Below are 72,089 nucleotides of genomic sequence, written 5' to 3' on the forward strand. Positions count from 1 at the left end.
TGGCATTGGAACGATAACCTTGTTTAGTTGAATTACGTTGACAGCAAAAGTATGTAAACACGCAGTCACTTACTTTTGCTGTTGCTGTTAGTGAACACACAATCCGTACATATCTTCTTTGGAATTGGTTCTTCCACTCAGAATATTCAGTAAAACTTTGTCTGGGAAAATCAAAAAGCCCTAGGGCCGAATCGTTTCCCAAATACCTTCAACATTAGCCGAGGCGGGCCGAAGTCATTTCCCAAATGCACGTGCTAATGTTAAAGGGATATCTCGGCATGTGGTAAAATAGCTATATGTATGCTCCCCCGTTTTGCGTCGTCTGCTAGAATTGAATGAAGCGCTGCTTCTTCAAACCGGAAGAGTTCGAGTACATAAATACAAAATGTAAAATGTTGTTCTCATGACTTTCCATTTTCCCACTTTTTCTGTTCAGTATATATGCAAGACTGCCACTCCCAGCGCACCAGGCCATATAGGTAGATCACTTGGGTCACTTGTCACTGGGCTCAACATTCGAGCGACTGTACATATACATAGATTCTACATAGTAGGTATTGCATTCACTTTATAAAAGGCATATTATATTCGCATTTACTTCAAGGAAAGTATCTACTTTAGACAATGTCATCACCCAGTATCGGTGACTTGATAGTCACCGATGATGAAAAAACTGTCACTGCTGTAAGAGAAGAAATAGCTCAGGCGGCTGCATAAGCTATGCTGGGTGTATAAGGTATGCTGTGTACCGGCTGCATGTAGAATGCCCGAAGATGTGCAAAGATAGATGCGTCACAAAAGCATGACGATTTTCTATGCAAAGTTACATGTGTACATAGTTTCGAATAATTTCGATGTCAGCTAACGACTGTTAAGCAGTGAAACCACTGTCAATGTTATCTGAATAGCCTTGCAATAAATGCAGTGGGATTTTTTTATCTTTAAAAACATTGCAAAAAGCAATAATCATAACACATCGGCAAACAAAAATTAGTTACACTTTCAACAGAAAAGGCAAGGTATTAGATAAGGTTGCATGACAACAAAATGCAATAATAATGAATGAGATAATGCTACATTTAGCACACTTTAAAATGCAGTTCAGTTCTTTTAAAAATAAATTCAACTGTTTTAAAATCGTCGTCAGTTGTTTTAAAATCGTATTCAGTTCTTTTAAAACGGAAGTCATGTGTTTTAAACCCAAGTTCAACAGTTTTAAATCACAGATCAGCTTTTTTAAAATGGAGTTCAGCTGTTTTAAATCGCGGCTAAAAAGGTGTATTTTGGTAAAATGCGACTATTTAGATGGTTTTGCCCTCTGCTCTGTAGCCAAACCATTGACATGAGGCATTGAGGTCAAATCTTAAAAGCGACAGCGTTTTGAAAGGCCTACCGAATGAGTTGTGAAGCTCTAGCTCTTTGGTTCACGAGTTATACCTACGGTTATTTGTGAAAATATAAAAACTAGAATTTTTTCGTCGTAATCTTGTCTTTGTGTTTATCATAATTTTATCATAATTTCATCTTCGATGACCTCAGCGATGACCTAATCGAAAAATGACCTCTACGATTCTGAAGCATACTACAGCTATCTGTTGCTTTTCTCGTCTTTCTAGCCTTCTTAAATTATGATCGGGTCGACGGGTTTGGCCGATACGCCCGCCCCCCCGCCGCCCATGGCTGATTGCACGCGTTAGAGAGCTATCGAACCCACTTGCAGCGCGCTATAGCTTTATATGTCCTCGAGTGTCGAAATAGGCGAAACTTTTCCTTCGATGAACATGATGACGTGGGCTTTGGTCTGAACTGCAACATGACTGAAGTAATTTCTCCATGATTTTCGACGCTCTTTAGAAAGCCGCCTACCGCCGCACTTGTCGCTACGTGACCCTGGAGTCAGGTTAGAAGGGAATATTCAAACACCCCTCAGGGGCGTAAAACTGGAAAGCCTGGGGCCCTGCTCTGCGGGGCGCGGTCGAGCTAGGCTAGAGCCAGCTCGGGATGTTTACACGCCCACGTAAAGCCCTCAAGAATCTGCATAGAGCACAGGCCTTCCAAGACTTGGGGGGTTAGCTATCAACAATCGACATGGTCTTTTGAGACCTACGTGGTGGCTATCAGAGGTCGGTGGGCCCCTCAAAAGCCGGTGCAGGAGCCTCAGATGTCAGTTTGGAGCCATCATGGACCGGTGTGGAGTCCTGATGAATACCTAGGCGTCAAACCCCTAGACGTCAGGGTGGGGCCGGGCGGTGAGGCACGCACAGGCCTGAAGAGAAGAGGAATTTTCAGATGTCGGCTTGACATCTTAAGGGCCCTGCATGGCCTTCTCAGAGGCTGACATATCGTACCGCGGGACCTCCATGAGCCTCAAAAACCTCTATGGGCCCCCTCACGCTTGGGGTATGCTTGCTTCCTAGTTCCTGAAGCATAAAATCTCGTGAGTCTTGAGATGGGCCCATTAGACATGAACTGGGCCATCAATATACCTACATGTGGTGAGTTGACCTATGGGGCATTCCACAATAGATCGTACCACTTTTTTCCAATTTGACACCCTCATCCCTCGGAATTTGACGAGAATTGGTCTCAGGGGTAATCAGGGGCTCTGAATCCACCTGTAACAATTTCAGGCTTATCAGATAAGTATTTTTTGAGTTATGGTGTATAACATTTTTTGGATCTTGCTTTGCAGCGCTAAGTTTGGCGGGCTGTAACTCTAAGACGGATTATTCAAATGCCAAATGTTATATAACATTGAACTTGCAATGAAACAGAGATTAATATGTATTCTTGAAATTTCGAAAAATACGCTATTTTTGATATATGACATATCGAGTTTTCTTTCATTTTTATTTTTTGGACTTTGGGACCAAATTTTTTTGAATTTTTATTTCTTTAAAAAAATATTTGGCTCATTGTTAAGAAGTATGCAAAAAATTAGGAAGGTGTTCTTTCTATAAATGTATTTATTTTACGTCACGATAACGGTTTCGAATGGTGATTTCGGGAGGGGAGCTTACAAATGGCGTGGTAAAGCTGCCTAGTGACATCACGGGTTACTGAAATTTCAATTCAAGTCTGAGTCATCTGAAAAAAGTGAAAAGAGGGTTCATTCAACCCTCTTTCCTATAAGCGCGAGGGTGAAAAAGGCTGTTTGGTTCTGACATTGTTTTGGACGCCAATGCCCATAGCTGTCCGAGATGAAAGTTACAGGACGCATACATGGTGTCCTCCAGAGGTCTCACAACTTGTATATCTGGGAATTTTTCAAGGTTACATGAGGTCAGGTCGGTCACGTGACATCACTGTTATAAATCAATGGGGAAATATAAAAACTGTTATTTTGGCGCCGAGAATGATCTAAAACTATCCCACGTACATGGTATCGTGATTTCATGCACTCCTTGCAAAGTCCAATGCTTAACTTTTGCATTGTTGACCTTGCATGACGTCATTTATGACGTCATTAGGGTCGTACCAGTTTTTCGTCAATAACTCCCGATCAAATGGAGCTAGAGAGTCGGGAAAGCCACCAATGGACTCGGGAAGACCTTCCGAGTCGAATGCTATGCCATATGATACCCTTTGCCCAGCTTCGTGACCTGAGGGGCTCTGACCTGACCTTGACCCGAGGTCAACTACTTAAGTTGACCTCACCCTAGCAAAAAGTATACCATTCGATGCACCTGAGCTAGGCGAACACAATGATGCCAAAATCGCGGCTCTGCGGCCATTTTTTGCGAAGTTATTTACTAAAAACCGAACCCGTAACTTCAGTCACGTGACCTGACCTCAGACGCTACCGGTTAACCTGAGACCTTAGAATCGGGTACCAATCGCTGCGACTTGTAACTGCACACACGCTCGTTTTTTCCGCGAGGCTCTAGCTCTATTAGAAGCGAAACGGCGTGCTGGGGTCGTATCAACCCCTCCGAAACCCATTTTGTTTGCGGGAAAATGAGGAATTTATAGAAAGAACACCTTTCTAATTTTTTGCATGTCGATTTGCAATGACGTGAAGATAATTTTGAAAAAATAAAGATGTGAAAAATTTTGGTCCCAAAAGTCATTAGAGGCAAATGAAAAAAGATAAAGGTTTTTGCTCAACAATGAAATTTTTTCTTTGGAATTTTTAAATAGTAATATCAATTTTTGATGCATCGCAAGCTTAGTGTTGTTTACTTTTTGTTGGTTGCTTAACCCGTTCTTGAGTTATAGGCCATCAAACCCACCGTTACATACCGAAGTTAAAAAAATGTAATGCAATATAACTCAAAAAGTTTTGATCTGAGAAGTCTGATATTTTGCCAGGCGTCTTTGGGGCATATGATTACCCCTAGGACCGATTTTCATTAAAATCTGAGAGATGAGGGTGACGGGCCTGGTACGATCTATCGTGGAATGCCCCCTATATCAAACATGATATCGGCTCAATCAGGATTGGGATAGGCCCTCTCAGACCCAGACCAGACACGGAGTACGGACCCCCCCACACATAGGATGATCATTTCATTCCTGGGATGAGTCTTCTCAGGCCTGAACTGGGCCCTCTCAGACCTGAAATGGGCCCCTCTCAGGGCTGAAGTGGACCCTCTCAGGCCTCAAATAGGTCCTCTAGGGCCTGAAATGGGCCCTCTCAGGCCTAACATTAGCCCTCTCAGACCTGAAATGGGCCCCTCTCAGACCTGAAATGGCCCCCCTCAGCCAGGAAATGGTCCCTATCATGTCCAAAAAAGGGCCCCTCATACCGTAACTGGGCCATCTCAGGTCTGAAATGGTGCCTCTTATGCCTGAAATGGGCCCCTCTCAGGCCTCAAACGGGCCCTCTCTGGCCTCAAACGGGCACTCTCTGGCCTCAAACGGGCCCTCTCTGGCCTCAAACAGGCCCTCTAGGGCATGAAATGGGCCCTTTCAAGCTTGAAATGGGCCCCCTCAGACCTGAAATGGCCCCTCTCAGGCCTGAAATGGCCCCTCTCAGGCATGAAATGGGCCCTATCAGGCCTCAAACATGCCCTCTAGGGCCTGAAATGGACCCCGTCAGGCCTGAAATGGGCCCTCACAGGCATCAAATGGGCCCTCTCAGGCCTGAAATGGGCCCCTCTCAAACCTCAAACAGCCCCGCTAGGGCCTGAAATGGGCCCTCTCAAGCTTCAACTGGGCCCCTTCAGATAATGTTGGCAAGCGCTTTTTTGAGGCTCATTGTAAATAAAATGATAATAAGAAACCGTAGCCTCATAATAAGGTTCAATATATTGCCGAATATAATTATAACAAAGTGAGACGACAGTTTCGGGCGTAGCCCATTATCAAGTCTGACATATTTTTTGAAATTTAAAAATGTCTAGCACACTCGCAAACACAAACATTCATTGAAGCGCATCTTCCTTTTTCTGGGAAAGGAAGATGCGCTTCAATGAATGTGTGTGTTTGCGAGTGTGCTAGACATTTTTAAATTTCAAAAAATATGTCAGACTTGATAATGGGCTACGCCCGAAACTGTCGTCTCACTTTGTTATAATTATATTCGGCAATATATTGAACCTTATTATGAGGCTACGGTTTCTTATTATCATTTTATGGGCCCCTTCAGGCCTGAAATGGGCCCTCACAGACCTGAAATGGGTCCTCTCAGGCCTGAAGTGGCCCTCTCATGCCATGGAACGGGCCCTCCTAGGCCTTGGATGCACCCCCTTAAATCATAAAATGGGACTATAAATCCTAAAGGGGGGCTATCAGGCCTGAAAACTGTTTTTCAGTCCTATGACGGACCTTGACATTAGTGATAAAAAATTGTCAGGCTGCATAACGTTACAGTTCGAATCGACGTTGGGCCCCTAGGATAAGAGACGTGGGTGAGATCTCACCCCTTTCACCCCCCCCCCCTGGCTGCGCCACTGATCGCAGCAATACGCTATATTTGGTTTTCGACTTTAGTCGCCAATCTAAAATACACTGGGCAGCGGGCATACAGTCTATATGTGGTCAAACCTGTGCAGTCGCTGTCAGTGGATCTGAACCCGACTGTAGGAGTGAGATGGACGGGCCGCAGCACCGGCGGCCTTTTTATCGGCCGCGCAGGGGGTCCGACCGTCACCGGTCAGCCCAAATCCGCTCAGCACTAGACAAAAACGACCCCGTCAGTGGGACCGATGTGGTTCGAACCGCCGCCCACTGGCCACCCATGGGCCGCGCGTGACGGACAGCGCCGGGGAGCGAGGTGCACTGACCGGCACACATCGACAGCGACTGGTGGCTGGTGATCAGACTGCTGACTGGTGATCAGACTGCTGACTGGTGATCAGACTCACTAGTCACTGGTCACCAGTCACCAGTGAGCGCGGTGACCTGTCACCGTTTATTTAAGCATACAACGACATCCACTCAAAGAGGGCTTTTCAGTCGAGGCACAATTCCATAGACAAGATACGGTGTGAATAAGAGTATTCACACTCAGGTCCTGTTAACTTTGTTCTGATGACTGATCAGATCAGATAATAATCGGTATACCGATTTTTATATAATGTGCCTCAGCGGCTGCCGGTGCGTCTGGTTGGCCGTCTCCCGACCGGCGCTGCCGCCGGCGCACAGTGGGTTTTTGTGCGGCTCCGATCGACAGCCGGACGCCGGCGGCGCACTTCCCACGCACCCCGTGACCGGCACGTGAGGCGGCCGATTTTCCGCCCGGCGGGGCCGCCGCTCGGCTGTCAGACCGCGCCGCGACCTGACAGCGCCTGAAAGGTCCGGCGAGAGACGGACGGCGCCTGACGGGGCCGGCGACAGGCCGACGGCGCCATGGACATCAGAGTGACGGGGTGACGCCGGGTCACCCCCTGTGTGTTAGAGAGCTCTCAGCGGCCTCTCCCGTACCCTATCGAATTGGATAGTGCTTTGGGCACGATCTGCCTCGCTAGCCAATTTTGAACGTCGGGCGCTCCATCCCGGTTCATATGTGTTGCGCAGTATTCATTTTCTTCCATCTCAAGATAACGAGACTCCGAATGAGAGGTTCATCTTCTGTAGCTTCCTGACCTTCATGGCTTAGCTCTCCGCCAAGTTTCAGCCTATCAGCCTTCTCTCTGCTAATCACAGCGTTAACACCACATGCAGACATACTGACATCACTGACGTGCATACCAACATCATGACGCACATACCACATACCAGCCACCATTCCTGCTCCCACCTGATCCCACCTCCCCCGGCGGGGGGCGGGGCGCGGGGCGGCACCGCTGCCCTCCCCAGTGGTCCCTCGTCATCCCATAATGACGGTGCTTGCGCCGCACTAATTGGCACGCTGCCAATCGCAGCCGGGCCGCGGGGCCGACTCGTATAGATGACGACTGAGCCGTACCGAGCCGAGCGACGATAAATTCAGCGGCGCTAGGCGCCAACTCAGACGGTTATTAACTGCGCCTGATCACGGGCTATCCGTTGAAAAAAACGCCGCTGGATTCAGAGGGCACCTGGTGGCGCTCGGTGTCTATAAAGCTGCTCAATCATTAAAATTACCGGCTAAACGATAGCTGGTGCACAGGCTGTGATTCCCTGACAAATCATTTAATGCAGCGATTGTGTTTTTCAATAGCATGATTGACGGTGGGAGCCATCGGAGCCGACCTTGTTCCCACACTCTACCTTCTGGTGCAAAGGAACGTGGGGGCAAATGGTCGTCTTGGAATGGGCCCTTCTCAACCCGGAATATCATTACAACCTTTGAGTTGGTCTATGGCAATCCGGCAATGTTACCGTCACCAAGATATTTACAGCCGCCTAATAAAGTTCCATTACCACCTCTTCACTGCCTTCCAAATGGTAGTATCCACCCTTCTTTGTGCCTCACGCATCTCTCATATTTCCTGGTCTCGCGGTGCGGTCGGTGCGGGTGTCCCGGCGGGGTGTGGGACATTTGACCGCGGCCGGCGGCACCTGTGGGCTGGGACACCCTCCGGCCGAGCCGCCGCAGTGCCGACCGCCGGCGCCCCCCGGCGGGACGGAATGCCCTCCATCAGCGATACAGAGGCGGCCGTGAGTGACGACGGGAGCTCCGCCGACACCTAACTACATAGAGCCGCGGACCTCCTCCCCGACATCCAGCCACAGCCGGGGACCGCTGGCAGGGACCGAGACCGCCACCCGCCTTCTGCTTCTGCAGACGGCGCGGCGGGCCTTCTCTGATTTACCCTTTGAAGCCGGTCGGAGCGCCGCGTCGGGCCGTCGGCCTGCCCAGCTATCACAGCCTGTAACCGGTAACTTTTGGGGCTATCACGGCATGTAACCGGTAACTTCTGACACATTATGACGGAGACTCCGACGACTGAGTGGACCAGATGTGGTTGGTTAAACCACTGACTGAGAACTGATGACTGATTGGAAGACTTCAGGCGTGCCACTGAGTTGCCGGGAGAGGTTCCAGCAGTCAAACAGGTTCTCTTATTTGCAGAGCAGGCTCCATAATCGTGAAGCTCCAGCTTAGGTAGGTAATTGTCAGCGTAACCTTCAATGTGACCTCTCTCGCGCCTTACGGTTCGACTTGTTTGATCTTGCCGGTTCATTCGACCCAATGAATGGCGGCACACTTTGATCTTACGCTCCTGATCGAGGCTGTCTTTGGTAAACTCATTTAGCAAATGATTGTGAAGACTCTTGTCCGACCGAAGACCTAGCTGACCTCTCACTTCCCAATGTAGCACTCCTTCTTGTCTTTTATGCTCCTTCTCCACTATTTTCTTTGCCATTTCCTCTCGCGCCTAGTATCTGCCTTTCGGCTATGTTCCCGGGGTGTTGATTGCCGCCGGGTGCCCTCTGAAGGCGTGTTGAGCTGCCCTCCCGTTTGTCAGCTGCAGGTCAGACTCGTCGCACCTCCTGCCGGCGTCATTACCAGCTGACCAGGTAACGTACCCCACCGGTCCCCGCTACCGGGCCGACCGAGACGCTTTTTGTGGGGGTGGAGATTGAACACTGGCTCGGAATGGGGCCAGGCGGTGCTTCAAGAGTGGCTTCCGGATAGATGATCAAACGGCATATCACCGCAGGTGTTCAGCTGCAGGGGAAAGTTCTTCGTGCTGAGGATTCGAAACAAATCAAGAAAGGCATTCAAACGTCGCATCCAGCATTCGATGGTTACCTTTGAAACAGGCCTTCCTGGCTCACGCTTATGACATTTCCGTTTCTCCAGAGCCAGAAACCAAACGGTGGAAATAACTTCGCCGCAGCAGCGGAAACCGCAGAATGTTCGTGTGACGGACGTCCACACATGCATCATATCGCCCTGTATCTCAGCACCCGCAGTCCTTCCCTCGCGGTCGGCTCCCCTCAGACCGGCCGTCCGACCCACTCACCATTCATGAGGCCGCTCGTGCTCGTAACCGCCATCGGCCTGTCGGGCTAATTCAATCCTGGCCGTACGTCATCCACAGGTGCTGCGCACACCGTGTCCCCGGGCGGGGAGGGAGGGAGGGTACCGGGGAGGCGTGGGAGCCGGGACGGTCGGTTCCCACAGCCGATGGTTACCTTGGGGAGACTCCCCGCTCTCCCAGCGGGGAGTCTCCCCACTGCCGGCCGCGGAATCTGTGGGTGCCGGCTCCGGGAGACAGCGCGGCGCACTGGGTCAGGTGGTGAGGTCGCACACAGTTCTGAGGAACCGCTGCGACGCCAGACGGTAGGTCAGTCTGAGAGGAAGACCACCAGATGGGCAGTGGCGAGAGAAAATGCGAGCTGGTTCCACATACTTGTATGTAAGCTGTCTCGACTCAGGACGCCGCACAGCGTGAGGACGGCTGCCCGAGGGCCAACAGTCATTTCCGCCGACAAGCTCAGTAGTTTCAGAAGGCCGTCAGTCATGAGTTTCACAGAAAACATGCATTCAGTCTTATGGAATGTCTTCTGTCGAGAACACCCATCGTTGCCAATTGACCTGCTCTCTGCTCAGAGACCACCCTGCTCTCCCTCTGAGGCCCATAACCCGACCTCCGCCCGCCGTCAGACAATACCGTCCTAGCGCGCATGTGAGCACGCGCAAATAACTCAAACGTGCTGCCAACACAAGAACGGAGTAAAACGTGACAAATGATAGCTCGCGTGCCGCCTTTATTCGACTCTGAATAGTGAGAATTAATTCGCTACTTTTTGTTCATTACTGCCTCATTGACTCTCATTAACCCCGATTATTGTCTGTCATTGGCGGGATTTATTGTTGTGGCCGGCGGTATGTGAACGGTGCGCTACACGGCTGGGACTCCTCACGTCGTTTGTCAGCTTTGTCACTCTGGCCGTACGCCGCCCGGTGGCCCGGCTCTGTGGGCCGTGTATGAACAGAGCCGGATGGCCAGGACGGAGCTGAGGAGAGGAGGGGCCGCTCAGTGTAGCCGAGCTGAGGAGAGGAGGGCCGCTCAGTGTGACGGAGCTGAGGAGAGGAGGGCCGCTCAGTGTGACGGAGCTGAGGAGAGGAGGGGCCGCTCAGTGTAGCCGAGCTGAGGAGAGGAGGGCCGCTCAGTGTGACGGAGCTGAGGAGAGGAGGGGCCGCTCAGTGTGACGGAGCTGAGGAGAGGAGGGGCCGCTCAGTGTAGCCGAGCTGAGGAGAGGAGGGCCGCTCAGTGTGACGGAGCTGAGGAGAGGAGGGCTGATCAGTGTAGCCGGGGATAGCAATTGATGACCTGTCCGTACGGGCGATCGATGTGGGCTGGGCTCTGAAATTGTTGGAAAGTTCCATGGTAGATGTGAAATAGTGGTGAGATACCGATACTTTGGAGTGCAGTGTGGCGGATGCGGACTAGGTGCGACGTCTATGTGAGAATGGGCATCAATAAAGTGGGAAGACATCAAAACGCTTCCTATAAGAAGCTTAATTGTTCTGAGGACAGGTAGCCATTATCCATCTAGATGAGACGACGAAAAATCGGGAAGGTCGAGCATTCTCTGATCCACTGCACTGGCCAGGCTGCTTTCTCAACAAAACAAAACATATAATTGGGCAGACTTTGAAGCAGACTAGGCCATATCAAAGGGCCGCTTACAAATTTACAATGCTTGCTATGGACGTCACGTCCAAGCTGTTTATAGCGAAATCATGACCTGAGCGGGCCTGTGATCTGTTCTAGCCCTCTCAGTCTCCGTGCAGCGATGGTTGTGTTCTTTCAGTCGGCTCCTGCGCTCTTGCGGCTCCTCCAGCTCCTCTGAGGTTACTGTCAGTTATCGGTTACCGTCGACCCCTCTGCTCCGGCGGCTCTGGCGGCTCCCCTGCTGCCGTATCGGTTATTCTCGGCTCCACGGCTCCGGCGGCTCTGGCGGCTCCCCCGCTGTCGTATCGGTTACCGTCAGCGGCCTGCCGATCACTCTGGCCTTCAGCGCCGCGCTCCATCGGGGCGCGCCATCTCTGTTGCAGTGGGCCGCGCGTGCGGCGCGCTTTGTCGCGCCCGAGTGCCGATCGTGATAGTATCGGCGCCATCCGTCTGCGGCCCGGCGAGGGGGCGGCCGCGCGCCACAAGAACGGCGGCGGCGCCGGCGCCGGGTGTAGGCGCGGTCACTCACCCGGGCAGCAGGCGCCCGGCGCCCGCCTCTGAATCGGAGATAAATTACCGCAACAATGCCGATTCGTCGTGCATTCCGTGCCGCCGCCTGACTGATGGAGGCGCTGACACCGCGCCGCGCTCCGCCAGCAGGACCTCGCGGTCCAGCCCCCACAGAGCTCCGCCAGGAACTCCAGGCCCATCCCACACAGCTCATCGTCACAGTCCCCGCAGCCCTCAGTCATGGACCCTCCATTCTAGCCGCTATTGCCCAACACATTTATTTTGTCCCTGCAGTACCACTGCGCTTAGCTGCGTTTAATCCAGCTTTTTCGCCTTACGATGCAATTTGGTTTGTCGTAGGGTTACAACTCTTTAAAACTTATCGTACATTGGTCTCCTTATGTGGTCGACTGATAAGGACAGCCATTTGGTCCATGCTCTCCGCTCAGATCAGTCGGAATGCGCCCGCGTTTCCCACTCCGCATGGACACCCGGAAAACCCCGGGAGGACGGGCTGAGATCACCGTCACCCCGCTGGCCGGCCGGCCGCAGTGCCGTTACCGTGCTCGGCCGCTCCACAGAAGACGCGGGCCGTCATCGGCTGCAGGCCGCTCGGCTGATCCCCCGGCCAGCGGAGTGTGAGCCGAGCCAAGCTGACACCTCTGCCGGAGCTCACCGAGACGAGCTGACACCTCTGCCGGAGCTCACACGGCCGGCCCGGAGCGCGCAGCCGCAGCAATGACGCGCTCTTCAACTGACAAACTAAATCCGGCGCGACACATCGGCCCACTCGTGTCGCATTAAGATGAACAAGCGCTCGTCAGTACTAAGCCGCCGACCCGTCCGGCCGAGAGGCGCGGCTGTCGGCTGTTCGGGAGAGACGGATCTGGAGACAGATCACCGACCGACGGCCGCTCTCCACCGGCGCTGAGCTGGACAAACACCCAGGGAGGAAAGGAACCGGGTCACAGGCGCGGGACAGCATCGAGTCACACCGACAGGGCTCGCACAGGTGCGATCGTACAGACGAAAGGGCGCTACAAGACAGGAGTGCTCTCCTCCTGCCGCTCGGACAGAGGTGTGGAGATTGGGACGTCACGTGGGTCCAGCGGAGGTCAGGAGGAGACCTAGGGTGATGTGAGTGAGGAGGGGGAGGGCACCAGTGACCGGTGCGGCACCGACTGCCGCTCCCCCGCCGCTACCGCCGCCGCCAACAATGACGCACTAATAAAAACCTGAATGAGGGATGATAGCAGGCACGGCTGCAAGATTGCAGCGTCATATAATCAAAGATGGCCATCGCAGCAATTGACTGCCGGACAGGTAGCGACAAAAACCATTTACTGCCTGCATTCAGCCGGCAACCAATCGGAGCGCACGTTCGTACGGTGTCCGCCTCTGATTGGTGGACGCGGCGGTGCCGAAATTTCTTGCTGATCACGTCGTCCATCGCAATCAGAGGATCGTGACTGAAATCGGCGGCGCGCGCCGTCCGTCCGAGAGCGGCTGTCACGCCGTGCAAAATGGCCGCCCGGCCGGCCCGACCATTGTCCAGTCGTTAGCTCTATTGATAGCGCTGCCGAGCGTGCATACCAAGTGCCGGCGAGCGACGGCGTCCGCGCGGCCCGGCCGCCGCAGCCGTCCCGTCGGCACGCACTGTTCGCGGTCCGGTCATCGGTCGGCCGAGTGACCTCTCCGGTACTCCACAGCATGCTAGCTGGAGCCTGAAGCTCGGACGACTGAGACAGGAATTAACTCATTTAACCCGTAAAGTGCATGGTAAGAGCGTTTATTTCGGAGCAGAAACAGCAAAATAGGTGACGTACATTTTTGTTATAAAGATAAACAGACCCAGGGAATCAGACACACCGTGTCGGTCGGGGCCTGTGGTTTTAGGACCATGATCCAACCTCATTAGGCTGCTCAGAGCGGTGGCTACGTCTCGTAAGTCTCCAAGAGGAGGCGTCCCACGTCTCGTGGGCCCCGCAGAGTGAAGTGCTACGTCTGGTGGGTTCCGCAGAGAGGTCTACGTCTCGAAGGTCTCGCAGAGGAAGCGCAGCGGCGCGCCGCACGGCAGGCTGCCCCACTGTCCGGTGGACTCCACCTGGTTGATGTTGGCGCACCGCTCGTCGGTGCCCGTCGGGATCGACGACCAGAACGTCCAGTCCAGCGGCGATTCGTCCTCCCAGTGAAAGCCGCTGTAGCCCGCCCGCCGGTACAGCCCCATCCAGGCGCGCTGGCCGTCCAGCATGTCGTGCGCCAGGAACGAGTTGACGTCGATGTCGTGGATGGAGACGGACTTGGAGCCGGGGTAGCCGAAGTTGCAGACGTCGCTGATGGACCAGCCGCCGACGTCGAACGTCGACGCGTAGTAGCACTTGCCTTTGAAGGGTCTCCATTCGTTGCTGGGACAGGCGGCGTTGGCCAGGAGTGCGACCGAGCAGCCGATGGCGAGCTGCAGAAGGGAAACCATGGTGGCTCTTGGAGGATTGCTGGCTACCTTTTAGGCAGACTCAATCAGCAAACTCTAAGGCTGACTTGAATGGATGCTGTCTCGACCTGGCTTTTATTCAACTTTGTCTGTGCGGAAGTCGGTAGAATTTCTGGGAGACGTTATTCTAGGCATGAGACAGAAGCAGATGAACCTATGCTTCGTGGTATGGCTCTCCAAATGGGAAACTTTCTCGCATGTCCTGATATTCCTCGTAGAGCTCGCTTCAGTGCTGACAGCGGCACCCGGATGCACCGTGGGATAGTCGGCAGCCATCTTCAGGTGAACGCAAGTGTTCTCATTGATACGATGCCGGATTTACGCAAACGTCTTCAGTGGAACGCTGCTATCTCCGTCTCAGCGAATTCGTTGCGACAGTGTTCTTCCTGTTCAGCAGTGGGGCGTGCCAGACACCCGAAAATGGCCAGGTGTTTTTGCGAGTGATTCTACCACGGTATCGGCTGCAGGAGAAGGCATTTCTCGAAAATGTGGAAATGTGTTACTTGTAACTACCTTTAGCAGATATGGCCCCGATGTTTGCAAACGACATTTTGTCACATTTTGTACATTTGTAGACAGCTTTCAGTCAGAAAAACAGTCAGGTACCTAAGCATTTAGCCTTCTAGAAAAGTCGCTCAGTAATGATTTTCTGTAATTGCCAAAGAAGCAGTGCTTCCCTACGAAGTAGATATGAAGTTATCGATAGAACCCGATATCGCCGTCCGCTCTGACGATTATAGACTTATGTATGGAGGTGTCCGCGACCTCAGTAAAGGATGTGATCAAACAGCAATGCTCGATTGTGCGCAGTGGGGCGTGACGGGCACGCTGACTTCGGTAGTCGGTACACTATATGCACAGTGCACATTGCACACTGTGCAATGCACTGTACACACCACACAACACCAGCGAACCGTGACCGCATGGAGAACAGGTGACGATAAATGCTAAATACTGCGCCTGGGGGAAAGACCATGGACCTCAAATGAGATAAATATTGGATAGTTGGGAATAGCAAGTGATGGCAATTGGTAATAATGCACTTATGCAATGCGGACGAGTGACGCCACGGAATAGCTAAATGCATACTGCATAGTCTAGCGAGACTGTATATTCCGTGAATGTGCCTTTCAGGCCCTTGACCCAAATTCGCTTTGACCTGTGACCTGTTTCTCGAGACTATGTCAGGCTGAAATTGCGATTCGGCGTATGCAAGCGCACATTATTCCCGCGTTTTCAGACTTTTGGGGGTATGAAGCGTTCTAACATGTGAATATTGTGAAATGATGCTCGTCCCATGCATTCTGGTGGATGTCAAGGTCAGGTCAAGGTCATTGACCACTGCTGTCCTCGGTTTAGGTACTCCTTCGAGTTGTACATGTCTCTCACGGGCGTAGGAACGTCATGAAAAGTGGGTGGGCCACCCTGTCAAGGGGCCTCCTTTTCCAGGGGGCCTCCTATTTTCAGGGGCCTCCAACTTTTGCCTCGTCCTGCTGACTGCTTTCAAGTATGACCTCCAAATCTAGCTTCTGAGACCGGGCAGATGTACCCAGGGGCGTAACCGCTTAAGCGAACAGTGCGGAAAGTCCGCACCATTTTTAAAACTTACTCCCCCTCTGATTTATTTTTTTAGAATCTATTTGTCGCAAACGGCGCATGACCCCTGAAAACCCTTACACAAATGTCTTCCTCGTTTCCCAGATGCCCCCATTAGCTTCATAGGCGCCCTCTTTGGCATATAAGCGCCCTATGTATAGTCATCAGAGACATCCCTATATGTCCCACAGTCGCCCCGTTGTCGCATACAATGTGCACTTACCATAGGCGTCTCTCTTTTATGGACACTTGAAGGCGCCTCTCTTTGCCATGCCGGCGCCCCTGTTTCTTTTGAATGCACTCCCATGTCATTGATCAATTGCAGTCTGCAGACCTCTATTGCATGTGGACGCCCATATATGTAGGCCTCAGAGGCGCCCCTCTTTCGCATTGAGGCGCCCCTATGGGCTTCATAGGAGCCCCTCTATTGCACGTAGATGCCCTACTGTCTCAGAACCGCTCCCCTTTGGCATGCAGACGCCCATCTTTCGTACGGAGGAGCCGCTGTGGTTCTTAGAGACGGCATGGTGCTCCCAGACGCAGATGGGGCTCTCGGAGTCGACAGTGTGAGACCTTCAGTCGCTGATGGGTGCCCGCCAGATGTGGACCCTCGGAGACGCCGGTATGGGGCCCTCAGAGATGCCGGTATGTGGCCCTTAGAGACACCGGTGTGGAACCCTCAGATACTTCAGTGTGAAGCCCTTACAATTGCTGGTGTGGAGCTATGAATGCGCTGGCTTAAATCCCTCAGAGGCCGGTACATGGACATTAGAGCTCAGTGAGAGCTTGTGTGGTGCCTTCAGTGGCCTTGTGGAGCCGTTAGACATCAACATGGTGCTCTCAGGAGCCGGTGAGTCCTCAGAGTCACCGGTGTGGGGTCTTCAGAGCTCCGAGATACTGGTGTGGGGCCCTCAGAGGTGTCGGTGTGGGTCCTTCAGATGTACCTATAGAGCCTTGAGATGCACAGGTGTGGTGGCCCACAGAGGCGCCGGTGTGGGGCCCCCAGAGCCACCGATATAGGGCCCTAAGAGACACTAGTATGACCCTCAAAGGCGCCGCTGTGTGGCGCTCATAAACACTGGTGTGGAGCCATCACAGGCGGGTGGAACCGTTAGAGGCCGGAAAGGGCCCTTAGATGCCTACAAGGAGCCTTCAGAAGCCGGCGTGGCACCCTTATGGGGATAAGCGTGTCTACTTAGGAGCCCTTGAGGTGCTCTCATGAGCTCTGTGGGGCCCTACCGAGCCGAAATATGGCCACGGCCAGTTGCCGCCGCATGGCTCTTCGGACTATCATTCTCAGGGGCCTCATCTGCCTAGTTTGAATAGAAGGGCCTCTCAGACCATCAGTCTCATGGGCCTTTTCTGGCTAGTATAAATAGAAGGGCCTGTTAGACCATCAATCCTAGGGGCCTCCCCTGGTTAGTATAGATGGAAGAGTCTCTTAGACCATTAATCTCAGGGGGCTCCTGTGGACAGTATAAATAAAAGGGCCTCTCAGACCATCAGTCTCGGGGGCCTCCCTAGAAAAGTGTAAATGTGGATAGAGGGCCCCTCAGATTCATTAGGAGTGGACCTCTCTGACTATCAGTCTCAGGGGCCTCTTGTGGCCAGTATGAATATAAGAGCATCTCAGACCATCGGTCTCAGGGGCCTCTTCTGACTAGTGTGGATAGAGGGCCCTCCCAAACCACCGGTTTCAGGGGCCTCCAGTGGCCAGTTATATGAACAGAAGGCCTCACAGCCATCAGCCTCGGGGGCCTCTTCTGACTGCGGGCCTCTCATACCATCAGTCTCAGGGGCCTCCTCTGCCTAGTGTGAATATAAGGGCTTCCCAGGCCATCAGTCTCAGGGGACTCTTCTGACTGGTGCCGGATTGAGGGACCTCCCAGACCGAAAGTTTTGGGGGGTCTCCTGTGGCCAGTATGAAAAGAAGGGCCTCTCAGTCCATCAGTCTCAGGAGCCTCCTCTGACTACAGTGTAGTCAGATTTACCGCTCATGAGCGACTGGTCAGCGGCGGCGGCGGTTGTTTCACATGTTTTATTTTTGTTTCAGAGTGGTGCCTCGAGTTAAGCGATTGCGCTTTTGCACCACTCTGCTATCACTTTTATGTTGCTACATTGTGCCATATGTTTCATTGATCATGCTTTATTTCTCGTGTATCTTTTGTTCCTTAATAAACGTTTTGTGTGTGTGTGTGTGTAGATGGATAGGCCTCCCAGACCATCAGTCTCAGGGGCCTCTTCTGACTATTGAGGATAGAGGGGCCTCCTCTGACTAGTGAGGGTAGGGGGCCTCGGCTAGACCGCCAGTGTCAGGGGCCTATTCTGACTAGTGTGGATGGAGGGGCCTCCCAGACCACCAGTCTCAGACCTCTGACTAGTGTGGATAGAGGGGCCTCCCAGACCGCCAGTGTCAGGGGCCTCCCCAGACCAGTGTGGATATTGGGGCCTCCTCAGATCCACTAGGGCCTCTCAGGCCATCAGTCTCAGTGGCTTCGACTGACAAGTATGAACAGAGGGCCTCCTTGGATCCATCACGGCCCCTTGGAGTCCGTGCGTGGGGATTCGTGGAACTTATTTTTACCGAGTTTGTTTATTCTGGAAGGTGACGACGTCCTCTCAAATCGAGACGAGGGGCCTCGAGTAAAAAGTGGGTGGGCCAAAACACATGGTTGGCCCCCCCACCTCGAGAAGTGGGTGGGCACTTGCCCACCTGGCCCCCCTGTTCCTACGCCTATGATGTCTCTAGTGCAGTTTTTTACCTTTTTTCAAATCTAGCACCCATTTGAACATTTAAGAAGTAGTTTCGGTGCCTATTCAACATGTTGCCAAGCTATCGGTGGTGGTTAACACTTAACACCTACTATGGATAGCCGCCGGCGGGACGCTTATGACCTGACCTGACCTGATATGGCCTACTCAAAATGCATGAGGATATAATCTAATTAAAAACTTCCATGAATTTCGTAATCAGGACCTCTAAAAACCCCCAAAGCAAGCTCACTTTACGAAGTTCTAGCAGGTCCCGTTTTCTCAGACTTTTAGGTCATTGACCAAACCTGAAAGTTCAACCTATGAGTTAGGACGGCATCACCGAGTTACTCTTGTCACGGCCAACATGCTTGTTCTTTCCTCGAAGTTTCATCTCGACCAGGAGCCAAGCGACTGGAAAGAGGGTCTTTTTGACCCTTCCTTCCCCTAAACGTTGGACGATGTTAAAGTACCTACCAATACGGGAGTGAGTGAAGCTGAAGTATAGGTTAGTTGGTTTGAAGGCGTGTTTATCTATGCTTTTAGTGTATTTATTCATTTTACGAATTAACGATCAATGGTTTGGCGTTGCTCAGCGCCACAATCTAAGTACAGGTTTGGATCAAATTTTAACTTTAAATATATGCTTATAAATTCATACCTACACTTTCTAAAGCTGGCATCATTGTTCTTTTCCAATAACGGGCTTACTGTTCTAATGTAAAATAGCGAATAGCTCATGAGTTAGGATACCGCAAGTGTTAATTGTTATTATGACTTATGTTTAAATTAATGAGACATGGCTCCCAATGGTAAAAGGCATATGGTTGAAATAATTCAGAGCCATTTACTTGGCAATTATCCGTTAACGGATTGGGATAGCAATTCATATGGAATAGTTGTCCATTTCCAAAGGACATCATCTTCACCAGACTATCTGAATTGGCGGTGGACATATGTAGGTATAGGAAGATATCGATACGGCAAATGTCCACTCAGACACCATCGCTTGAAAGGTTTATCGATATTTGCCAGCGGGACGGAGAGCAGTGGACTACAAATCACCGCCAACTTCTAGGTACCGTATGCTGACCGCTGATTGGCCAATAGTGTTCGGAAACGATCTGAAAGAAATGCCACGGTGCTTTAGAGCAGGTAGGTAGGTATGCAAATTCGAAAGTAATGTAAATAAACATTTTGTTCTGCCGAGCAATAAAAAAATTAACATGATATGAATGACTTATCGATTAATACCAATGATAGGTATTAATGTAACATAAAGAGCAATTAAAAAGGCCTTCATAAAATTATCTGTACTTTTTGCGCATTATTTAGTATTCGTCTTTAAAGAATTATATAAAATTAAAAAACATTGACATACCTTCGCAGGATTTCGAAGACACAAAACAGCAGCTGTCGGATGTAAAACGTTTACTTCTTAACACGCGCAGTGGAAGGGGGGGCGGATTTCGCCCACCCCTCCTGTTTTTCGCCAATAACTCGCGCTGCAAACATGATATTAATGTGCAATTTTGGCTACCTGTCCAGAATTGAACTGCGGATCTTCTCGTGCAAGAAATAAAAAAAAATCGGGTCACAACTTTTCTAGTAATAGCGGTGTAAAGTCAAACATCCTGCCGCCGCCGCGGCGCGGCGGCGCGGCGGCCGGCGCTAGCCGTTACGCGCCGCCTGAATTGTAGACTGTGCCGGGGCGGGATGGTTCCGTCTTTACATCGCGCTCCTTACCGCTGATTATATTCGATTCGCGTCAAATTTTGTGAGAAGACTAAGAAATGTACAGGCAATCTTATGGTCAAAGAATTTTGAAAATCGGCCGGTAACAAATTGAGTTATGAGTGTGTAAACACAAAATTGTGATTGCCGCGTTTCCCGCGTCCGCCGATCCCGCTTCAGCCGGCGACATCTTACGCTTAGCAGGCTTCTAACTGCCATATTTATTGTTGGATTAACAAGAAATTCACCATACATACTCACAAATGTATGTTCTTTCGTATAGTGAAGGTAAAAAGAAAATCGGCCGGTAACTTTTTGAGTTATCGGCGTGTAAACGCAAAAAAGTCGCTAATTTGGCAGATTTGACCACTTTTGACCTCATTTGACCTTGAAGATATTGACCTAGGGTCATGAAATTCACACACAACAGAGTTCCCCTGAGCCCCCACCTACCCTCAAAATTTCGTCTTTCTAGCTCTAGTGGGAGCTGAGATCTTAGGGGGGCGACATCCGCCCCCCCCTTCCACTGGGCGTAGTACTCGCAACCCTTCCACTGCGCGTGTTAAGCCATTGATTCCGGAAGAAAAAAGTTGTTTTAATTTCATTCCAATTTTCGAAGTATTTCTGAAAAGCATCTTTGTACTCGATCATTTCCTTTTAAGGTTACGAGATGGCATAGAGTAAGCATTTCGACGAGCAGCCTAAACGGACAGCGAAATGCATCGACGCTCTGAAAGTGGGAGGGATTCTAAAAGCCGACAATCATTCAGTTAGTCTCTCGTGCAGTACCATTAGGAAAGCGGGCTGTGCAATGCGCCCGCCCTCCTGTTTCAGCCGAGGTTCGGTGACAGCCGTCGTCTATTCAGCTGTCTCTCGGTCGGGGGCGGACTTTTAACCAGTCCTCAGCTGCCAATCACCAGTCGCCGAGGAGCCACTCAGCCAGACGGGGCTCTAAATCAGGCGGCGATCACTTTCAATAATTGTCGGCGCCCATCAGCGTCCGTTTGCGGTGGCGCGGGTCGGCCGGCGGGTCGGCGGCGGGGCACGCAGCTCGCGGGTGGCCGGCCATTTTCGGCACCGGCCGCGGCCCGTCGACCAATCAGAGCCGGCCGGGCGCCGGGCGCATGCGTAAGCCGGGGACGGCGGCCCCCGGCCGACGCCGTTAGTCCGAGGCCAAGTAGCGGAGGGAAGGCGTCGCTCGTGTGACCGAGCGCTACCGCCGCGCCGCCGCCGCCGCCGCCAGTCCGGCCGCCCGCGCCGCCGCAGTCGCCCGCCGGCCCCGAGCGCGCGCGCGCCCCGCTGTCGCTCTGCCTCCGGCCGGCCGCCCACTCTCTGCCCACCGCCGCAGGCACCATGGGCTCGCCGCCGCCGCGCCAGCCGCTGCCGCCGTCGCTGACTGCCGGAGGGCTGTCGCTGCCGGGGTCGCCCGGCTACAGTCTCTCGGCGCTGGAGTCGTACATGGCGCTGCAGAGCTCCCTGCGCTCGCAGCATGTGCTGTCCACCTTCTCACACATGGCCGGCCTGAACCGCAGCCTCAGCCTGCTCTCCAGCGTGGGTAAGGCCGCCGGCGCGGCCGCCGCCGCCGGCAGCAGCAGCAGCAGCAGTCCGGACACCAAGGAGGCCAAGTTCGACTTCTCGCGCCTGGCTGAGTCGGCGACGGGCGCGGCGCCGGCACCTGCGAGCGCGGCCGCCGGCGTGGGCCTGTCGCCGCTGGCGCTGCTGCAGCCGTACCGGCCGCTGCTGCTGCCGGCCCTGTTCCCCGGCCTGGGGGCCGCGCTGCCGCTCGCCAGACGCACCACGGCCGGCCGCGGCCGCGCCGCGCGGCCCAAGAAGCAGTTCATCTGCCAGTACTGCCAGCGCCACTTCACCAAGAGCTACAACCTGCTCATCCACGAGCGGACGCACACCGACGAGCGGCCGTTCTCGTGTGACATCTGTGGGAAGGCGTTCAGGAGACAGGACCACCTCAGAGACCACAGGTGAGAACGCAGGACCAACTCAGAGACCACAGGTGAGATGCTTATGCTGACTGCGGGGACCAAAGGTAAAGACATAAGACCACCTGAGACCACAGGTGAGGTGGCTGGACCAGCTGTTGGACTACTGGTAAGTGTGGCTGGACGAACAGCAGGCTTCAAGTGAGGGTGCTCGCTATCAGAGGCTGCAGGTGAGCCCCTAGAATGCACTTTGGGGATCGGTGTGCTCGAAGGGAAGGGGGAGGAGTACGCAATGACGATAAGGAAAGTGAAATGATATCCGTCATACCAGGGTTGCAGTACAGGAAATGATATATTTTGAGGTACGGAGGAAGGAACCTGCCATTTCAGGCTATCTTTGCTTTTGGGCTCATCGAATCACAGAAAGTAAGCGTTTGTTCACAGAAGTTCGAAGTGTTTGGCATTGATTTGGACCCTGGAAGTAGCGATTGTACGACTTGTCATTCAGCTTCGAAGTGCGTGCGATCCGTCACCACTTCCCTAAAGCGGAACCGGACGTCTGTTATCGTTGTAGTCTTTCAATTAGGCGAGTAGCTCAGTCTTAGAAACAATGCCCCAAGAAACTAAACCAAGCGGTATCAGGGTATCAGATAAGAAATTCGCCGAGTCACTGGCGGAAAGTTGCTGAGCGAACTAAAAGATGTACCTTAACTCCTGATCGAGGACTTACCATAAGGTGAACCATCTCAGGAACCGCAGCAGATGTAGATTTTAGGCGTGACCGGTCGCGAACCGTACAGGACAGATACTATCAGGCCAGACGGCCACAGGGCCCGCCACTGCTGCTCAGGTGCGAGGGCTTTCCATCCGCGGGACATTTGGGTTACGATGGCGGAAGGCGATACTCTGTGCAGCGCGGACTTCCTCTTGATCCGCGCTCCGATAGTGTCACTTCAAGGGTGTCGGCGAGATCTCGGCGCCAGATAGCGGGCGTGCGATGTGCAGATGGATGGAGTCTCGTTCCATAAGACACTCCCGGGAACGTGCGTGCAGGCGAGGGAAGCGGCTCGCAGGAACTGTGGGGTGACTGGGAGTGTGAAAGTTGGCACTGGGCATCAAATGATTCAAAGAAAATTAGAGTAATGCTTTCAGGCAAAGGACAGAAATATGCCACATATGTGGCATGGGAGTGGCATGTGGCATGGGATATCTCCCATGTGCACATGGGAGAAATTTTCTTAACAATTTGATAGACAATGCTGTTAATAGCCTACTTTAATTGAATGCGGTCGACCTGGTGACATTTCCGGCATCCGTTGCTTTCGATCGCATTCATTCCGCTGGAGTGCTGCCTGGAGGGAGCTGCTGGTGTCTGGTGGTACCGGTTTTTAGAGCGGCCCTTGCCGGTCATCAGCGCGACTGTTTCGGCGCGGCGTCGGCGATTTAGTTTACAGCGTGGCGCCACGCGGGGGCAGACAATGTCGATTCCACACCCGATCTCCAACCCTTTCCCGGTGCCGAGATAAACGGCCGGTGGAGCGGCGCGCGGCCCGCCGGATTACAATTGCCTCCTCTCCGCGCCCGGCGTGAGGTATCCAATCAGGAATGCCGCGCCTGCCTCGGTGGCGTCTGCCGACCCCGGCGGCCGTGCCTGGCCGGCGGGGGAGTCGGCACACCCAGGGGAGCTGCCCGGCCCGGCCGGCCGAGGTCAGCCGCGCCCGGCGCCGGCGACGGAAGAGCTCCCGCTGTCACTGATGTGCAGATAAACGCCTCCGATTTTAATGTGGCCCATAATTCAGAGACCACACATACAGGCACAATTTTGCAACGTGTATTAATCATCGGTATGGTTGAGAGACAGTCGAGAATTGTGGGCCTCGCAGAGAATCCGCCGGCCACAATGCGGGCGGTGATTTAGACGCGGCGCGCCGAATTTTACACGACACTAAATCCCACACGTCGGTGACTTATGCTTAATAAATATCCCCGCCAACAATAAGCCGTCTGAATAATCAGCACTAAGAGTAACATTATAAGGCTGCTATCAATGATGTTCGCCGGGAATTTATCGAGCCACTTTTCACGGGGCGCGGGCGGCGCCGGCCGGTCGGGGTGTTGGCGCGCCGCCGCCGCCGCCGCTCACTGCGGGCGGGGGCGGGGGCGGGGCGGTATCGCACCGCTGCACAGTGCACACCGCTGCACACCGGTGCACGACTGTGCGGGGAGCGGCCGCGGCGGCTGCGTCAGCATCTAATTACCATCGCGCGGCGCCGGAGTGCATGGCACCAAACGACTGGCCGCCGCCGCCGCCGACCGGCCGGTCAGACGGTGGGTGGCTGACCTCGGGCAGGAATCGAACCGTGCAGATGCAGAGGATTGGAAAATGATCATCGGCCATATTTCAATATTTATGAATAGATGCCTGGATTGGCTTAGTATTTGGTTGGTTACGGGCGAGCAAGCGCAGCGAGCGAAGCGAGTCTTTTCAATATAACAGAAAAATCTCAGTATGAGCGGCCCGGCCCGGCCCGGCCCGGCCCGGCCTGTACAGTGGATCTAGTAAGGATCTCCAGACGTAACTAGATGGCGTTGAGCCTTAGTCGAGTCCATGTCAAATTCAAGGAGAGGTCACTACCGAGCTGGCCCGTTGGGGAGGTGGGCTAGGGGGGGGGTGGCGAGGTCACGGTGCGGGTAACCTGTCAAACAGCCCCGGCGCGGTTGGGCACTGCCGCAGGCAAATGACGCACTCCAGCCGGCCTGTTCCATATCGCGGTGGTGGGCCCGGCGCGGCGGCCGGTAGCGTGGCCGCTTGGAAGGGAACTGGGAAGGATGATGAGGCGTGGGTTTACTAAGGCCGGTTTATCTATTGTCAACTACAACTAACTATGATGCACTCAAATAAATGCATATGTGATGTTGGCAATGCAGCTGGCAATGGAATGCTAGCGAATGCTGCGAGCGTCCAGTAGCTCTAAGGATTAAGCTTATTCGTATCTCCTGAAATTTTCAATTGATATAATTAAAGCACTAGAAAGATCGTATCGTTGGCCGGTTTTTGACTGGCTGGCGTTTCTTGTGTAGAGCGCTCTTGGGTAAATAATTATAACGGCAGGCCCTTTTTTATGACGGGCCTCGGTCAAATTTAGTCGTTAAAAAGAAGATGGGGAAGCGTGGGCGAATATCCTATTTTTCTGCATTAAGTCTTGAATTAATAAGTTAAAAACAATAAGATCATTTAATAAAAATATTTGACCCGAAATTATGTTTTGTCTGACCATGATTGCGTGTAGGACCCCGGTGCAACCTGGTTTAACCCGGTCCAATCTGGTTCGGCTCCCTCATTTACCTTCGGGCTTAGCCTCGTAACATTGACAGACGTCAGACATCCAACCAACAACTTTGGCCGAAACATTGTCCAGCAAGCTGCGCTGGGCGATAGATGCCCGTAGCGTAGAGGGTGGGTGACCTGTGAGCGGAAATCGATGTAGTGACTTCGAGTCTCACTCCCGGCTCTGGCTTTATCTAGACACGAACCAAAACGTTTCCTTCTACTGCAACACTGACAAGCACGGTGATTTAGCTTTTCCCAGTATCCTCTCAACAACGTTAAAATTGTCGCACCTAAAGATTTTGCTAAGTTAATCTTTAAGAAAATATTTTTGGTCATTTTCTGGCCCCATATCAACCCTTTTTCTTTTCTTCTCTCTTATTTTTTATTCCTTTGGACCCGATAAATCCCACCAATGCTGAGCGTGCCAAACAATGAATAAACATGGAACTCAAAGACAGTGGCGGCGGAAGCAGGGGGGCAAGGGGGGCAGCTGCACCCTAAAGCTATGGAAAGGGGCGCCTCAAAAATCTGTAGAGGAGGCAGGAAGTTAAGAGGTGCGGCAGCCATAAAGCTGAGCAGTGCGACACCGCAACTGATAAAGGCACTTGTGACACGAAGAGTGTGGCAATGACGTGGGAAAAGTATCTTTTGATATGCTGAAGAGTGGAGGGCATCCTTATCTGAAACAAAGGCAGATGCTGCCGACCCTGTCGAATATAATCTTGCCAGGCGATAAAGGCTAGGAGGGCGCAGCTACTCGAGAAGCGCGCCATGCGGAAGAGGGGCGCCTGCATGCGAAAGAGGGGCGCCTGTGTGCGGAACGAAAAAGAAACATTTATGGAGACGTCTTTGAAGGCGATAGCCTCCGAACGCCAACACGAACATATGAGGGCTTATGGCGTTGCAGGCTCCATGCGACAAAAAGGGGCGCCTGATGGCCGATATGCGAGAGGAAATTAGTTTGTGTAACATTTATCGGGGGCGGTTTGCCGTTTACAACATATGAACGTTAAGGGAGGTCCGAGATTGGGGCCTGTAAAATTGCACTGTCCGTATGGGCGGTTACACCCCTAGTGCTAGGGCGTATTTTGCGTTTTTTTTTTTACTGGGGAGATGATTATGACCAATTATGACCAGGAATAGCACTCTGCAAACTTCTATGGGCGCCTGTATAGGGGCGAAACTGATTTTCCAGTGCAGGGCCGGCCATCGGCATGGTAAGGGGCGCCCAGCGGGAAGGGGCGCTTCAATATCGTTTGCACCCCTATCCTAGAATACCTTCCGCCGCCACTGCTCAAAGAACAATTTAGAAAAGCCTAAGACAGCATGCAAATGTCGACTAAAAGTTTAGGTACTAGATTTCAATTATCATTTGTTTAAGATTTTGCTTAAGTGAATGGCGTTTTTCGCTTGCCCGTTTGTTTGAGACGATTATTCCCTTCGGGTGCATTTTTTTCTGGCTGCACATGAAAAGCATACCACCATACCGGAGTGAAGGCACCCGCAACCATCATCCCTTCCCCTCAGCCGCGGCGCAGGTGGCGGGCGGCCCACTCCCGGCGCACGCACGCTCCGCGCCGCGATAGCGCGTCACTCCCCTCCCTCCTTCCCCCACAATGACCGGTGACCTCACTCCCCTCGCGATTTGGACTCGCTCCACCCCGACCGTAGCGCCACGTGGTGGCTCTGGAGATCTTAAATAGACCCACTGTACATAACGCTTTTGAGAGGCTTATATCTCAGCAACCGCTGGACCGATTGGCCTGCGGTCTTTTTTGATGGGTAGCCCCATCCCTTCTACCCCGTAATTGACTACTTTTGATACATCTCAGTGACCGTCGTGGCACGTGCCACGTGAAAAGTCAAGGGTGTTCAAGCTGTTTTGCAAAAGTAGTGATTTTGAGAGGCTCATATCTCGCAGCCGCTTGGGCGATTGTCTTGCGGTAATTTTTGTAGGGTAGCTGCATCCCTTCTACCAAAGGTCAGATACTCTTGATCTATGTGAGTGACCTCCATTGCACGTGCAAAATACAAAAAGAAGAGGTGCCAAATTTGTTCCCATTTCGGTAACTTCGGTAATTACTGGGGCGATTTCGCTGAAACTTGGCATACACGTAGGCACCCACCAGGCAATGCATTCCCATGTGTTGCGGATAGGGGTGCTACTGCACGTGCGCATGTGCAGGGGGCGTTTCCAGATCTCAAGAACGGCTGGGCCGGTTGCGCTCAAATTTGGTGCACGGTTGGGGACCAGTTAGTAGGGTGCCGTGCAAAAGTCAGTTTGGACCCCGTTTGCACGTGCGCACGTGCAGAATGCCGCTTCCAGATCTCAGGAACGGCTGGGCCGATTGCGTTCAAATTTGGCACACGGCTAGCGACCGGTTAGAAGGGTGCTTTGCACAAGCCCGTTGGAAGTACCCTCTCGCCTTTCCGCAGGTGCAGGGCTCACTATCTCGCTCGCTCGTTCTTCGCCCAAAAAGGCGTTTTACTGGTAATTCAGTGCTTTTGAACTCGGCCGTCAGCGAAAAATGCGGCTGCTCTATTCTATAGTATACACTTCCCTGACTATTTCTTTTTCTCTTCGCCAGGTACATCCACTCCAAGGAGAAGCCGTTCGTTTGCGGTGTGTGCGGAAAGGGCTTCTGCCAGTCGCGTACGCTGGCCGTACACAAGATCCTGCACATGGAGGAGTCGCCGCACCGCTGTCCCACGTGCAGCCGCAGCTTCAACCAGCGCTCCAACCTGAAGACGCACCTGCTGACGCACACGGACATCCGGCCCTACTGCTGCACCTCCTGTCCGAAGGTGTTCCGGCGCAACTGCGACCTGCGCCGCCACCTGCTGACGCACAGCCTGGGCGAGCAGCCGGAGGCGGCCGGCAGCGGGGACGAGTCCGGCTCCCTGGCGGCGGCGGCGGCGGCGCGCGGCCCCTCCGACCAGGCCGGCACGAGCAGCCCGGCAGGCAGTCGGGCCCGCAGCCGCGTCACCACGCCGACCGCCAGCCCGTCCACCAGCTACGGCCGAGAGCCGGGAGACAGCGACGACGACGAGGACGACGAAGGAGATGGGGTGGAGGAGGATGCCCTTTCTGCGCACATGCGAGCGGACAAGGCCCGAGCGATGGAGGGTGGAGCGGGGTCACCGGCGACGTCCTCTTCACCTTCCAGAGCAGCTTCGGCATTCAGCATTGACGCCCTCATGTCCTAAAACAAGTCGTTAAACTTATGTGATGAGGTGGAGGTGTTGGATCTTAAAGGTCTCTCTTAGGTTATCTGAATTTGGTCAGAGTTATTGTGCGTGACATGACGACCGGTTTTGTTCTTGTTTGCATTTTGTAGTGCCTAGATGTGAACAAATTATCTTGAAATACCTTCTGCTGCGATTATTTGCCTTTTGCAAATGATTTTCGTCAGCAGTTACCATAAGATGCAGCCTTTCTTGCCACGATTTGAGGGCGCGTTGTCTGATCTTGAAGCATCCATGCCATTTGCATGAACAACGGATGTGTGATCTGGGTACAGTCTGCACTGGTCCCACACGTCTGGGTGACGAGGCACTGGTTCAGTGGATTCGCTCGAATGTGCCATGATTGGAAATTCATTTAGCTGGAGTTTCCAAGCGTTGTTCTGTCGCACAGTGTTCTCTGTGATTTTTATTGCTTAGAGTGATACGTGCTGATAAGTTTTAAGTTATCATGGTACTCAATACCTACTGCATATTGTTTGTTTTTGCTATTTGTCCTTGACTCCTTGGTCTAATATCTTGAAACATTTTGTTCTTGAATTGCTTTGGCTTTAACATTCGATTCAATAAAATGTTCCAAGCGGTAAGCACTAGGAAAAAGATGCTTATACCTATAATGCAGCTGCAGCTGCATTATAGGTATAAGCATCTTTTTCGCTGGTGTGATTTTCACAGAATACCTGCCTACCAGAAAAAGCTTCTGATAGCCAATGAGCAGCAATATTTGTATGTATATGTTATTTGGGAATGCTTTGCTTTGATCTGCAATTGTCAGTCTGTGCAAACACGTGCGAGCGTATAATGTATATTGAATGGCTGTCGTGGCAGAGATTATACCTATAGGATAACTGTCGATACGGCTGACGTCAGGGCATTTATCTCAAAGACAGCTGCTGTTGGGTGCCGCTGTCGGGCTCAGTAAGGCCGCAGCGAAGCCGGGTCGGCTTCCCGCGCCTCAGTCCGTGTTTCTGAGGGTGGCTAGGCTGAGCCTCCAGTCTGCCGGACCGCAGACCCGGGCAACTGTGCCTGGCGGGATATACACACCGGGCCATGTTGTTATGGGATACTGATGTCACTCTTGTGAGCCACATGGATCGGTGTCGAATAAAAGTCAATCACTCGTGGCGAGATGCGTTTGTATGCAGGGAGGGGTGAATAGCTGTGAGGAATCTCAATGGAGTCCTAAATCACAGACGATATGTCGTGGAGCTTTACAGCCCACCACAGGCTATGAGACCAGTGTCGCCCGTGCCACCAAACGGCCGGCCGTGGTGTGAAGTAATCTGTCAGAAGACATAAGTGCATGTTTTATGCATAAAGCTTACGTAGCACATGCATTGCTGTCGACTGCATTGCAGTTGCTCTTGCCATGCGTTGAAATTGAAGGTCACGTAAAAAGTGGCATTCTGTAACAAAAAAGTCTGTCACATTTTGGTAGGTATGTCCGTTTATCAAAATAAAAGATAAAAATGAACATAGTCATTAAACGCTAATGCTCACTATGGGCATTTTGTCAGACTATATGGAAGAGAACATTAAAAGCAGGAAACAAACATAGTCAATGCGAGCAGTCGAGCAAGATTCATTATCACAACATGTCACCTATAAGCAGACTAATACCTGCTAAGAGAAAGCAGTCTCATTATGGTAATCTGTTATGACACATTTGTGTTTTGCACAGACAACATGTATTCGCTGTTGGGACGAGACGATAAGACAGAAAAGAACAGGCCAGGACAGGGCATGACAGGGTAAGGAGAAAACGGGCCTGGATAGGACAGGATGAGATAGGCTGGCTGTGTCGAGTTAGGAAGGGAAACATAACGGATACGAACGGGACACAAGAGGCGGTGTAGACGGAAAAGAGATGCCAGAACAGGAGGAAACAATTTGGGCGGGTTGGAAAGAGACAGGGTAGGTTAATAGGACCAACGGAATAGGACGTCAACGATGAGACGAGGAAGCTGATACGGACAATACGGGACAGGGATCACTGCAGAATAAAAATTAAGTTAGGTTTAATTTTGATATCTGTCCTAAGTGTTCAAGCATAGGACAATTTGCTGAACCAATTCTACAAAAAATAGATTTGGCTGAAACACTTTCTTTCAAAAGTTTTCCAAAAGTTTTTTGATTTTATTCGTACCGATTTCGACTTTGAACGAATTTTTCCGTTTTTTTTTTCGCTATGTGTGCAATTGCACCATGGGCATCAATGGGAAATTTGAAAAAGCAATGCACAAATACCCCTGCACTGCGTCTCGTATACCTCATGCAATAATCAGCATACTGTTGGTAAGCACCTTACGGTTTTGTGGGTGAGCTGGCCGGCCACTTTCGGTTAGTTGTGGACACCCTCCGCTGCGGCGATCCGCTCAGACGCCGAGTGGCACGTGCCCCAAGGCCCCACTGTAAGGCGCTTTGGTGAACTGAGCTCCTTAGTTTGCTTCATGGTTACTAAATAGCATGCAAGGCAGAATCTGCGAGAGTCAAACTCCTAATTAGTAAGTGGGTGAAAGATTTTTGGCTGAGCCGTGTCGAAGATGTATTTTGATCAGGTAGATCAGGTAACTCTATTTGGAACTAGAGCTAGGTGCATTGATGATGTTGCATGAGAAGTTCCTTTGGAACTGTAAGGTCTATGTCTATAAATAACACAATCACTTAAATAAATATGTAAATAAATAAATATAAAATGCAACATATTCCAGAATTCCCCGTTGAGTTATATTGCTCCATCACCAGCATTTTGAAACCAGACTGTGCAGTGTCCCTAGAGTCACATTCTCTCTCATGACTTGATGAACGATACCCGATAACCTTTGGTCATTGCATGGGCTTTATCCCCACCAGATTTGTTAGGCAAAGCAGGAACCACAGTGGAAAGCCCCAGGAACACTAATCCTTCCCAGAACGCTATCCACACAAGCCTATGTTTTCTCTCACAGTACACGGGTTGTCATCAGCGCGGGCCATCTCGGAGATTGTAGTCTGTCGCCGTGTTTCACTGATCTGCCCCAGACACATCGGCGCTCGGTGGATACCCCTCCGCGCGTCTGTCCGACTCAGTATTTACATCCTCTGGAAGCAGACGGAGTGGGGTCCAATGGGCTACGTCCAGCAACATATCACCCTTCCACGCCTCTCTATAGACTCGCCTGATTCAATTTGGCATCATCTTGCCTTCGTTCTGCATCGCCCTACCTCATCTCTACCAGTCCCGCCTCGAGTCGCCTTGCCTCGGTTCGTCTCGCCTCTGGTCTCGCGTCTGACCTCGAGCTGCCTCATCTCACCCTGCCCGGTCGCCTCTCGCATTGCTCCGTACCTCCCCGCTCGCCTGGCCGCCTGGCGCCGCGCCGCGCGTCCACAGGCCCGCTGTAATAACCGGATTACAAACCGCGCTGAGCGTCGGCCTATCGTGAGCACGGTGTCAGGGTGTCACAGGTGTGTCAGCGGCGTGTCGGCGGCTATCGGAGGCCGCATCTGCGCGCCGTGCCGGCAGGAATTCATTAGGGCCGGCCTAATCTAGATGTCGGCGGACGGCGATGACACATTAGCCCGGTGATGGATGAGGCCCGGCTGCACCGGCCACCCGTCGATGTACGACCAGCTGGCGCTCATATCTTCAGACGGCCAGGGAGTGGCGCCACATTACAACCGACAAACATTCACCATCCGGGTTCATATGCGGGCTGAGATGGGGCTAGTGAGCATTGTTATATCCCTAGTGAACAGGATTAGAGGCTCAAGTACTTGTACTGCGAAGCTCCTAAGTAAAAGCGACTGATTTAAATGAGATAGTTCATTGAAAAATATACAACAGCAAAGCTCTAGCAGCAAGAGTAAGAATTCAGAAGACCCTTGCATTACATAGAGGAAATAGAACTAGTTGATGCATCCCATCACGGTACCATCAGCCGCTTCTCTTCTCTAGTTTCCCGATGGTGACAAGCGGGTGCATACATTCATCAAAATCAGTTTGCCGTGTCCGAACCGATCAGAAAACAAAACTAACCAAAAACGGCGTGCAGTGACTGTAATACCTCACATGAAGATATCATAGAGACTAGCACTCCGCGCAACAATAACACCGAGTGACCGAGTCCGCAGCGCCACATGTGACACTAACACAGACTGCAACGCTCCACAGGACACTAGAACAGAGCCTTCAACGCTCCACATAACACGTACACAGAGACATCAACTCTCCACACGACACTAGCACGGAGACTGTAACGCAGTACAAGACACTAGCACAGAGACTGTAACGCAGTACAAGACACTAGCACAGAGACTGTAACGCAGTACAAGACACTAGCACAGAGACTGTAACGCAGTACAAGACACTAGCACAGAGACTGTAACGCAGTACAGTCTGTCTTAAAAGTACCGCGCAAAGTGACGTGGATCCATCAAGCCTGACGAGAAAGGGCCTGCTTTAATTTGAAAGTTACCGACCAATTGACGTAGGGAATGGACGAGGATGTCAATTGCTTCGGTGACCCAAATTTAGCAGGCCCTTCCTCATTCGGGCTCGATGGATCCACCGTCACTTTGCGCGGTACTTTTAAGACAGACTGTACAAGACACTAGCACAGAGACTGCATAACGCAGTACAAGACACTAGCACAGAGACTGTAACGCAGTACAAGACACTAGCACAGAGACTGTAACGCAGTACAAGACACTAGCACAGAGACTGCAACGCTCCACAATGGCCACACAACACTAGCATAGAGACTGCAACGCTCCACATAACGTTAGCAGAGACTGCAGCGCCCCTTATGACACTAACACAAAGACTGTAGCGTGGTGCATAACCCTAGCACAGACTGCAACACGGCACACGCTATTAACACAAGACTGTATCACCCCACACGACACCAACACAGACACCGTTACACTTCACAGGACACTAACACACAGACTGTAATGCAGTACAGAACACTAGTACAGAAACTGCAACGCTCCACATAACACTAACACAGACTGCAACGCTCCATGCGTAATCCCAACACAGATACTGTGAAACTCCTAACCCGCGCCCCGTAGGGCTACCGGCGGACCCTACCACCCGTAGGGGGGCCGTTTCGGACCCCCCCTAAGATCTCGGAAAGTTACCGGCCGATTTTCAAAATTCAAACGGCGCTCGATAGCCCCACCCGGGAACTACCTTGTGACCAAATTTCATTGACCTAGGTCAAACCGATGACGTCACAGGTCAGGTCAAAGGTCAGATTTTCACCGTTCACAGGCATTTCAAAAATGTGTTGTGAAATCGAGTTAATTGGTAATTTATTGAAAACCATCGATGGTGCATTGTTCGTCAAACACATACTTTGCTATCTGAGGTCACTGATACCAGGTCAGGTCACAGCGAGGTCAGGTCACCGGGGTCACAATATGAAAGTGTCGTGTGATACATGTTTTATGGTCCATTTTACATGACAAATGCGATTATGTGGGTTAGGCAGCCTTTGGGGCCAGCCTAGGTCACGTTTTGGTGAAGGTCAGGTCAAGGTCAGGTCAAATAAGGTCAAATTTCAAAGTTGATATTTTTGCATAAAATGGGTATCGATTCGATGCAGCTCGTCACGGGGAGTCTAATGGTGGTCTTTGTTTTGCTCTACGAGGTCTAGAACTGCCAAAAATTGTTTGAAAATTTGACGTCATCAATTTTGAACAGTTTTTTCGCTATAACTTGGCCAAAAAACGAGGTATCGATCTGAAATTCGGTATGTAGATAGAAGACGGTAGGTACTATCACATATATTCCGTTTTTTGAAACTCAAAAAACTTTTTGGATTTTTTGGCTAATATATCCAAAAAAATGTTTTTTTGATTTTTGGGGTTCAAAACTCAAAAATTTCAAAAATCCGAGATAGCAGTTTTGTAGCCCTGTCAATTCTACATCTTTTATGTCTTGATCATTTTTCTGTATCTTCAAAGCTGTAGGCCTGACAGGTCTTCTCGCGAAGGTCTTTTTTCGGTCGAAAATGACAGAACATGACGTCATTCTGACGTCATTTGTGGCCAACCTATCATAGCCTCTGGAAAAATTTTGTCACAATGTGTAAAATTGATGTTTGGAGGGGTCCTGAAAGTTTGGTGGCGATATCTGAAGCGGTTTAGGAGATATCGACCGAAAAGGACAGGGGGGGGCCGTTTCGGCCCCCCCCCCCCTACGGGGCGCGGGCTAAGATACTATATTACAGAGACTATAATACCTCATATGACATTGACACAGAGACCGTAACTCAGTACAGGACACTAGCACAGAGACTGCAAAGATTCGCGTAACACTATAACAGAGAGTGTAACGCTCCACAAACACTATGACAGACCACAACGCTCCACTTGAGACTAGCGACTACACTGTAGGGCGGTAGAAGATACTAACATAGAGACCAAAGCGCTCCACATGACGATAACACAGAGAATGTAGCACGATGCATTTGTGCACGCAATAAGTACCGACAACCACTACGGTGTTCCGTCCTCACTTAACACGCATTTCCGGCATACAAACCGCACAGTCGTAACCAGACACGTCGGAACGCCCCCACAATCCTGCTCTCATCACCAATTTACACCTTTCGTGCCGTTTTTTATCGGTTTTGCGCGTCTGCGTGTCCGTGTTCTCCCTGTTATCTTTCATCGTGTACAGGCCGCAGTGGACGGTGCCGCTGTAGTGCGGTAGGTTCAAAGCCGTGCGGACCGACACGCAGCCGTCGTGCTCCGCAGAAGTGACACAGTCGTGGACGGGTGAGCGTGCCTCCGTTACCGAGTCTGACCGCCACAGACCACTGCGAACTGTGGCCGCTGAACCGCAGTTGGATAGGGGGACAGGGAAGGGCAAAGCGTGATGAATTATGACACCGCCGCGGCCGACACCGTTGACGCGGCCTATGACGTTTGTGACACGGGCACGGACACGGAGTCCAGTACGGCGCCGCGGCCGGCCGCGCCGGTGAGCCCCCGACTCCCTTGCCGCTCCGGCCGGCGTGCAAAAAGGCCTGCGTTCGCGAACCGATGGTGGGCCCGATAAGCTTAATGACGGCCGATTGAAGCGCCGCCGACCGTAAAGCACCAATCATTGTCTGATTAGAGCTATTATTGCGGCGGCGGCAAGAAACGGCAGATGACGGCCTGGAGAGGCGAGTCAGCGCGGCGGCGTCAGTTTCCGCCGATCACAGGCGCGGAGGAGACCGGCCACCACCAGAGATGGACATGGGAACCGATCGGTATCGAGCTGATGGACCCATAACGAGCACCAGTGATCGCCACTTGTCGTAAAAACCGCGCCTCCCCGCCGAGGTAGATGTGTAGAATGTACATATCACTGATATTGAGCTTATCGGGCGCTATGAAAGGCGTTCCTTCCAACACCTTGTTGTAATTGAATACGATTGATGATCACGTTTTTCATCTTAGGGTATTTCTTTTAGGGTAAGATTAGCTTGAAACTTTAGCTGCATCCTCGCACTTGTACTTTATATATGTAGTTCGGCTTTCAACGTCCACTATTTTTAACGACTCATCTGAAGGCAAAGCATGCTGAAAATTGCAACTTCCCTTGCAAAAAAATGCGAAACCAATAGTCTAATAATCTTTAAGCCTGCCGCTCCTCGAGATCTTCTAGTAGTTCTTCTGAACGCATCACCGCCCCACCTCCCCAGCTGGGGACGGCTCGTCTCGCCCGGTAACCGGTTAGACCCTCCTCCTCTGCCCTCTGCCCCTCCTCCTCCCACCTCCCACCGCCCGCGGCAGTGACCTTGACAGTCGGCTCGGCTGGCTGGCACTCCTCGACCCACCCGCCTTTCAGTGAAGCCTTCCATGAGCTGATGGACCAGCGGCACAAGCCATGCGCTGGGTCGCAGCTGATTCTGACAGGATGCGAAATGGACCATGAACTCGCAATTCTGGTTAAAAGCAAATAACAGCATGTTTGATAAGGACAAAGAAATGAGGCAAACTATAAGAACTACCAGCAATGAAGTGTTTCGTGCCCAGCTGAAGCCAAATTCACACCCTGACCTGTCCATCGCCGATCTGAACACATTCCGCGGCCACCCTGCCCCCCGTCCTGCCCTCCCTCTGCTGTTGTTTCCGGGTGGCCGGCTCCTCTCATCTAACAGACGCCGGCCGCCGATCAGTGACGGCCGGGCCGGTCACGAGGAGGTGCCGGTCGTGAAACCATCAGCCGGGGTCGTGCGGCCCACCGAACTCGGCCGCCGCTCCCTGCGCTGGATGGGGTGCGGCCCGGCCCATCACCGGCCACCAAACGACGCGCCGTTAGCGTGGACGGCTAACGAACCACGCCTCAACAGGTCGTCTCGTCAATACCAGAGGGCCTTGTTTGAGTTAGGCTTGGCTCCATTCTTTACTCATTTTTTTCAGGATCGAGCAGTGCAGATGATCAAGAAAAAGCAATTTCGGACTAGGAGACGAACAGGCTGCAGTCCTATAAGATAATTTGCATTTGCAGCCCCAACGCAAGCTAACTCTGCACTCTAATGAATAATTCTCTCTGTGCCGATGTCGCTGCGCTGGCAGGTTCGCCGGCGAATCAGCCGCGGCTCTCTGACGGTCTGCGCAGATCCACCAGTCATGTCCGAGCTGGTTGAGATGCCAGCCGCCCGCCCGTGACACGGCTCCGGCCGCCGGACCGTGTCACTCCGCACGCTCCACTGCGCCCCTCTCATGCTGCATGACGGCAGACATGCCTCGCCGGTCAGCCATGCGTGCCGCCAACACTAATTGCGTGTATGTGTCCATGTCTGTTTGTCAGAGCTGCAGCCACAGGACGTTCGTCAGCGAAATGCCAATGTTAATTAATGCCATCCATTAGGCGTCGATGTGTAACGGATGAGGCTGTTACGCCAAGGCTGGACCAGCCTCCCAAGGCTAATGTAAAACGACTGACTGTGGCATTTTAATCCTCAATTCCGGTCTTGTTTATCTTATCGGTTATTGTTCGTTTGCCACTGCATGGGTTAATGAACAGGGTGAATCAAAATTCGGCATGCTACAACTTATGAGCGCGCTACAGAAGATGTGAATAGCTAACTAGCAGAGCTTATTGCTAACAGAGCAGCAAAGTTGCACAAAAACGAGAGTAAGTTCCTTGATCGTATCTCCATCGTATGGCGAGACCTGTACGTGGGATGCTCCTCTAAAGATCTTGCAGAATACCAACTGATTCCCATGGAAATGTTAATAAGCAGCATTTTACGACATGAATTGCGAGTTGAAATAACATGTTAGGGCAACTGTTAGTTTATAATTATACTTATACGGGCGATCCTACAATACTAATATGAATTCAGCTCGGGGCTACTAACGATTCTTTAGCTTTCATAATGTTACCTTTCTTCTCTTTTTTGCGGCACCATAATAGAGATCAATCTAGGGTACCCCCAAATCTAGTTTTCTCACCGGTTTTAGGCCACTTATTTTTCATCCCTTGGCTTTTTCAACAAAAAAGAAAACATTTGCAAAAAAAGTGTGGTATTCCGTCTCAAAGCTGTGGGGGCAGCGCCCCCACGGCCCCAGAGTTGGGGGGGGGGGGGCAAGCTGCCCCCACTGCCCCCCCCCCCGGCTCCCGCGCCTATGACCCTCTCTGCTACCTAAAAGTGCATTAGATTGTTTATGCTTCTGCCGATCGCACTAATGTGTAGTGCTATACTTGCGGACTGTAGTTTTGGGCCTTGGCCTTCATGGTTTGGAAGCCAAACAGTATACTGTCCATTGTCCAATGCCCATGCTGTATTATGCGTATATGTACTATATGTTATTTACGTTTTGAATGAAGGAAGCGGTGGTTGTTTGTAAAAATTGCAATTTATTTAGCTACCGTTTTCAACGACCTTCTATAATTTTAGAGTGTTTTTGAAGCTCTTGAATATATAAAGGAGATTTCGATCACACGGTACACACTACACAAGAAGGTACCCAAGAAAAGCCAGATATGATACCATTGCGTTAAAATGCAATGTTACAAACATTTGTTACGCGTATAACATTGTCATATTGGATATGTTTTGGCTAATGCCCTTGACCGAAAGGTCATAAAACAAAAATCTATATGACTACGTACAAAAATATTTTGCAGGAATATCATGAAAATAATTAAACCTAATGGCATACATGCATCAAGCAATAATGACACCAATTTTTCAATGTTATTAAATGCCTAAATCACCTACGCAGTTGATTTATGTCAACCCCCATTTGACTTATGTCCCCGCCCACATGTATGTGCATTTCGACTGCAGTCGAGTCTGGCAGTCGGTGTGCCCTCCCCGCCATCTGTGCGCCCCTCTACCCCGAGCAGCGCTCTCCGACTGCGGGGAGACGGCGGACGTGGCTCCGGTGCGGGCTCCGAGCGGTGCCGGCGGACCGCGGCGGCAGACGGTAGGTGCTGCCATCTGTGGGACCGGCGCTGAAACACCTATCGACAAATTTACCTGTGAACCGTCTCAATGTTCCGTCTCTCGAGAAGTCGAGAATGAATCCAAATGGACTTGAGGGTATCTGTTTGTTTCTCTGAAATCCACGTTTTGGCTGCCACTGCTGCCTTCAGGCAGGAGGCTTCAACTGAAGAAGCCCGTTTTTTCAGAGTCATATGGTATCGACCCAGTCGGCTCTACAAAACATTTTAGGGATACCTAGGGAGGTGGGCACCTATACGTTTGGTACAAGATTAATAAAATGCATGTCCAAGGTCTGTCCAATGTCCGGTATGTTCGTCGACTGTCCGTCCAAAAAGGAATGTCCAAACCAGCTATTTGTCTAAAGATGTCCGAAATCTATGCCAACAATCAACAATGTAAACATAGGTATCACGGTTATTTTTATTTGCTTTTTATGTTTTATTACCAGCCAAGAGTATAGTAAATATTGAGAGAGCTCTATATTCGCCAATCAACTCCATGCACAATTACTTAATAAAAAATGCTGAGTTGTTGCAAGTTTGAAGTGATTGTCCAATATTGTCCTGCTGCCTAGCCACCGAATTCCGAATTGGACATTAATAGCTTATGGAATATAATAATAGGTATATAATAATGTGTAGCCACAAAAATAGCATAATAGGATGTCGAGATTCAATGAGATTCAATGTTCATTTAACCCTATTCCTGGCGGGGGGGGGGCCTCAGGAGCCCCCCCCCCCTGAGGTTTTTTGGTTATTTCTCCCAAACGCGTTGAGCTAGGAAGCTCAAATTTTCTGACTTTTCCTAAAAGGCTTCTACGCAACATGTCTGAAAATTTTGAGTTGATCTGACCTCAGGTCAGGTCACCAGAGGCGGTTTGGTGACCCTACCTCAGAAAAGTTTGCAATCACGCCAGAGCTAGAGTTTTTGACCGATCAATTTCTTCTCTTCAGGGTTTAGTTAGGGTACCAGTATGTGCAATTTGTATATCTCGGAATTTTGATATCGGTGACCTAAGGTCAGGTCAATTTCGCGACCTCCCCATTATAAGTCAATGGGGGAAAAATCAACTCCCTGTTTTTACCACTAAAACGGGTCGGAATGGCCCCATATACCATACATGACTTCATATACGATCAACCTTCACTACCTTGAGGTCTGTTTTGCTGTTGGGCAGCTGTGAGGTCATGTGACGTCATCAAAGGTCACCAAAGGTTTTTGGCCAATAACTCCGTACAGGGACAAGATACAGACGCGTGGATGGTCTCATTGTGTTCAGCTCGTCAAGACGCATCGAATGATATACATGATGACCTCGAGGTCACGTGACCTGAGGTCAACCTTTGACCTTGACCTTTCGAGGTCAACATATATATCATTCGATGCGGATTGACGAGAGGATCACGATCATGCCCTTAGTTTGTTCCTATCTTGACTAATTCGAAAGTTATTCGAGAAAAACTCTCTCCATATCTAGCGCCGCCATTTTGACTTTTTCGACCCCTGTGACGTCATCTTTGACCTGACCTGAAAATGACCTTAGTAAAAATTGTAGATCTTGGCCGTGCGTATCCGATGCCGTTTACCGCTTGTCGCTATCTTGCTTCGTTCTCGAGATCTCAGGGGGGGGGCCGAATCGGCCCCCCCCCGCCAGTTTCTTGTCCCGGCGGAGCCCGCCAGGAATAGGGTTAATGGCGTCAAGTCGAACGATTTAACGATGAGCGACTAAACAGAGCTCCCTGTTGCATTTGAAATTTGAATGAGTTATATTTTTCCTATTATAAAAATGTAGGTACTGCTTGATCGGCATTGGTGCAATGGATGGGAAAAGATTGGTTAAAGGGTTTGGAATTATCACCCACTCTCATGACAAAAGTGACCCCGAGAAATTCAATAGATGCCAAAAAAACACACTGATCACTGTGCTTGTGTGAAAATGCGAGCAATGGAAGTATACGTAATGTGCACCTGCATTTTGTATGACTGATAGTGTTGTCACTCGATAGTTGTCACTCAATAAAACTGCTAATTCGAAAGATATGTAGTGACGTACTTTATCATTTTTTTCTGAAAAAGAAGAAATGACAGAAGCAAACGAAACATAAGAAAACAAAAGGAAACCGGAAACAGAAAAAAAATCACACGCCACTTTTGAGTACATTAAAAGAAATATGCCACTTTGAACATGGTGTTTTGAACTAAGTTGCAATTGGGTAGCTTGAGCTGAGACCAGCGCAAATCAGGAGCTCTTACGGCCGCAATGATCACCCTAATAGGCAAAGATATTTCATTTCTCGTTCTGAAATCATTCCCCTACGCAGGAATGCTTCCCTTACGGAAAAAATGCTAAGAATGCAGCCACCTGTGGCAGACACTGCACTCGTCAGCCAATCAACATGCAGTTGGTCGGAGCTAGGCCATATGAGTGGGCCATGCGTAACCGAAGGTTTGTTGTCAATAGTTAAAACACTATTCTTTAGAATTGTGTTTTTCTATTGAAAAACAAATCTGAGTTCCCTGACAATTTGGCAAAAGCTGCCTGAGATTAATCAGCTCCGTTGCAAATGCTATCTAGCCTCTACCAAAGATGGAAAATAGCTGTTCCTATGCAAAAATCAAATTATTCTTGCATCTACCCATTATTTTCTGTTCCAATCATTTAAAGCATTATTTATTTTCTATTATATTTAAAACATTATTTTCTGTTCCGATCATTCAAACTCTAAAACTGTGGGAAAAAATAATTTGTGGAAAGTGGGATATGCCTTTTAGTGGGATATGAGGTATTTTGCATCCATATAGTATACCATGTAAAGTGTACCATTAGAACACTCGGTACTAGTTAGTAAATATGAATGATTTACATATTTGATTGGCTTTATTGTTGCACTCAAGAAATGCAATGACTCTGCAATTGTACCTGAGTTGCTAAGTTAACGACATAACATTGCTTCCCAGTCTTCGCAAAGAGTAAAAATATGCATGCAATACTACGGAAGTACCTTAAAGGTAGTGTGCCACCTTTGAAAGATTTCCCATTTTATTTTTCCTAGGATAAGAAGCTTCTGTTTTTACCTAATATCGCAAAAAAATCAAAAATGGGCCTGGAATAGTGCCTTTTTCGCCTAAAAGTTTATCGGTTTTTCGATATGTATAACAACTGTAGTGGGCTCACCTGCAAACAGGCGTCGCCAACAATCGCGAATGCGGCGCACATGTGACAATAAGCAAAGGTCATTATAGTGTTACGACGTACGGGAATGAGTTATCAGCTGTCTAATCGTAGACAACACAATGTCGAGCCTTAAACTGTAAGCCTGTATTGGTATTGTTTCTTTTATTTGGCTGTCGAACATTATTTATGGTTTGAAATATGATTTTATGTAAAATAATTGATGTGAAAAAGCCGTCTCATAAGTTATGACCCCATTTCACCACACGCAAGTGGCAGAAATGACAATGATCAGCTGACGCATTTTTCTTGGCCGAAGTCAGAGCGCGCAGCCCGACGCACCACCACCGCACCACAAAGTATGAGCAGAAGCCGCGCCCAAAGCCAGGGCCCCGGTAACGTGAGGTAGCCGAGTCGGGGCAGCGTGCGCTGACCCAAGCCGGGGCCGCAGCTTTGGGCGCGGTCTACCGCATCCCCGCGGGCAGCCCCGGGCTATCACATGACACCGGGAGGACGCGCGGCTCCGGCTTGGATCAGCGCACGCTGCCCTGACTCGGCTACCTCACGTTACCGGGGCCCTGGCTTTGGGCGCGGTCTACCGCACCACCTAACAGGCGTGTTCGAAACCGCAGGAGCTGACGATGAACGGGTTTATCGAAACTTGATTGGATGAGCATATCGGTAATAGCGATTTCAGTGTGTGCATTTATTGTTCATAGTGGTGTGAAATGTGGTTGGGGTACGACCGACAACCCGTCGGGGCGAATTTCACACTGGGGTACTCAAAATTTGAAGAATTTAAGACGTTTCCATGAGTTTTGAAGGTATGGATAAGTTCTAAAAATCCGGTTCTCCTTATCTGGGCCATTAACTCCATACGGTCCAGGAAAGCTGGCACACTACCTTTAAGAAATTAAAGTAAATCAGTAAGGTAGTAAGTACCTAATTAAATAAAGTATTGCATACAGAGTAAATATCTGTGAGCAGTATCATTACGGAAGTAACTGAAGGCAGCAGTTCGATGCATTGCTGGTTAAATATATCCCTCAATCTTATTACATATCACCTCAAACTACACATTTCTCACGTGCTACAACCGCTCGTGGTGTCTGTGCCACCGAGTCAGAGTCAGAGTCTCACCTGAGTCAGCTGTGTGAGTCACGTGCCCCTACCTGTCCTTATTGGCGTTCGATCTCCGGCTGGGCGTGCGTCCTCCCAACACCCAGTAACCCTACCGCCGCCCTCCCTTCCCTCCCCTTCCCCACCGCAGCCGAGGGCACACCCGCGCCGCTCGTGAGAATGCGGCCCGCAGGTCAGAGGTCACGCCGATTATGATATGGTACTAAACGCTCGCATGTAGCCACCTGTACAGAGCCCTAATCATAGCCTTTTTATCTGTCCGTTTTTGTGAATGGGAAATGTGAGGCGGTGGTTTATGGTATTTGTCGGTTTCCCACACGGTCGGCGCAGAGGCGGCTGACTCTCGGCTGACTCGGCTGACTCTCGGCTGACTCAGGCCGCGCCGATCGCACGTGGGAGTCATCGGAGCGCCGTAAAAGGCGGCGCGTCGGCCGGAGCTGTAAAAAGGCCGCCGCCGAGCCGCCTTTGCACGCCGCCGGTGCATCGGGAGGGCGGCCGCCGGGCGGCCGGCCGGGGTAGTCCCCTGTGTGGTCCTCCGCTGACCGACTCCCAGTGCATTGTCAGCGGTCGATAATTGTTTGACAGATATTAGAGGGCGCCCGCGAATTGATGTAGGCCATTCCACAGCGCCAGTCGAGCCGGCCTCCAATCAATGACCGGTAATATGTTTCCATTCATGATCGGGCATTTGAAAAACAAAGAGATGACCCGGAAGTATGATAGTGAACGCGTGATCGGCATGGTAAATCAGCTCACCAAGCCCGATGATGCTGTGAGTAACCTTGCTCATAGAGCGGGCCACGGCTCCATTGACTGTAAGCCGACCGATCACGAGTCAATCGAGCCCGGCGCGCACTGCACATTCAGCGACGCGACCCCTCCCCCTCCATCCTGTGACCTGTGACCTGTCACCACATTGTGGCCATGCCGCGGATGGCTCAGACTGCGGCGCCGCGGTCATCTGATGGCCTGCTCTGAAGTGCCGCCGCCGACAGAAGCCGCTCCACTGGAGCCGAGGAATTGGCTCGGTATGTGGTATTTATAGCCAGTGTGGACCGCGGCGCACGGGCTCACATGGCCACCCGCCCGAGGCTATTGCACGTGCCGCGTGGTCGCGCGCACGAGCCGCACGGCACGCGGCGCGGCGCCGGCCGCGAGCTGTCCACCGTCCCACATTCCCGGCGCGCCTGGGTGGTCGGCGGCCACATGAAAGCCGACGGCACTCTCGCCCTCACGGCCCGATGAGACAAAGCTCATTTTTAGATTTCCAGATTACGAATCGAAATGGGAGCGGATAACGCGCCCGGATTGTATTCCATTAACCGCTCTCTCAGAATCTGTTATCTCGCACAACGCCATTTTTGTCCTCTCTGCCGCCTCAATGTAGGCTCAAACTGGAAAAAGTGGACGACGAAACCTCAGAAACAGCATTCACAGCCGGTATGGCGAATTTCTCGTATGATAAAAGTGCGCTATCAGCTGCAGCTGAGCCGGCGGCGGGCGGCCTCGGCAGCGGGACCGCGGCTGAGTGTCGGCCGGACGGCGGCTCAGTCCCACTGAGACGTGTTGTCGAGCTGTCAACGCGCGCGATACCGTCTGTCACGCGAGCCGGCCGCGGCCGCCGCGCGCGCGAAGCCGGTTCAGTTCGCACGGAGCTTGTCCGCGCCGAGCTGGCAGCGGGGACCGGCAGTGACAGCTCAGTCAGCAGCCGGGACGGCCGTTCCGAGGGAGAAACGAATGCTCCTTGGTGAGCGCCAATCATCTATTCGATCCCCTCCCACTCCACTTTTCTGTGCGGTTCCCACAGACCACATCCCCATCTCTAGGCCCCCGTTTCACGGTACGAGTTCCACCCGTTCCGCGGCCCGAGTCCAGCCATTCTAATCGGTCTGCCCGTTTCACTAGGTCCGGCCGTTCAACACGGGTCTGCCCGTTTCACAGCCGGTAATCACGCTCATGACTGATGGCCTCTTCCATGATTGACACGAAGAATTATTGTTTTGCCTCGCCGCCAGCCCGAGCAGACAAAAACAGTCACAACTATCGATGGTCCCTGTTTGCTTTAGTTCTAAATGCAAATCAGCGCCTGACCTCCGGAACCTGGGCATTGCAGCCTGACTCGGGGCTGACTGCGGGGCGGATAGCATCTCGCTCGGTCGTTCACACGTTTTTACCGGCGGCGCGCGCGCTGACCATCTCTCGCTTGTTGAACTGATCAAGGCTGGCGTGTGTCAGCGGTTCGCGCGGTCACATCCGCCGCTCAGGTTATTGCTCAGCCAGCGGAACGGCGCGGGGTACCGGGGGGTGCGGGGGGGCAGATCGGGAGACGAGGGGGTCCGGCAGACGGCTTGGTGTGTTTTAGGAGCGATGCGATATTGAGGGGTAGAATGGATGGTTTCTAGACGAGTCAGAGACCGAGCCGAGATGACGCTTCTGTAACCTTTTTACTAACGCACCAACAATTCATTTTTCATTGAGCATTCTGAAATGCACAATATAATATAAAGTAGGGATAATAATATACAATAATATGTGGGAAAATTTTACGCATGGGATGTTGCTCGTGTAAATTTTCCATGCCTAACAGTTTTCAGAGCACATGTAACAAACCACCAATGACCGAAATGTCGGAGATTTGTGCACAGTCGCCTGTCACCTGGCACCTACTTATTATGCGCCGTCTCATCATACTCATTGATGAAAAGGTTGATAAAACAAGTTACCGTGATAGCTGTGCGATAAAACGCAAAGGTAAGTAATCCGTGATTAGACATGGCTCCGACATGAGGCTGTGACATCTCGGCATGCATGCATGCGTTCGTGTAATCCAATAAGAGCACGGTTTGCTGAATTTCCCACGGTGTCTCCATCGTGAAGGAAGCCTTATGACACACAATTTGGTTACACTAGAAAACGTTACTTTTTTAGAGCTATCGTGGATGCAAAGATTTCATTTCTCGGAATAAAAGATGTAACAATCAAACTCAGGTAGTTTTGAAAAGGTAGGTAGTTCGATGTAGAGACTGAATATAGTCACTGAAGAGACTATATCATAAATTGCCGTTCATCAAAGTCAAAGAGGACGCCCGTTAACAAAAGCACTCTCTCATTGGCGATTTATATTACCACCTACCTACTATAAATATTTTTTTTATCGGCAATGGTAATTATGTTTTCACCGCCGGATTTTTGTAGCTATACGACCATAACTGCGTTCTTCAAACTTTAACATAACTATGTCTTCAAACTCTGGTGATGATCTTGCCTTAGCAGTGTCTTTTCTAACAATTCCTAGACAGACGAATTCCAAAATACTGCCTCCTGAATTTAATTTCAGGCCCAATGTATCAAACAGCCAGCTCAATCATCGCAGCGCCTCTCTCACCACCCAAGATCCTGTCCTCCTGTCTGACCTCTCCATACTGCACCCCAGTCCAAGGTCAGACGGCCAGACTCGTGTGGGCCGGTGGGCGGGGACCGGCGCGGCGGAGGCTGGGAGATGACCCGGGTGCCAGGTCGGGCCGGGCCCGGCCGGTGAACGAGGTCACTGCGGCCCGTATACCGGTGTCGGGGGAGGGGCCGGTGGCGCGTATTTCACCCGCGCCGCCACCGCGACCGTGGGAAGGCGCACACCGCACCGCCTCCGCAGGCCCAGGCGTCTTTGATGGCGCTAATAAATCGCTTATTTTAATTGCGCCGACCAAACAAATGCTTGTGCCAGTGCCAGTGGCATACATATCAGGAGAAAACGGGAAATTATCGTTATCGTTTGACAGCGCCGCCTGGACCGCGCCGGTCGTGATTTTTCGGTATCGGCCCTAAAGAAACCGCTATTACGGGATCATAGGTAGTGAAGCTGTTCGGTTAAAAATAGCTACACGCTTTTGATTATCTATTTTATACCACGCTTTCATGTTTGTAGTGCAACATTTTGGCCACTAAATTTGCAAAGTAAAATCGCCAACTCCCATCATAGATAAATACATTACTGATGTCAATGTCAATCAATGTCATCATTTTAACGTCATCATTTTGGGACTTATGACTATACTATAGTAAATTTCTGTATGGCACCAGCCACCAATACTGTCTAGGACCCTATACGGACACTCATGCACAAGAGCAAGGGAAGGTCAGAGAGTAACGATTGCATCTCAGCAGTAAGGTACGGCCTTCGTCTCACTGCGTGGTTGGTATTCTTCTTTTTGACAGAACCATTAGGGGAAGTTGGGGGAACGCCGAATACTTCTTTTCTGACGCCCGTAGCACGCAAGGTAGACAACATAAGCTATTCTTGTTGGCGTCATTCGAGAGGCCAGTCTTTTGCCTTTCAAACATACCAGGCGCATTTGATGAATTCGCATACCGTTAAGCGCACAAACTAAAAATATCAAAGAAGTGACTTTTTCGGCGTTGCCCCGGACTGCGGGGAAAGCCGAAAATGGGAGAAATGATCTACGGGGAATGCCGACATTGATGTTTTGCCACTTTATCTCAAACTTTATCCAGAATTTATTAAAGCTGACACGCGTTTTAAGAGCTTGAGCACGCTTGGTGCACACTGGAAGTTATAATTGTGTGATATAATAAGAAAATGCCAGGTAAATAATTCCTTATAGGTAGCAGGCCGTTGTGTCGGTTGAAAGTGTTATTTGTGTGACTAAAAATTCGCGTTGCTATTCTACAGCAGTAAAGTCCACGTAGCGTGCCTTAACGTGCGTAATTGCACGTTTTCGGCATTACCCCAGCCAGCCATACTTTCATTTGCAGGCCCATAACTTTTCAACGTGCCGTATAAAGTTCAAATAGGCAGCACACTTATGCAAAGACATGCTGAAGATTTCTTGACCGAATTGGCCAGACAAACGGCAGCATAATGAGTAAGAAATGCAGCTTCAAAGGCGCATGTAGTACAAGGAAGTAGGAACGCGTGCCTTGAAAACGCTCTTGGCGCCCTCACAGCCGAAGTATTCCGAATGACGACTCGTAACAAACATGCGATAATTGTAGTCACTTAAGCTTCAGAGCATCACTGACTGACAGGTGGCATCCATGTCTTACGGTTTTCGAAATATCTCGAATTTCGGCTTTGCCCCAACTCCGGCATTGCCCCAACTTCCCCTAATAACTCGAAGGCGTTGTTATCAATCGATCAGAACTCATAACACAGAGTCGCACTATGCTCTACTCTTTCGATTGGGTCTATTATAAATAGACCCAATCGAAAATCAAGCACATTATACATAGAGTGTGGCAGCAAAAAGCAAAAGTTTGTTTGGGGTGCCAAATTTAAGCTTTTGTAAATTGCCACAAAACTAGGCGGAAAATGTATACAATGATAAACCCAATCGAAAAGCCTTCCAGTAATTGTCAGTTCTGTTAGAAAAAAGTATATTACGCAGTAAGACGAGCCTGTACTTACCTTCGTGCGTTGTCAGAAGTCCTCTAGGTTGAGAAGCTCCTGGCGTGAGTGATCGTCCCTGTGACGCTGGGCCTCCTTTGATGTACTGATTCAACAGTTATCCACCGCGTTAAACACATATCGGCACTCGCTATTTCCCAAAGGCCCGCTTTTGCATAGCTCGGCATCCGTCCCCTTCCTGCCTATCGCCCGGATCACGTGCCAGCTGTCCCCGCGCGACAGCCAATCACAGGTTGCCTCGCGCTCGGGTCAGAGTGCCCGGGGCGTCTGGTGACCTTGAGACGCGCTCACACACAGTCAAGGCTCTATAGTTACGCACAGCGAGTGGTGGCTCGTATGGATTGAGACTGCTACTGTCCAGACAGGTCATTGAAATGCGAAGACATGAATGATGCAAGATAACATATTAACTATGTTTGGTAACATATCCGCACAGCTTCGCTTGAATTGAAAGCTGTAGAACAATGATGCGTTATCATTAAAATTCAATAATCGCTCTTAGCAGCCAGGCCTATATAATGACGATCAGTGCCATTCACAAGTTTTACGGTCTATACGGATCTACGAGTATATACTTCACCTTTCAGCTAACAGATAACATAATAACATGAGTAATAACCGTGTATGTAATTGTATTCAACTGAAGTCTGAAGAAAAACGAATTAATTTAATGTCGCTATCATCGAGCGCGAACGTCCGAATCCAAGCAAAGACATAGAGGATTCTTCATGGCTCCGAATGGAAGATATTTCTATCTCGCACTCCTCTGAGATGCAGAGATAAGAATTTGTTATCTCTGCATCCCTCTGAGATGCAAAGATAAGGTCTCGAGGGTTCATAACGAAAAATCAAGAGTTCAAGTGATGATGGGTCAATAACCGAACGACATTTTTAATGGTTGTTTATGGATGAAACTTATGAAATAAGAACAAACTACTCTGAATCTATTTTTACATGGATGAATGCATTTAAATATATTATTTTCTTAATTAAGAATAAACCTCAACATAGAAAGATATAGGATTCCTCATGGCTCACTCGTGGAAGATCGGATATCTTTTCCTCGCGTGTTACAGAAAAACCTCGCTCCTTCGTCGCTCGGTTTTTCAGTAACCCGCTTGGAAAAGATATCCTTATCCCTGCACTCTAGACCCAATGGCAGATAAACCTCAACTAGAAAGATAGTGTAATGTGGACCAGAGTAGGTATTGGCTCAGTTTAGAGAAAGAGAGAGAGAGAGAGAGAGAGAGAGAGAGAGAGAGAGAGAGAGAGAGAGAGAGAGAGAGAGAGAGAGAAAAAAAAAAAAGCAGCGATCTCATCATCAGTTGCCCAAATACATGTAGGTACATACCTCATGTAGGTATGTAGGTCCTAGATTTATTTGCGAGCGGGCATCATCTCCACAATGGACGTATCCAGCTACGGGGATGTAGTGAGACTGCTCCACAGGCTCACGAAAAATTATGATTTTGTTTTTACAGCTCCTTTTATGTGTGCTCACTGTTCTGTTTACCGTAAAGGCACCACTCGGTCAACGAGACGGGGCATATAATGTCAATCAACCTAAAAACTCCACCACTGCCCGCTTGAGATTCGCAGGAGGTCGAAAAGTTCCATATTAGCCGTTTTCACGACGGCCATTTGGTGCACATCTGGTACAGATTAGATGCAGATTTGGTCAAATCAGGTTCAGTGTGTCTCTTAGCAGCTATCAGCTATGGTTGCACAATTGCTTATATGCCTGCTTTGTCATATTATCAGAGAGCATCATCGATTAAAACACTGAAATAAATTCATAAAATGAAGATATTTGCTGTAAAAGAAATTAGGTGCAGATTTGGTCATATAAGGTGCATTCGCCGGATAGCCTGTCGTGAAAACGGCTATTACGGAGCGAGCGAAGCGAGCGGAGTCTTTCCTTAGATTAACGGAAATTTCTGAGTATGAGCGGCCGGCCGGCCGGCCGGTCGTGGTCACGATTTTGAGACGCTTATATCTCAGCAACCACTTGACCGATTTACATGCGGTAATTTTTTAGGGTAGCTTCATTCCTTCTACCAAGTATTGGACTATTCCCGATGCATGTGAGTGACCCCTTATGCACGTGCCACGTGCAAAACGAAGAGGTGTTATTTTTGTAATAGTTGCAATATTTCGGTAACTACTGGGTCGATTGCGCTAAAGCTGGCATGTAGGTAGGCACCCACTAGGCAATGCATATCCATGTACCAAGGTTGGGGTGCTGCAGCACGTGCGCACGTGCAGGGGTCGATTCCAGATCTCGAGAACGGCTTGACCGATGACGCTCAAATTTGGTACACGGTTAGGGACCAGTTAGTAGGGTGCCGTGCACAAGTCAGAACTGGGACCCATTTTGCACGTGCGCACGTGCAGGGTGCCGCTTCCAGATCTCGAGAACGGCTGGGCCGATTGTGCTCAAATTTGGCACATCGCTGGAGACCAGTTAGTAGGATGCCGTGCACAAGTCAGTTGGAGGTACCCCCTTGCAATTTCGCACGTGCAAGGCCCACCCTCTCGCTCGCTCCGTTAGTCGCCCCAAAAGGCGTTATAGGTACTGGTTATGTTCCTAAATGAAGCTATTCAGAGTAACAACATCAAATACTTGTTTTGTGTCCACTTCTCATTAAAGTGTTATTACATTAGCTGAAATAGCATTGACCATAATGATGGTTTTGTATTTTTTAGCAACGCAAGTGTAACCGGTTCTATTAACTTCAAACACTTCTGGCCCAGTTTCACGAAGTGTGGTAACCTCAATTTGAGGTAAAATACCAAACTACCCCACTCCGTAACTACAAAAATACTACCCCGAATTTAAGTTAACCTAACTTGGTGAGGTGGGGCACTTGGCCCAATGTCACCGAGTTATGTAAACTTAATTTCGGGGTAGTATATTAATGATATATTACTTTATAGTAGCTTATCCCTCGCATGTGTAGGGGGGGGGGGGGTTGGATGGACCCCCCCATGGTTTTTCGCGAATAACTCGCGTAAAAAGCGGCCGAGCGCGACGAAACTTTCAGTACCCTCGCATTGATCAATTTTACACCTACCCTGAAAATTTCATGACCCTGACCCAAATGACCTTTGGTGACCTCTTTTCCGAGACCATGTTTGGCCGGAATCGCGATTTCGCGTATGTCGGCTCGCACTAGCCGCGTGTTTGCAAGCTTTTCGTGGTTTCAAACGTTCAAACATGTGATTTGATGTTACTCCCGTGTGTGTCAAGGTCACCTGAAGGTCAGGTCAGGTCATTGACCTTTGGTGACCTCGGGTGACCTCGGGTCACTTTTTCGAGTTTTACATGTTTCTAGGCTAGTTTTTGGAGCTGAATTCGAATTTAGCAACCATTTGAACATTTACGAAGTAGTTTTGGTGACTTCGTATCATGTTACGAAGCTGTCAGAGGCGGTTGACACGTACTGCGAATACCCGTCACGACGCCTACTGGTTGACCTGACCTGACCTGACCCGACCTGGTCTAAATGCTTCAAGACATCATCTGTGATCAAAATTAACACGATATTCGTGATCAGCACCCCGAAAAACCCCTTAGCAGCCACACTTTACGACTTTCTAACAGGTCCCGATTTTCCCGACTTTGGGTCATTGACCTGACCTGGAAGGTCAACCAATGACCTAGGACCTTAAAATTGGGCATCATCGGCTTCCTCTCGTCACGGGCAACACGCTCGTTTTTTCCGCGAAGCTCTAGCTCGATCAGGGGCCAAACGGCAAGGGGGGGGGGTCCAACCGACCCCCCCCCCCCCTACACATTAGAAGCTGGCAAACGCCGCACACATGCGAGGGTTAAAATAGCTTATACTAATGCGTGGCATATACCTACCTAATCGTTTTCTAGTTGTCGGAGTAGCCTAAGCTTGACTTAATTACATTTGTGATCCGGTAACTTAGCTTCTTCACTCAACAAAATTAAGTCGTCTATTCAACTCCTTTTTTAATTTTAATTGTTTGCTCGTTTCATCAAATCTTCAGGCATGGCTGGCATGGCGCAAGAATAGTTTTGTATGAAAAACAAAACACAGTATTTTGAACTAATAACCGAAACAATTCATAATACCTTCCATCGTATTGTCACATATTATCTCCAACTATAACCTGTCAGGTGCAATACTCGTAGTTAACCAGTCTGCTATCAATTCCACACCACTGCAATCAATTTCATACTTTAACGCATTCGCTTATACCTCGTGCGAGAAACCCGTTTATGTCAGTTTGCATAGATGTCATGAATGATATTATCTATGCGGTTTGTAATGTGTGCAGCCCTCTTTTTGATACTCTTCTGTTCTTACTACATTCAACAGGAATAGTAGCGTTGCTACGCGCACCCAAATCAAACGCGTCGGTTCCTCGGCACAATATATTCTGCATAAATGTACATGACTATGGTAACACAAGGTGTTAATTAATCGCGAGTACGCTGCCAAGACAACTCATTCCTGGAGTTGAAACATGACAACATCACTGATTGCCTTGCAACACATGAAAGATATTGACAGTTGCCAGGAAAGCATACCTACCTATTCTTAACGGTCCGAGCGAGCCACGAGCACGCTGCGCACATTTTTTACACCAACAAAAGCGGCACAAGTCCTCTGTGCGCGTCTGCAGCAGCCGTAAACAGATGTCTCCTATTGATCGGAAGTGAAAGAAAGCGCTGGCATAGACGGAATCACATTTCTCACTACCATCACTCTGTTCTCACGAGAGAAAAAGTCACACTCGTCATTCAAACCGCAGACGCTACAAACAATTAGCCAAGCCAATATGGCTACCAGTGACCTCCGAGGTCACGCGTGAAGCAGTTCCGGGAAGAGCGCGGGCGGCGACAGCGACGGACGAGCGCCGCGCCCGTGTCACCCCTTAGCTAGACATCACAGTGAGGGCGACGGACGCGGCGGCGGCGGCGCCGGCGCCGGCGCTCGGTCACAGGTCGGGCGGGCGGCACCTCCGTCAGTAACGGCGGCGCAGGGATACTCGTACCGGACGGTCGGCAGCCGGCGGCAGATCAGGCCTTCAGCGCCTGGAAGTTCTCCTCTTGCACGGTTTTGGCCAAGAGTAACCTGTAGTTGGAAATCGGTCAGTAGTTGCTCGGTTATCTTTCTAAACAATCAGAGTTTTCGAATTTAAGAAAACTGCGTTAGATAAAAAACATACTTGTCGTTGGAATAGTGACTAGAAATATACCGATTTACATTTCAACGACTTGAAAATAAGTTAACTTTTTACAAAGATCAGAGTCAAAGAGTCCCATAATAGTTTGGTAACCATATACCAGAATCCCAAGAGAAAGTCCAACTAAAAGAGTTCAACGGAAAGATTGCATTCCGCCCATCGCAAGGAGCCACAACCAAAGAGGGGGAAGGCTACTTACTATATAGAGGGAAGATATGATGATGCATGCATGTGTTTGTGAAGTCATCTTCTGTAAAGGGTTACGTGCAGTATCAGCATATGCCTCCACATTTTATTTTGTTATCAACGGCAAAGTTCAAACAATACCAATGCTGTGGCGTTGTCTCATGCGATTGCTGTTTGCCTCGATTTTATCGACTTTACAGTCATTGTGGCAGTAAATTGGCCTGTCTTTTGCGACTTCTTTATTGACTGCCTTTCATAGTATATCTTTGCTTTTTCTTCTTCAACTCATATCATGTTATGAGTTATTTACCGAATCAAAATACTGGATGAACGCAAACATCTGGACATAAATGTCCCTGAAATTTCACTTCAAACCCCGACCCACTGCACTGAGCCGCCTTTTATCCCTGCCGTGTTCCGCTCCAAATTTGGCCCAGTCCGAGGTCCTCTGACACCCGAGTGGGCGTCGGAGCGGGGCGGGGACGGTCGGACAGGGGCGGGGAGGGGAGGGAGGGACACCTTCGTGTGAGGCGCGGCGGTGACGTGCCGGGCCGGCAGTTAATTACCGACTGATGCACGGCTCTATTCGGCCTGATGCACGGCTCTATTCGGCCGCTGTCGGGTTACCTCGCACTTGGGACGCCTATCGCGCCATCAGCCGGTGACACGCCTTTGTCTACTGAACGGCCGAACGGTGGGCCGAACGGTGGGCTGAACGGTGGGCTGAACGGTGGGCTGAACAGTGGGCTGAATAAAGGGCTGAACGGTAGGCGAAAATTGGAAAGTGCGCCGAAGCCGAACAGTGGGCCGAACAGTGGGCTGAACGGTGGCCGGAACAGCGTGGCGGAGGGCTGAACGGTGGGCTCAGAGAAGTGAACGGTGATTTGAACAATGGGCAAAAGTTTGAAGCTAAAACCCTATGGAAGCCAATGCTACCTTTGTGATGGGTTGTGAGATGGCACCCGCTGATGGCCTCTCGCCGTAAGATATGCGCACTGCCTGGCCTGTCGTCGGGCAACCACGATCTGATCGGTGTGGATGAAATGGCTGCCGATGGTGACCTCCCGTGACCTGACCCGGGGCTACTGCGCTCAGATCGGCGCACTAAAAGTCGCCCAGCCCCTATAATGAAAACACCAGTCTGAGAAACGATACTCCTGCTTTGGCACCGTCGTGAAGCGGCGCCGATGATCAGATAGAGCTTCCAGCAGCAGACATGTGCTTGGATCCGGAAAATGGATCTGAGATCCGATCCCATGGATCCCGATCCGAGATCCATTCAGATCATAGATCCAACCCCTCAATTTTGTCGAGAGATCTACTGGGATCATAGATCTGACCCTTCAATTTTGTCGCTAGATCCACTCGGATCATAGATCTGGCTACCCAATTTTGTCGTGAGATCCATTGGGATCATAGCTCATAGGTGCTCAAAATGTTAACAACTTTCTTTCATAAGAAGTTATGAATACCAAAGTATGGTTAGAAACAAACAATCTTATACAAAGACCATATTAGTAAAGGCATCCAGTTACATTATACAGAATACAAAATAAAGGAGGCTCATGACGGTCACAACTTGAGACTTGAGAGAATTGAGTTGAGTGACATGAAGATTGTTCACAGTTCACATACCAACAGAAAAGTTTGCATTAACAATTAACATAGAGGTAAGTCAAAGTAATGACTAATGAACAATACATAACTAGGTACCTACCACATCACAATTCATGTTAGAATCTACATAATGATATTGATAAGACAATCAATCTCATTGATCTTGCATTAGACAACCATGAGGCTTTCCAGTTTCCAGCTACCACAATTGATTGATAAACAATAAAAGATGATACTGACACATGTGGCTTGGTTAGGTAAAGGTATTTCAATCTATTGAAATAAATATTTGATAAAATAAACTGAGATATAAACAAAAGTATAAAAATATTCAACAGCCTGCGGAAGCGATGGGAAGCGAAATATCAATTGTAATGGCCTTGGATATTTACCGTAAAATGATAATTCAGTATCTGAAATGAACTCGTGACGTCATTTCAAATAACAAATGAGCTAGGCGTTCTACCTTCGAGTATAATGAAAGTAAATAAAAAATCAAACTGGAAATTCAAAAGTCTGGAGCTTTTTTTAAAGAATGTTCATTTCTTCTGCCTCACATAATTTTACGATACGATTGTTTGTGAATATCATCTTTGTAGCGTTGAGTTTAATGACGTAAACGTAAGCTGAAATGGTATTACATGGCCTTGAGCGGTGTGCGCTTTGCATCTTAATTTTATTCACTTTTCAAAAGAATAACAATATCTTACGTCATTAGTTTAAAGGGCCTTTTACGGGGAATCTTTTGGAATCATTACGGTCTTGGTCAAATGAAGATTTTTCATTGGTCAAACGATAATGACGTAATAAAACCATATTACCAAAACGTGAGCTGTGAATTTCGTTTGTCTTTTTTTGGGAGGCTCTCTCATAACAAAAGCACAGCATGGCACCACACGTGGCAGTTGGCACCTGGTGCCAAAAGTGGCCAAAAGTAAGTAATCTGAAGAAGTTGATGCCATTTTTGAACTTGTAATTTTATTAGGAAAGTATTAGAGGTTGGTTGTTATTCTTACTAAATCGAAATTGTGTTGCACATACTAATAGCTCATATGAACATTCTGGATTGGGATTTCATACCTGGCAGAAGTGGATTGCTGGATTATTTTTAACAAAACTGACCTATTTGGCTTCCAGGTTTGATTTCCTAACATCTGTCCGTAGGCGGCAGAACAGGGGGGGGGGGTGGTACCAGGGTACAGTGCCTCCCATAGATTTTGGCATTTTAGCATTAGCCCTACTGGCGTTGCAGAAAGAATGGGACCAAAATGAAAATCTGCAGTGCCCTGCTGCCACTGCATCTGTCTGTACTGTTTGTTCATTGAATTAAAGTGGCTGTAGCTTGTTGATAAGATTGTCATCAGTGCTGTCATGAAAAAGTTACAATTGGTCACAAAAAGTAGCAATATGCATGTTCTTGGTTTATTTTTAAATGTAGTAGGGTGAATAGGTCAAAAACGCCCCCCTTAAGCGCGAAACCTTCTGACACTCAACCCAACACAGATTACTTAAATCTTTGGGCACCATCATGTAGCTCATTCTTTTTACTACGTTTTGAGACCAAGAAAAGACACCTGCGTGTGGTATTTAACCCCCCAAAAAGGTTTTCACATACCCTTGCAAAAGGGCGTTTTGCCCCATACCCTGGGTAATACGCCCACACCCATGTGCAAAGCGCCCCCACCCCATCTATCAACAGAAAATGATGAACATGGCAGAACTTGACGTCATTCTGACGTCATTTGTGGTCAACCTATCATAGCCTTTGGAATAAAATTTTGTTGCAATGTGTAAAATGGATGCCCGGAGGAGTCCTGAAAGTTTGGTGACGATATCTGCAGTCGTTTAGGATATATCAGCAAAAAAAGGACAGGGAGAGGCCTTTTCGGCCCCGACCTACAGGGCGCTACCCTGCACTCTCACCACCGTGCAAAACGCCCCCCTTTCAGAAAACTGGGGGCGTCTTGCCCCATGCATCGAGTAGGCGTCTTGCCCCATCCACTCCATTTCCGGTCAACAAAATATTGACAAAAAACGCGCCACTAACGCCGCAGCATAATATATTCAACAGAATGACAATAAAACGCAGTTTTGAGTGATGTGCACAATAGCAAGGTTTGTGATATAAAGAGGGCATCAAAATATTAGGAATCTTCTGTAAAAACAACAAAAACAACACCCAAAACCAACATCAGCACCTACCCACGCTGCTCCTCAAGACTCAGAACCGGAAATAGAGACCTACGTAAACAAGCAGCTGACTGTTCTGAAAGACAGGATAAAACACCTATCCGTCGATAAGAAATACGATTTTTTTAGGGGAGGCGTTTAACCCAGGGGTGCGTTTTCCCCACAGTTACCCTACAAATGTTGTTTATTTAAATTCAAATTTAATGATGATACCTAATGATCACAAGTGGTCTTAACCAATAACCATGTCCACAAGTGATAAATCTCAATTGTATTGCACTGTAAGGTGTACAATTATGTAGGATAAGGGTTTCATTGGCTACATGTTGTCGTGAGATCCATACAGATCATAGGTCCTCCACAAATTTTTGCCCGCTGGATCCACAGAGATCATAGATCCGACCCCTAAATTTTGTCGAGAGATCCATTCAGATCATAGATCCAACCCCTGAATTTTGTCGAGAGATCCACTCGGATCATAGATCCAACCCCTCTATTTTGTCGAGAGATCCACTGAGATCATAGATCCAGCTCTCGGATCCAAGCACATGTCTGTCCAGCAGTCACGAGGGGCTGAGCGCGCGCGGCGCTGGTTCGGGAAGCTGCGCGGCAGCCTCTCCATCACAGAGACACCTGCGCGGTGTGGTGACGCCCGCCGACCCGGTGTGGTCTCGGCGTTACCGGCCGACAGATTGCCCATGAACGGGTGGTCGGCGTTTCAACCAATTACTTTAGATACAGATCAGTCCGACGGCGGTGGCGGACCTAATGCACCGCCGAGGGTGGGCGGAATTAACCGTCCTCAGAAGAGCGGTCATATAAGCCAATGCGCCTCAGTCAGTGCTCCCGAAGCATTTCCGGCGGGCAGCTGAGAGCAGCCGCCACGTGCGCCGTGCAGTTGCCACTCTGGCCGGCCGGCTTTTTCAGCACATCCGGTTCGAGGCGGTATTGTTCCTCCCCATCAGACGGTGTCCAGATGGGACTGACAGGGCGCCCCGGCTGACGGCCCGGGCACGCCGGCTCTGACCCAGGGAGGTCCATTGTTGGCACGCTCGGTTACAGAGGAGACCGGTCCATTAGGGACCGGACCGGCCGGCGGACGGTCCAACTGTCCGGGCAGTAAATCCACCCCCTCGGCCGCCATCGCGCGCCGACCCGACCAATTAGCGGCCAGATATATGGGGGCGGGCGCACGTGAATAATGTCACCGGCCGCGGACCACCGTCGGAGGTGACAATGTAGACCGTGCCGAGGTGCCGGCTGTGGGGCCACACGGGCCCATTGATCGACTCAGAGAGCACGCCGGTGGACAGCGAGCGGCGCGAGACTGAGGGACGGCGCGGCGCCGGGACGAGCCCGACTGTCAGCCGGCTGACATAGGGCACGGCCGGCCGCCGTGGGTGGCCGGCCGACCGACCCGGGCCGTCGCTGTTCCTGCACCGGGGAGCCGAGGAGAGCGGAGAACGGCCGATGCTGGAAGGAGCGGCACGGGGCTAATTAAACTGACGCGATAATTGCGACCAAGCCAGTATAGACATTGAACGTTTTGGGAACGGGTATTTAGATAAAAAGGCTTTGCTTAAGGCTAACAACCACAAATCCTCTCTAATAGATTTCGCCCAAATAAAGTTATTTATTGGCAAGTTTACGAGGTATTTTGCTCAAAATATGCTCCAAATATTATTGGCAGAGTGGGCTCTAGTGTATATTTGTATTGTAACTGTATATTTTGTGACCTAGCAGCAACCGGCATGGTGCCTTGTAAGAATGCACTAAGCGTGATGCGGCGAGCTCGCAAGATGTTAATGGCTGACTAATAATGACAGCGGCGCCAGAGTCGACCGGCTACTGTGCGGACTCATCCCACTTTTAGACCACCATTAATATTCGTACGACGTCCGCAATATGCATGACGAGGTCTTCGGAGAAGGGCCGCCCGAGCTTTCTCTCCGACCGGAAGTGTTTCGAGCGCGGCGCATCTGACGCACGCATTCGCCGCGTGTGAAAATCATCTCGGAATCAATGAATAGTAATTCGTCGTTAATCTCTGCCGATCATAAGGCCTCGGTCTCATATTGTAATGGATGCATTTATTTTAAGTTATCAATTATGCCGAGTCATTAATAACCACATTTCGTGAACAACTTGTCGGTATTTAACAGATGAACGTAGGATGATGAAGCTGTTTTCGTCTCCATTACAAACGTGATCAAGTCATTAGCATAACAGGACGCTAATATTTCTTTTGTTCCCAGTCGAGTGCCCTGTGTGGCGTTTTAGGACTGTTTTTGCTCGCACTCTGCCCTCTTTTGTTGTCGCGGAGACAAAAACCTACCGATGAAGACGGCTCAGTGACAGATGAGGTAAAACCGGCGAGAGATTTTATCGGAAAAGAATAACACAGCGCGTCTTTATCTTGATTTTAAAACTTAATCCGAACCCTATTGAATACAGTGCCGCCCGAGAGCGGCCTGGTGGCGCCATAAAAAGCGCGCGCCGGAGCGGCGGGGCGCGTGCTTTACACGGCGCTGACGACACCTACAGCGGAGGCGGAGGGCATCAAACGGCCCGCCCGGCGCGGCGCCCGCCCGGCCTACACGGACGGAACGGCCCGGCGACAGACACGAGCGGAGGCGACCTAACACCGGGAGAGCCGGGGATGGAGGAGAGGTAGGAGGAAAAGAGGAGAGACGGAGAGCTGACGTAGGGTGAGGGAGGAGAGAGGGAGGAGAGACGAGGAGAAACGGAGGAGGGAATGACGAAAAATGAGGGAGAAACGCACATAGACGAACACCTGATGACGGAGAAGATATTCACGTAGACTGGCTAGCGAAATATGAGAGCTCAGGAAGCTACCAATGAAGCGGAGACGTGTCCTGACCCGACTGTCTGGAGAGGCGCACAGCCGGACGGCTGAGCCGCAGATCAGGGAGGGACCATTCCGCCAGACTGTGTCGGCTGTGTGCTCGGCGACGACAGAGACGAACCCCAGAGGAGACAACCGGAGAGCAGATGGGCCCGTGATACGGACACGCCGCCCGGATTAGGAGAGAGTGGCCCGCGCGGTGGTCGCGCATTCTTGACGAAAAGGTGACAGTCAGAAAGAGAGGTCGCGTTCCATTGTCGGTCGATATTTGGACCCATGTGATGCGCTGGGAGGTTCATCATTGAGGCTTACAAAAGAGGAATTAATATGGTATGTTTTCAAAGGTACACAAAATAGTCGAACTGAAATCAGCCCGAGCAATATATTTAATGAAATAGGCATTACTTTAGCGTATTGCTGATAAATGAGTAGCTGTAATGGGCGGCTTGGGAACCCGATTGCTAAATGTTTTTTTTTTTTTGTGCTAAACCTTTTATCTATAAGAAGCCCGTTGGAAAAGATCTGACTTCGCCTGTCAGTGAGCTTGTCTTGTTATTGATTTTCGTTTATAAATAAATAAATAGATAAACAAAGGATAAAAATAGATGTCACAGAACTAAGGACTAATAGGGAGATAGAAAATCATTCCAGAAACTGAACTGATACGAAGGACTGAGAAGTCAGCAATCACCTGAGACAACGCCACGCCATCGAGCTGCCGAATCGGTCGGCAGTCAACTGCAGTCAAACCATCAGTCATCTGGCCTCAGGGGCCTCGAGCATCTCATGCACAAATCAGACGACCTTTAGACCATGCCGCCATGCCATTCAAGATACTATTTAAGAATCGACTGGTTACCGCGCGGCGGGGTCAGGGGAGGAGTGACCCGGAGAGCACGCACCTGATGTCCCGCCGGGTGCACGCCTGCAGCTCGGTGCGCAGCTTGTAGATGTCAGCGCTGTACTTGACCGTGTCGTGCGACCGTTCGTGAATCATCAGGTTGTAGGCTTTCCTGAAACACGGAGAACGGAGCGCGTTACGCCGTGGCGATTCACGAGTGCTTACTCCGGGGTGATTAATGGGGCATTACTGCTGTTCCTGACTCAGAAAGTTATACTCATAATAATTTTGCGAAATTTGTAAGACACTCTTAGCTAGAAGCAACTCCCTTCCCCCAGAAAAGATATCAAAAAACGATTTAAGTGATTCTATGTTATCAAACCATGATTCAACTAGCCACGCATACGAGATATCCGCATTCTCTAAGCAAAGGTCCAAGCTCCAATTTCGTAATGTCAGACATGATATGTGTCAGATTGTGTTAGATTGCGGCATCTTAGACCGAGTTCCAACTCAGCTAAAAGCGTGGGAACAGAAGTTGGAGGAGCCTTTGCCAGATTTTATCGCGAATTTTAAGCGCACTTTGAACCAGTTAATACTCGCTCTGTGCTGATAAGGGGACCAGAAGGGTGTCACATAACGTTACAAAATCAGCATAAGATAATCAGTTAACAGATCCATACCTGTACTCGGTATGAATCAGATAATACGGTTAGATACATTTGAATTAACCGCTGCCATTTGTTCTGCAATGCTGTTCCACAGCGTCTTAACATTTTCTGTGGACCTTCTGGCGACTTTAGATCAAAGCAGAGGCCCATGTTGTCAGCTCATCTGAGTCATCTCGTCCTGGAATTTCTGCCAACAGCCAACCTGTCTCCCGATTGAGGTGAGATAGGTGTCCACTAAGACGGCAAGTGGGCATTCCTAGATATCGCTGTTTAACTACCATGATAAATTAATTGGTTACAAAATAATACCTTAAAATTACTACTCGATACATTAAAAAAAAATTAATTAACTTAAAATTTGACTTTGGCTCACTGAAAGAGGAATTCAATAAATCTGATTATTTTTTTCAATAAACTTTTTAAATAAGTAGACGAGTTAGCATTACCTTGTCATGCTGGCAATGAATCCGGGCACTAGGACGTGCTCCAACTCAATTACTTGGTTCCCACCGAGCGGCTAGCCCCCCTGCGGTGTCGATGAGCTACCGCACAGCGGTCCATCTCGCCGACCCGGGGCTCTGAGCCGTTACCCACCCGGAGATCGAGCGGGCCACTTGCGGATCGCGTCAGCCCATGACTAGAAACGACGCCATCAGCCGGACCTCTGTATTCATCTCAGGGGCGCCGCTCGTGGGCCCGCAGCGGCCGCCAATGCTGGGCACTGCGCGGTCACCCTCCCCGTGCACACTATGAATCCACTCCTAACGAACCCTGACCCTCCGGTTAATTGTCTTCATCAAACCTCAGCCATTGTGACCACGTCCCCGGCCAACAAAGGCTACCATTTGGAGAGAAAGCGGCGCCTCTCGTGCAGTATGTGCGGCGCCGCCGGGGCGCTCCTCTGCAGCCGCCAGCCAATCAAACCGATGTGCCGCGCGGCGCGCCGGCCGATCGGCGGCCGCAGCCTTGATGTTTGGCCATTGAATGTCGGAGCTATCGGCGGGCTGCGGAGCGGCGCCTGAGCTACAGCGCCATACGCGTCCACCTTTGAACTCCCGGTAACGTATGTTCTGTGATCGACCGACCGGCGCATCGGCCACGGCGGGTGGATGCGGCGGCGGTAGTTGGCGAGAGCAGTCGTAAGCAGAGACGCGTGCGGTAAGCGTTGTGATAGATTTTGAGTGCATACCTTTCCTCTCGGGCTCTTGTTGATTTCGGCAAAGAAGAAAAGTAATTTAGGTGTAGCTCACCGATACTTTAACCCGACCTATGGAGGGGTTGAATAATCAACTCCGGATACCGAAGGAGTGAATCAGCTAATGAGGGTGATTCAGGGTGGGTCTTCCGTTTTAGACGTCTCTGTCTCCTTTTGGTATATAGCTTAGCTTAGAATTTAGATCTAAATTTGTTCATTTGACATCGCTTTGGCAAGACAAAAAACTGTATTTAGAAGTTTTTTTTTGTCGCAATTATCCGCACACTATCACTAGGATAGGAAGTATAATGGAAGGTACATTGCTGTATTCTGTCTTTTTCGTATTTCAGCTCACGACATGCCTCCACATCTTCCCTGTTCTCCGTTTACCTCCAGACGAAGTAAGTGGCGGCACCGTTCCTGCCTTACTCGGAGAGATATTCAAACTTCATGTACTCCACCTGACCCCTGGCCGTCTCCTGCGGCCCTGCGGCAGCCGGGTGCAGCTCCCCGTTCCCACGGACAGGTAAAATACGAGCCGTGCGCCGCCCCCGTGCCTCCCCGCGCCGCGGCCGGCGCCGCGCCGACAACTGGCGCGTTATCGCGCCACAAACGGCTCGTAACTCGCCGGGCGCCGGGCTCGTGAGCACGCGGCGGCCGCGGCTCCGTCTGGCGAGGGCGCTCGATGGTATCACGGACGGACGGACGGACCGTACCGGCCGTAACGTACGGCCGTCTGGGGCGCCGGGTCACCGCCGGCTGACCCCGCCGGTAACCAATGATCGGGCCCGCCCCCTGTGACCTCACCTGACCCGCCGACTCCTCCTCTCCCCGACCCGCCGCAACCCTTCCTTTTCAGCCTGAATTCAGTAATACCAGTCGGACACCGTGTAATTTACGCCATCTTTCACGAACACAACTCCTGGGAAAGACCTTCGGAATTCGCCAAGTCCTTTAAAACCGCGGCGCGGCGCGGCTGGCTGTCGGCCACCCACCTGAAGAGCCTCTGGCAGAACTTGCAGGTGAAGTAGGACTCTGGCGAGCCGGAGCGGGCGTTGTGTCCGTGGCCCATGGCGAGAGCGATGCGCTGCGGCCGCTCCTCCACTTCAAAGTCCGTGTCCAGCATAGCGGGTCCTGCAACAGGCCAGAGGCCATTGTAAGACGACTCGTGACATTGGAAACATATTGCGGAACCTCACGCCGGCATGTTATTACGCATTTGCAACATCTTATAAATGCAGGTCTTTCTTATAGTTCGAAACTCTAAGAACATTCATTCACATTCAAAGCAAATTATAAGCGAAGAGTGACTCACATATTTATCACATTCAGAGCAGATTGCACAGTCTAATTAATAAAGTGTTATTAGCTAACTCATCCTCCACCTCCTTCCACCGGCCGAGCCGAGGCGCGTCCGCCGACTTCCAAGCAGAGCGGTGTAAAATACGGAACAGGCCCCGGGCACCCAATTACAGCCGGTAATGGACAGCCCCGGTCAACTCGTAGCTCATCTGGGGCGGGTGATAATGCCCGCCGATGAGTAATCGCTGTTGTGGGCACAGGCTCGCCGCGGGCAGCGCCGGGTGTGTGTGTGAAGCTCTCGGCACTTGGTTTGCTGCACGCTACCGGCGTCAGTGCGGCCGTCCCGGGGTGAGCCGGTGTCGAGGCGGGCCAGCCGGCGGCGACGGGAGTGGACGTCATCATACAGTAGCTGCATCGCCGCCTCAGGCATCCCTGGTATTCAGAGGATCAACAACAGGAGTCGTCTTCAGTAGACGGCCGCTTCTATATGTACGGAGTGCGACGGTAGTAAGAAGCCGTCACCGCCGCCGCCATGAGCCGTCACCAGTCGCCATTTTCGGCAGCAGCCGCCGCCGCTGGCCGTCAGCAGCCGCCGCCAGCCGTCATCACCGTGCAGCGGGCCGGTGACGGGCGGCAGTCACGCGATGGCGTCTGCCGGCCGCCGGCAGCGCGCCGCTCAACACGGCAGCTGAACGGCGCCCGGTCACGCGACGTTTGCCGGCCACGTGCCGTGCTCGCGGCGGACGTGGGAGGGGCGGAGTACCCGTGCAAGCTGCCGCGCAGAGTGCGGGGCAGACACGGGACGCGGCGCAAATAGGAGGCTGGGGAAAGGATTAATTTCACTTAGAGTGAGTTGGATTGGCGATGGAATTCGAGAAGAATTCCTAAAGAAGCACAATGTACTAAAACAAAGCGAGTCAATTATGCCATTAAACCAGCGCAGCGCATCAAACAAGTCTAGTCCGTAACCCTCCTTTAATGTTCTCTGATGTCCCGGCAGTGGAATCCAGACAGGTGAATCCTCTCAGTATACTTTCGTCCTCAGTGGCCAGCGTGCTGCCGCCGACCGACAGTCATCCAAGGCGTGTCGTAAACCCGAGTGCAGCATGGCCCGACTGTTAAATCCCACTACCGCGTGTCGCGAGCAGCCCTCTCAACCACGAGCGGCATTCCCGGGTGGCCTACTGTCTCCAGCGCGAGTGCGCACCACCCGAGAGCGGGCGCCGCCGAGTGCCGCCGAGTGCCGCGCGTGCCGGCCGCGTTACGACCGGGCGCGGCTCGGTTCCGGCTGTGTTCCGAGCTGCTCGCGAGTCGCCGAGGCCCTGCAGCGGCGGCGGTGCTGTGTTATTAGAGGGAGGAGCGGCCGCAGTCCGGTGTCGTGCGTCGGCGGCGCCGAGGTCGACGGGGCTGGGGCGGCAGAACCGGCCGCGCGCGGGCACGGGCCGCGGTGCCTCCGGGGCTGCTGGACGGCCGGGCGGCGCGGGGCTCAGGGGTGACGCCCCACTCAACAGACGCTAATTGAGGTGTGCGCCAGTGCGCAGCTCACCGCGCCCCGGCTTCCGGCGGTCTGATGCAAGCCGAGTACCGCGAGCCGCCCGACGGGGCTGCGACACAGCGGCGGGCTCTGAGGCGAGCGTGAGAAATTCCGCAGATAACATCGGAAACCACTCAACACAGGTGTGAAGAATGGGGAGTATCTGATTCTGCGACCCGGCACGAAATGAACCTTATCGCTCCTTCACGCGTTTTGTGATTTCACCTCGAGTCAGGCATTCATGCATCTTGTTATCTTCGTAATGAAAGAGCTGATGCTGCCCCGATTTCAGGACAAAGACTAGTCATTACAAGAAATATTTTCCTGGGAATTCAGCCGGCTCGATTCAGTCTGATTACTCGGCACAAAACCCACGCTTCTTCATGCGGCCGGTCTCTGGTATGTTTCTCCGACTTCTATCCCACACTAGCCAGCAATCCAAGCCCGGCGATTAATTGTTCAATAAACGTGGGATCCTCCCAATTCCATTCAATGAGGGTCTAACGCATGCATGCCTTCTGGGCCCCCCGCGGTCCGCGGCTGCCCGGCTGGCCGTCCGGCTGTCGGTTTTTGTCGGGGCGATTACGGCCGCCCGGCTCCCGTGTTACCCAATCATACCAGAGCCCGACGGAGGCCCATTCATCGAGACACGGCCGGGCGGGGCGGCCGCGGACCGGGTGCGACACGGGACTCTGGCGGCGCAGGGGGAATGGCAGACGGCACGGGTGGGAGTATAGTAGCCGGCACGTATGGGAGTGGGAGACGGCACGAGATGTGTCTAACGTGCGCGGATGTTTGGATGATTGTTTAAACTCTGTGACGAAGCGACCTGTTGTCCGATGGTGACAACGGAAAACATCGGCGTGTTTTGAGCGGAGACACTGTTTTGAATGCAAATTATGCTAATAAAGGATGGACTGTGGGAACGACAAAAATGCTGACAAGAGTGGGTTCGTGTTTATGCAAATGCACTGAGTCGTCATAAATGTTCCAGTCCAGAAAAGACACGTGAAGCTCACTTAAATACTGATTCAAATACAATCACCAAATTATTTGAGTTGTTCTCATTTTTGATATCATAATTGGATTACGTTTTTTGAGTCACTACATTTTTTTAATGGAATTTTGCTTAGACAAGGTGTGCAGTAAATATAGGGCTTGAATTTACCAACTGAGTTCGCCATGCAGAAAAAAAAATGGTCTAACGAAAATGAGTTAAGTAAGTGCTTACTGCAAGTATGAAGACATGCGAGGAAATTTTCGTGGTAAAGTTTTTTCTCGTTGAAAAAAAGGATCTTAACATTTCCTAATTGATATTTATCTTATGAAATCTACATAGTCTAGCGATTGAATACCCAAAGATGACTGTAAAAAGTAAATTTACCAGAAGAGCCTTGCTGTAGCTCGCTGGAAATAATTTCTATTCGCGTATAGTATTGGACCGTTTTACAGGCGGTGAGTTCTGTTCTCCGACTATTCACGTCGCGCTGCATTGCACAACTGATGGTTAAAGACAACGCCGGGGCCCATTACTGTTATAGTGCGAGTAACGGCCGGCTGTTAACTCTAATACACTCCGCAGCCGAAGCCACAAATCAACTCGGAAACAGTCGGGGAGCCTATTCACAACGGGGGCAGCCTGTGCAATACAACGATCCGCCCGCAGCCATAAACGACTGCAATTTGTCCCTAACAGGGCAATGAAATTAATTGACCCTACCTGACTAATTGCAACAGACTGGTCCTCTGCGCCGCTCTGCGGTTTTGGCCGGCGGAATCTGCGCACCTGGGTCACAAAACCGGACACGTGAAAATTAGTGGATAAGGTAGGCAATCCTTCGATGTCGAATCGATAGGTACTGTTAAATACTGCAGTCTGCAGCCAGAGATCTATATAATTAAACGTGCAAAACATATGAAGCTGAAAAATGAGTTAATTTGTTAACGTCCTAGCCACGTTTTTCTCTTGCATGTTTCGTTCTAAGAAAAAAGTTGAAAGAACTGTGAAATGCTTATTCGTGTTGCAGGTGCGAAATTTACAATCTTGATGTGGAAACATTCTCTTTAAATGATAAATCTCTGCTCTTGGAAGCGTCGAAAATGTTTTAATTAGTAAGTCATTCACTGTAACTAGTTTTGATGGTTGAACGGCAAATAACAGTAGCAAGTGGTGCAATAGCGATAAAGTTGTGATACCTGCCGTTCTGGTCACGAAACGATACGTGATTTCAGCCTCCCACTGGTCTGCTGTCAATGCATGCCCTTCTGATCGTGCACGATACGTGATGTACTATGACAGAATCACTACTCCGCGCGCATGAACTGGTAGCAAACCTATCAGAGCCGATATTTGTTACATGCACTGTGGCTGTGGAACTGTCTGGGTCAGTGGACCACGTCTCAGAGAAATATATGGATCCATTTCACCACCACAGTCGTGAAGTCTCACTTTGGCAGCGAAATTAGACAAAGACTAATAAAACAGAGCCTCGCGGTCTGACAATTTTGACGACCTTTTTAATACCGTGAGAAGTGCTGGCTATTCGTTTGTAGGGAGCAGTGCGTTCAAGGAGCATGTCCAGGCGAGATCAGAGACGCCGCCGCAGTAAAACAATTAGATCAATTTCGGCGGCACGCCAGAGAGATGTGAAAATGGAAGGGTTAAATAAAAAGGCAATTATTCCCTCCGGAGAAATCGGGTTATTTCAGAATCGCTCTGACCATGAAGAGCCTCTAGTGTCTTACAGCCCATGACTCAAACATTTCTTCCTGAAAGGGGCTTGAAAACGTTGTCAATTTAATACCTTGGCTCTTATTCCAGCGCGTATCTCGGAACAGGAGAAACGGGCTGTTATTGGCAAATACTTACAAGCTTATAATTTCTGGAAAGATATTGGACAGACCACTTTGCATGGAACGATTATGCTGCTCTTTAACCTTTTTGTTGCGGAAATACGTTTAATGTACAGCGTCAACGTTTAAAGGTAGTGTGCCACCTTTGAAAGATTTCCCATTTTATTTTTCCTAGGATAAGAAGCTTCTGTTTTTACCTAATATCGCAAAAAAAAATCAAAAATGGGCCTGGAATAGTGCCTTTTTCGCCTAAAAGTTTTTCGGTTTTTAGATATGTATAACAACTGTAGTGGGCTCACCTGCAAACAGGCGTCGGGCAACAATCGCGAATGCGGCGCACTTGTGACAATAAGCAAAGGTCATTATAGTGTTACGACCATACGACGTACGGGAATGAGTTATCAGCTGTCTAATCGTAGACAACACAACGTCGAGCCTTAAACTGTAAGCCCGTATTGGTATTGTTTCTTTTATTTGGCTGTCGAACATTATTTATGGTTTGAAATATGATTTTATGTAAAATAATTGATATGAAAAAGCCGTCTTATAAGTTATGACCCCATTTCACCACACGCAAGTGGCAGAAATGACAATGATCAGCTGACGCATTTTTCTTGGCCGAAGTCAGAGCGCGCGGCCCGACGCACCACGCGTATTTGGAAATTCCGACCTCGACGAGCATCAGAAGCCACCTAACAGGCGTGTTCGAAACCGCAGGAGATGATGATGAACGGGTTTATCGAAACTTGATTGGATGAGCATATCGGTAATAGCGATTTCAGTGTGTGCATTTATTGTTCATAGTGGTGTGAAATGTGGTTGGGGTACGACCGACAACCCGTCGGGGCGAATTTCGCACTGGGGTACTCAAAATTTGAAGAATTTAAGACGTTTCCATAAGTTTTGAAGGTATGGATAAGTTCTAAAAATCCGGTTCTCCTTATCTGGGCCATTAACTCCATACGGTCCAAGAAAGCTGGCACACTACCTTTAACAAATTACGTTCTAATGAAAGCCGGATTATGACGACAATCCACCACCCACTAGACAAGTTAGGTATTTGCATAAATGTGACAGCAGTACGGACACGGCGAGGATTACAATGTGGATCCTTGCAAGCAGCTGAGAGATAGCCATCGCCGGACTGTTGGCGCGGAAAAGCCGCAGAATGCCGACAGTTGAGGTCGCACAGTTCCACGGATTTAGCGCTAATGTCCCAGAACAGGGTGATCCCAGCAAAGCTCGATAGCAGACGGACCCAATGCGACACCAGAAGCTGGCCCAGCGCTGGCCGTCTATACGTATACAGAGGCCGGTACATACATGATGAGACTGCGGAGCCGGGGCCGGGGGAGCGGAGCGCAGCCGGCCGGGTGTCGGCCGCCGGGCGCAACTCCTACCTGTCTCGCGGCGGATCCTCGGTCCAAACACCTCCGCGGCCCAATGTCAAATGGTACAGCCAGTGTTACGCGCCTGGCCCGTGTTCAAACCTGGTTTTTTAATTCGGTTTTGCACATTGAGCCGCTCGCGCTGTGACGTCAGTCGGACCGCCCCCCGGCCGCGATTGGTGGCTCTGCCGGTGACGCCGGGCGGGCCGGCTCGCTGATTGGTCGGTCGGCGTGTCGGGGGCGGGGCCGGCGCCCGGTTGACATCCAGGGACAGGGGGCGGCGGCCCGCCCCGGCGCGATCACAGGGCCCGCAATCGGGACGACGAATCAAGCGCAGCCGCCCAGATAAGGGCGCGCATTTTTGGACACATGTTTCGAAATCCTGGACGCGCCCCAGTAAAAGGTCCCACCGTGAGAAGCGCTGGCCGTGCCGCGAATGCTTGGAAAGGATAACAGGAGATTGTAAGCCTGTAAAATGCGACGAGGCATTCACAACACCTGGGCTTGATGTAATAAAGTGTAAATTCCACGTCTAGTCTATCATGTTTTATAAAGTTTTACATCCAGAAATGTTTCTAAATGTTTGTCTTTTCGTGATTGAGCTCTCACGTATTTCCAGAAAATGAGATAGACGATAGTGTGCAATACGATGCACTGAGATGGGCGGTAGGCACATACCTAATTGATAGTGACCGGTGTTAGGCAATCGATTATTGCGAGTTAATACAAGCGATACGTAGCTCATTCCTTAGTTAGTTACATAGCTCATACATTAGATGCATCGCTCAAACGTTATCGTACCTTAAAAAAGTTACAAGACGGTACCCATAGGCGGCGGAACGGGGAGGGCACCGGGGCACCGCGCCCCCTTCAATTTTGGCATTTTAACATTAGCCCTATGGGTGTTGCATGGAAAGAATGGGACCAAAAGTCGGCAGTGCCCCCCCCCCCTTAATTGAAGGTGTTCCGCCGCTACTGACGGTACCTAGATGGTCACAATTCAACTGCAAAACTGACCTTTACACGAAGGAGAATGATAAGTTATGTGCTGCTTCTAAAACATCCAGGCATAGTAACTTGTTCATTCCCATTCGCAGAGTTACTGTTACACGTTACGACCAAATCTAACCTACCTGCGATGCGGTATATCATGCCGAGGCGTTATAAGGCACATTTCAATTTGTGTTCTTCTGCTGGTACTTTTATACCAATACCTACTGCGATTTCGTTTCTTTGCTGCATCTGTCTGTGTTGGTCAGTGTCATAGGCATTCAGTTATAATGTAACTGAATAATATAAGTTTTCAAATATAACCTTATGTTCAATGATTGCGAAATGCAAAAGGTTCCAAAATTAATTACAAAATGAATCTATTTCGGACACTGTCCTTCTTCAGTTCAGAATTGCAAATTTGAATTTGAATTTGCAATTCTGAACTGAAGAAGGACAGTGTCCGAAATATATTC

At 50.4% G+C, this 72,089-nt stretch overlaps 2 protein-coding genes across 2 annotated transcripts; one reads left to right on the forward strand and one right to left on the reverse strand.

Moving 5' to 3' along the window:
- Nucleotides 1–13,533: 13,533 nt before the first annotated feature.
- LOC122375866 (C-type lectin domain family 4 member A-like) lies at nt 13,534–13,980 on the reverse strand. Its single transcript, XM_043355440.1, has one exon. The coding sequence runs from the start codon at nt 13,978–13,980 to the stop codon at nt 13,534–13,536; it is 447 nt and encodes a 148-aa protein (XP_043211375.1).
- Nucleotides 13,981–21,249: 7,269 nt separating this feature from the next.
- LOC122375865 (protein bowel-like) lies at nt 21,250–29,209 on the forward strand. Its single transcript, XM_043355439.1, has 2 exons — nt 21,250–22,058; nt 27,936–29,209. The coding sequence occupies exons 1-2, from the start codon at nt 21,433–21,435 to the stop codon at nt 28,552–28,554; spliced, it is 1,245 nt and encodes a 414-aa protein (XP_043211374.1). The 5' UTR covers nt 21,250–21,432; the 3' UTR covers nt 28,555–29,209.
- Nucleotides 29,210–72,089: the final 42,880 nt, after the last annotated feature.

This window comes from Amphibalanus amphitrite, unplaced genomic scaffold (genome assembly GCF_019059575.1).
Source record: "Amphibalanus amphitrite isolate SeventyFive unplaced genomic scaffold, NRLGWU_Aamphi_draft 001942F_arrow, whole genome shotgun sequence".
Taxonomy (NCBI): domain Eukaryota; kingdom Metazoa; phylum Arthropoda; class Thecostraca; order Balanomorpha; family Balanidae; genus Amphibalanus; species Amphibalanus amphitrite.

Coding starts and splice junctions, on each gene's coding strand:
- LOC122375866 (XM_043355440.1), bottom strand. CDS start 13,980: ATGGTTTCCCTTCTGCAGCTCGCCATCGGCTGCTCGGTCGCACTCCTG.
- LOC122375865 (XM_043355439.1), top strand. CDS start 21,433: ATGGGCTCGCCGCCGCCGCGCCAGCCGCTGCCGCCGTCGCTGACTGCC. Junction 22,059..27,935: donor GACCACCTCAGAGACCACAG/GTGAGAACGCAG, acceptor TCTCTTCGCCAG/GTACATCCACTCCAAGGAGA.